The 72,089-nt window shown below is 37.4% G+C and overlaps 2 protein-coding genes across 2 annotated transcripts; both read right to left on the bottom strand.

Moving 5' to 3' along the window:
* Positions 1-18,634: 18,634 nt before the first annotated feature.
* On the bottom strand, positions 18,635-30,106 carry LOC121436446 (killer cell lectin-like receptor 5). The gene is made up of 7 exons (XM_041636363.1): positions 30,071-30,106; positions 27,977-28,148; positions 27,014-27,079; positions 26,641-26,865; positions 23,904-24,043; positions 21,102-21,205; positions 18,635-18,788 (listed from the first exon to the last, which is right to left on the bottom strand). Exons 1-7 carry the CDS (start codon positions 30,104-30,106, stop codon positions 18,635-18,637), a joined length of 897 nt encoding a protein of 298 aa, XP_041492297.1.
* A 241-nt stretch (positions 30,107-30,347) lies between these two features.
* Positions 30,348-49,354, bottom strand: LOC121436451 (killer cell lectin-like receptor 5). Its single transcript, XM_041636376.1, has 8 exons — positions 49,243-49,354; positions 47,590-47,676; positions 46,433-46,657; positions 44,982-45,121; positions 42,175-42,278; positions 39,716-39,865; positions 30,854-30,954; positions 30,348-30,445 (listed from the first exon to the last, which is right to left on the bottom strand). Exons 1-8 carry the CDS (start codon positions 49,352-49,354, stop codon positions 30,348-30,350), a joined length of 1,017 nt encoding a protein of 338 aa, XP_041492310.1.
* Positions 49,355-72,089: the final 22,735 nt, after the last annotated feature.

A 72,089-nucleotide genomic window follows, 5' to 3' on the forward strand; every position in this document is an offset into this window, starting at 1 on the left:
TATTAATTAATCAATGAACAACAATAGATAGAAGACCCACCTACCTCACCAAACCCTCTCAGGCTTTAGGTGGATTTAGCTGTCCACATTAACACCATTTGTTGACAGAGGTTTCTCTCCCACCTGGTCCTGCAGCCAATTAGTTCCAAAGAAATACACAAAGGTCTACTCAATTAATTACAATCTGGTTGGCCTATTAGCTTGGGTTTCTTATTAACTTATTCTTACATCTTATTCCATTCCATCTTGACCCATTATTCTAGTCTATGTTAGGCACATGGCTTGGTGCACTTACCATGAGGTGTTCTCATCTTGCTTCCACTATATCTGGATGAGGACTGCAGACTGCCTCTTTTCCTCTTCCCAGAATTCTCCTGTTATCGTTTCACTACCTTTGCTTTCTGTCTGGTTACCACACCTCTACTTTCTGCCTTGCTACTGGCCAATCAGTGTTTTATCAAAATACAAGTGACAGGTTACAGACCATTGTCCCACATCAATCAGGTACCAAATGCAGGTAATAGAGTCAGAGAAAAGCCCTGCTTTTACTGTTAGAAAACACACAAGAAGACCAAGCCACACAACTGTCACACATATCCAGAGGACCTAGGTCACTTCCCATGCAGGCTCCCTGCTTTTTGCTTCAGTCTATGTTAGTCCCTATGAGCACAGTTTAGTTGATTCTGTGGTTTTCTTATGGTATCCTTAGCGCCTCTGATGCTCACAATCATTCTTCCCCTCTTCCACAAGATACCCCAAGATTTGCCTAAGGTTTGTCTGTGTGGCTCTTCACATTTCCAACTACTCTTGCACCCAGGGACAATTGAGCTAGGCAACAATCTATGAGTATAGCAGAGTATCAATAAGAATCATTTTATTGCCTTTTTGGCCTGTCATATTCAGCTCTAACCTAGGTCTCTGGGCTGTCCAGCCTCAGGCAGTTTTATTGGTGGGATCCCTTTCATGACATGGGTCTCAAACTCAAGCAGCCATTGGTTGTTTATTCCTATTTTCTGTGCATCACCTTTATCCCAGTATCTTTTATATGCAATGCAAATTGTAGATCAGAGGTTAGGTGATTGGGATGGGGTCTCAATCTCTCCACTAAATGTCTTGCCTATTTACAGGAAATATCCTGTTCAGACTCTGTATCCCCCATTGATAGGAATTCTAGCTACGGTCACCCTCATCAATTCCTGGGAGCTTCCTTTGCACTAGGTTTCTTGCTCAGACCACGAATGACCCTCATTCCAGTTGTCTTTCCCAGCACTGTCATCTGCCATCTTCCCCAAACCTGATTGCTCCTGTTCCCATGCCCACCTACCACAAACCACACATAATGACTATTCTATTTCCCATTTACAGTGAGATATGTTGCAACCCCCCTGAATTTGAGCCCTCCTTGTTACTTAGCTTCATGGGTCTGTCTATTGCAGCATAGTTATCTCTTGGTTTATGGCTAAACTCCACATATAAGTCAGTACATACCATGTTTCTTTCTGAATCTGGGTTTTCTCACTCTGAATGATCTTTTCAAGTTTCATCCACTTTGTGGAAAGTTTTCTGATGTCTTTGTTTTTAACAGCTCCATACTACTCCATTATGTAAATTTACCACATTTTCTCTATAAATTCTTTTGTGATGGTTGTCTATGCTGTTTTCAGTTTCCAGCTTTTATAAATAAAGCCACAATGAATGTAAGCGAACATTCCCTTTTTGGTAGTATGAAGCATTCTTTGTGGTAGGATGGAGTATCCTTTGTGTATAAGCCCAAGAGTAGCATAACTGACTCTTGATGTAGGTTAATTATACATTTTTTGAGAAACACCCATGTCGATATCCAAAGAGACTGTACAAGTTTGCCCCCCCGAAAGCAAAGGAGGAGTGAATTATGTTTTAATAGTCTTTAATATCATTTATATATGTATATATGTTATATATATGTATGTATATGTTATATATACATACACACACACATATATATATAGATATATAGATATATATATATATAGATAGATTTAGTTGTTTTCAGATAGAGACTCAATTGTCCATGCTGATATTTTTGTCTCCATCTCTCAGATGCTGGGACTGTGGGGGAGATATGAGTCTGCCTGTATGATCCTTTTTCTCTGAAAAGACAGCAACCATTCTTGTTTCACCTGTGTTAGTTGGTAATCCTAGTGTCTGAAGTTCTATGGGTTTAATGTAATGTTTCTTCTGGCTTTTGTTCATAATGTCTTTTGTTGTATTTACTGAGTTTCCTCTTCCACAACCATAGAAACTATATGATATTCACAATGGTAACTGTCTCAGGAATATTTTGTTCAGTGTCTGGAAACATGGCAGGTCTGGCTCTATTCTATTTCAACATGATCCTGCCAAAGTGGACTGCTAGTTTACAAATATAGAGGAAATTAAGTTCCTCTTTCTACCAAGTACACTCTCAAGCAGGGTGTCACAGCGGTGGCCAGGATACAGACACTCTTACAAGATGTTATAATACATTCACAGAACACAAACTATTTTTTTCTTTTATTAGTTTTGGGTTTTTATATTTTAAATATCATTTTATACAGGCTAGCCCCATTCCTCCCACATCTATCTCCCAAGCACTAGAATTAATGCAGTTTCTCACGATTATTGACTACAGAGTTAGTGCATTTATTTAAAGTCTACAACACCATACAATGTCATTGATGGGTAGGTGGAAACATTTGGAGTGAGGTATCAGTGGATGGGAGGATACTAACATTCAGGTGAAAACATATTTGTAAACCTTGACTATGCTGCAGAACTCTCTGCTGAAGGTGATATAAGTCCTAGGGCCACAGCTGAGGATTCAGTTTGAAAGCCTGGTGGTGAGAAGATTTCTTTCACCACAACAGGCATTTTCTCTAGTGTGAAAATGCAGTAGTTTAGACACCTGTAACAATGTCAGCTTCTAATGGACCTAGTAACCAGCGTTTCTTGTGTAGAGGTTGAGGTGGGCATCACCATGGAAGTAAAGTTTAGAACTCATGATGATGCATGTATATCTTGTGAATCATTACTGTCTTCTGGGTCTTTTCCTCTTTGCCAACTTTCAATACACATGTTTAATTGATTGTATCCATAATCATACCTCATCATTGACTAATGTGTGTACTCCTTTCTACTTTATCTTACCTGTTGTTCTGTCTATGCCCCCAATACCAATTAGCATAATTTATGTCTTTTGTTGCTCCTGTGGTAAATCTAAATACTCTATTTTAACCTAACTTCAATCAAGGGCTCAAAAATGATGAAGTTTTGTTGAAGCTTTATCTGTTTGATATCTCAGCCTATATAGTATGGATTTAATTCACTGTTTTACCTTCTTTTGCACAGATTCTCTTCAGCCTAGCCTTGTTAAATCTCACAGTGTTGCCAAACCATGGGACCTTGTTTTGTGTACCACATATTTTTATTTTTTTTTATTTTTAAAATGTCTTTATTGCAAAAAGCATCATAGGAAATCAACTTTACTGTGAATTTATCTTTTGGAGATAGCTAAAATTATATTTACTTAAAGATGAAAAATTAACAGATTGGAATATATAAGGAGTTGAATTGTGATCAAGATACTATTCTTGTTTTTATTATATTTTTTCTTTTTATGAATGTATACAAGTGTGTGCCCATTTCCCAACACATTAGTAATTAGAAGGCAGTTGAAGGATTCACTTTTCTTTTTTTACTATGTTGTATGTGAGGGCTGGTTGTCAGGTTGTCAGGTTTGGTAGCAATGGTTTCCATGCACTGAGCTGTGTCATTGGCACAATACATTTTTAAATGAGTTTAGAGAAAACAAAAGAACCTTTAGTAAAATCCTTATAATTAAGTAGATATTTTGTATATTTTGGTCAATAAACATTGTTTTTTTAAATTTTTGAATACACTAATATTTTAATAACTGCCTATTATTTGTTTTGCTTTATAGAGATTTGATGAAATTAAAATTATTAAAGGAAAATGGATGCCTCAGTTTTCAAGGAATACATGAAGGTGACTGTACTACAAAATTCCCCTGCATCTGTGAAAAGAAGATGGATAGATTTCCCAATTCAGTGTGCATTATGAAGGGAAAGTAAAAAGTGGAACATTTTATCATCTTTGCTGGTATTCTGTGATGATTTGTGCCTGCTTAATGACTAAATGTTTTAACCACAGGACTCAGTCAGGTGAGCAAATATGGCAATGAGCCAGAAAAGAAAGGAATGATTTGTCAAAATCTAACAATACACCACACGTCATTTTCCTTCCTACTAAACACAGAACTTATATCTGGAGAATGGAAGCCGTTTGTTCCAAGTCCTAAGGAATCACTCCTTTGTTTCCTGAATGTCACACAGAAACAAATGCAGAACCCTGATAAATATCACATGTAACTCATTATCACTATGATAAACCATTTTGATATTCCACTGTGTTGACACCATAATTAAGAACTAGGATGCAGTTTCAGATTAGTATTTGTCAGTTTGTTGCTTAGTGTTTGTAATTCTATCTCTCTCTCTCTCTCTCTCTCTCTCTCTCTCTCTCCCCTCATCTCTTCTCTTTTCCTCTTCTCTTTCCCCTCTCTTTCTTTTTCTGTCTGACCAATTTGTTGGTTGGTTGAACCCCCCTAGATACAGTAATATTCTTTGAGGACAGATGAATATCATGGCTCAGACTTATAATCTTATAAGTACTTGAGTTTGAATGCAGTCTGGGCTACATAGTATACTTCAGGCCATCAAGGGCTACAGAAAAAGACTCTGTCTCATGAAGCATAATAATAATGATGGTGGTAATAATAATACTAAACTGTCCATTAATATTTTCTAAGATATTTCTATTATAACATCATACTAAAATGATAAAACTCAAGAAATTTAGTATTGACCTAGTAATATGATCTATTTCATACTCCATATTAATAATTGTCAGCTTTCTGGGTTATATCATTATTGATATTTCTTCACATTTACTCTCATTTGTGCCTTCACTTGTACTGTCCTTTAGCTCTAAAATGATTATAGACTTACGATGCCTTAATTTTTTGAACTCTAATATTAAAAATATCAGATTTGACCTTGGAGTGTGTATGTAATTAAACATCCCTACTGTACATATCTTCATGAACCATTGTGCAGGTTAGTTTTATGTCATTTTGACACAAGCTAGACAACTTTGAGATACCATCTTACACCTGTCAGAATGGCTAAAATCCAAAACACCTATTATAGCCTATGCTGGGGAGGATGTGGAGTAAAGGGATCACTCATCCATTGCTGGTGGGAATGCAAACTTCTGCTACCACTTTGGAAATCAGTGTGGTGGTTTCTCAGGAAATTGAGAATCGACCTACCTGAGGATCCAGCAATTCCACTCTTGAGAATATACCCAAGAGATGCCCAATCATACTACTATGCTATGCTCATAGCAGCATTATTTGTAATAGCCTGAAGGTGGAAACAACCTAGATTCCCCTCAATGGAAGAATGGATAAAGAAAGTGTGGAATATTTAATTTATATTTACATATATATATATATGTATATATATATACTCAGCGGTAAATAAAATGACATTTTGAATTTTACATGCAAATGGATGGAAATAAACACTATCCCAAGTGAGATAACCCAGACCCAAAAAGATGAATATGGTATGTACTCACTCATTAGTGTATTCTAGTCATAAACAAAGGACATTAAGCCTATAGTTAACAAGCCTAGAGAAGCCAAATAACAATGTGAACCCAAAGAAAAAATATATAGATTCTCCTGGAATTTGGAAGCAAATAAGATCGCCAGGCAAAAGTTGGGAGCATGGGGGTAGGGGTAGGGTGGAAGTGGGGTTGGGGGAAGGGGAGAGGGGGGGAGAGAGAAGGAAGAAGGGAGAGACTGGGAAGGGCTTGTGGGAGTGAGAGGGTGGAGAAAGAGAAAGGGCAGATATAGGAGCAGGGAAGAAGATATCTACATTAAGGAAGGCATTTAAGGGTTGCAAGAGACTTGGCTTTAGAGGGGATTCCAAGTGTTCACTGGGATGTCCCCAGCTTGTTCCTTGGGCAGTAGAGGAGAGGGTGCCTTGAATCTTGAATATCACCCTAGAATCTTCGTCCGGCGACAGATGGAGATAGAGACAGAGACCCTCATCAGAGCAACGGACTGAGCTCCCAAGGTCCAGTTGAAGAGCAGAAGGTGGGAGGAGACGAACAAGGAAGGACCATGAGGCATTGGTCAACCCACTGAGGCAATGTGCCTGTTCACCAAATCCAGCTGGACCGTGACTGAATGAGCATGTAATCAAACCTGACTCTCTGAATGTGGCTGACAATGAGGGCTGACTGAGAAGCTATTGATAAAGGCAATGGGACTTGTTTCTACTTCATGTACTGGTTTTTGGGACCCTAGTCTATTTGGATGTACAGCTTCCTAGGCCTGGATGTAGTGGGGAAGGCCTCTGACTTCACACAGGCAGGGTTCCCTGCCCTCTCTTAAGGGGGTAGAGAAGCAAAGAGGGTGTGTGGGGGTGCGGGAGAGGAATGGGAGGAGGGAAGGAAGTGTAAATTTTTGAATGGAAAATAAAAATAATAAAAAGTATGAGCAATACTGACGAATATCTTGCATATCATCATAGAATCTTCATCTGGTGATGGATAGAGACAGAGACAGAGACCCACACAGGAGCACTGGACTGAGCTCCCAAGGTCCCAATGAGGAGCAGAAGGAGGGAGAACATGAGCAAAGAAGTCGGGACCACGAGGCGTGCATCCACCCACTGAGACAGTGGAGCTGATCTACGGGGAGCTCACCAAGGCCAGCTGGACTGTGACTGAAAAAGCATGGGATAAAACCGGACTCTCTGAACATGGCGAACAATGAGGGCTGATGAGACACCATGGACAATGGCAGGGGGTTTTGATCCTACTTAATGTGCTGGCTTTGTGGGAGCCTAGCCAGTTTGGATGTTCACCTTCCTAGATATGGACGGACGGGGGAGGACCTAGGACTTACCACAGGGCAGGGAACCCGGAAGGCTCTGTGGACTGGAGAGGGAGGGGGAGAGGAGTGGGGGGAGGGGGTGAGGGGTGGGAGGAGGGGGAGGGAAATGGGAGGCTGGGAGGAGGTAGAAACTTGTTTTTTGTTTATGTTTTTTTTTCTTCTTTTCGCAATAAAAAAAAGTATGAGCATGTACATATCTTCATGGGCAGGCTAGTTTATGTCATTTTGACACAAGCTAGACTCATCTGAGAGGAGGGACCCTCAATTAGAATGAGCCTCAATACGATCTGGCTGTAGACAAGCCTATGGAGCCTTTTCTTAATTAGTGACAGACTGAGAGGGCTCAGTCCTTTAAAGGTGGTATAACCCCTGGATTTACGGTCCTGTGTGCCATATGAAGGCAGGCTGAACAAGACATGAAAAAGTTCCAGTAAGCAGCACCTCTCCATTCCCTGTGCATCAGCTTCTGCCTCCTGGTTCCTGCCAATTTTAAGTTTTTGTCCTGACTTTCTTCGATGATGAACAGCAATGCTGAAGTGTAAGTCCAATAAACTTTGTCCTCCTCAATTTTCTTTCTTGTCATCATGTTTCATCACAACAACAAAAACCCAATTAAAAGTTCAATCAAAATCAAAAACAATAAAATACAGTGTTTTATTTTTGCCATCTAAAGTTCATTTCTACTTCTTGCCCTACCTGGGCCCTGTAAAGCAGACATACGCTCTCTTGTACTGTAAATTAGGAAGGCATAGTCCAGAGTGCCATATAACAAGTAGAGATTTGTATTTCACTCTATTTATCACTGCATCTTTTACTATTATTATTTTTTAGGTAACTTGAGCGCATTACACAAATGAGTGGTTCATTTTTCTTGTTACAAGGTACTTTTGAGTGTTATACAAAATACACCATATTTCCCCATTCTCACATGAACATATGATGTGTTCCTAAGTTTTAACAATTATGAATAAGTTCTCATGCCAATTTATATGCAAGTCACTCTGTGAAACACATATTATTTATTTTCCAGTGTTAAATGCATTCTCATTTCACTAGAAAGTTGTAGCATGTTTTGAATGGGTTACATCATCTTACTTTCTCTGAAAAATGTGAGAGATCTTTTTGTTCTTCATCTTTGCCAACACTTGATATTCTCAGTGCTTTTAAACTTTACCATCTTGATGAATTGAGGAATTCTCATTTTTCTAAGAAGTAAGATACCAAACATCTTTTTCAAGTATTTATGGCCACTCACATTTTCCTTTGCAAAATATCTGTCCATATTTACTCAACTCCTATTGGGTTTGTCTGTCTTCTAATTGTAACACAGTGAGAGCGTGTATACACATACATACACACAAACACACACACACACATTTATGTGTGTGTGTGTGTGTATATATATATATATATGTATATATATATATATATACATATATATATATATATATATATAGAGAGAGAGAGAGAGAGAGAGAATTTGAATGGAAATACCTTTGATAGAATTGTATGCAATAATTTTCTACTGTCTAGTCTGCATGTTCTGAAATAAATCATTCAACAATATAAAATTAACATTTTACTAAAATTTGACATATAATTTTTCATGCTTTCAAAATAAATCTTTAGGGGCTGGAGAGATGGCTCAGTGGTTAAGAGCACTGACTGCTCTTCCAGAGGATCCGGGTTCAGTTCCCAATACCCACATAGCAGCTAACAATCGTCTGAAGATCCAGTTCCAGGGGATCTGACACCTTCACACCAGTGCACATAAAATAAAGTAAATGAACAATAAGAAATATTTTTAAAAAATCTTTATTTATCTTAAAATTACAAAGGTATTGACAGTGTTCTTTTTCCTAAATATTATATAGTTTCAACTTACACATTTAGCTCAAGGTAATTTCTTTTATTTTGATTTCCTTATTTATGTATTTCTCTGTCTGTGTGATTGTGCAGTCATAAGCCAAGTGTGCATGGATACTTCAGAGGCTGGAAGAGGGCATCAGGTCCCCTACAGCTGAAGTTTCAAGAGGTGGTGAGCCCTTGAGTGTTGGGAACTAAATTGAGGTCCTCTGGAAGAGTAGAATGCTCCCTCCTCTGTTTCAAAAATCATAACAGACAATTATTAGATACTTCCTGTGTGTTCATCAATATTCAGGACATTTGAAACATACTTTGTTTGACAGAGCAGTTTTATTTCATTTTGAATATATTTTAACTGAAAATAGAATTTTTAATACTGTACATTGTTATTATGATTTTTTATCTACCTATCCTCCAAGAGCCTTCCTACTTCCCTCTCCCACCTAAATACACATCCTTCATTTTTTTCTATGTATTATACAAACAAATATCTAAAAAATAAAATTAAATTAAACAAAGTTTTAAAAACTCAAATTTGGACAAAACTAATGTGTTGAAGGAGCTGCGGGCTGTGTTCCTGCTGCCCAGCTCCTGGCCACCAGCTAGCTTATGCCCCAAAATAACAACACACAGACTATATTCTTTTAAACACTGCCTGGCCCATTATATCTAGCCTCTTCTAGGCTAATTCTCACGTATTAATTTAGCCCATTTTTAATTATCTGTATAGCACCCCAAGGTGCGCTTACAGGGAATATTCTAGCCTAGGTCCATCCTGGGTTGGAGCTTCATCGCATCTGCCCCAGAGAGCAGAGCTAAGGCGTATGAGCTCACTTCCTCTTCCTCCCAGTATTCTGTTCTGTTTACTCCCCCCACCTAAAGGCTAGGCCTATTTAATGGGCTAAGGCAGTTTCTTTATTAGCCAATGACCTTCCTCCATCACTAATGGAAGAAAAAGAAACAAATAAAAAACACGAGAAACATAAATATTCACAGAGGCAGATACATTTGTAAAAGCAGAAAACTCATACTCCCACATAACTAAAAATCATAATATATAAACAAAGGAACTAAAGGAAATAAAAGTCTTGAAAACATATTAGGAGACAGCCTCCAAAAATACCATTGAATTCATTTTGTGTTGTTCTTCTACTGCCTGGCATTGAACATGGCCTTGAGAGTAATTTCTATAACTGGTGAGACTCTAAAACATTCATTTTTCATTTTCAAAAGGTTATCAATTTAGAGGGCTTCTAGTTTAGGACTGTGTGCTTGTGTCCACTTCCATCTTGGCAGCAGAACCACATCAGGCCCAGACATATGCAGACCCTGTGCATGATGTCAAATTTCTGTGAGTTCATATGTGTGTCCGACATATTGTCTAGAAGGCCTTTGTTGGTGTCTTATATCCTATCTAGTTCTTACACTCTTTCTGCTTCTTCTTACTTAGGAATCCCTGAGAATTGAAGGGAAGAAATTGATTTAGCCATCCATTTAGAAATGAGAATTTCAGCCTCTCACTTTCTGGATGATATCTGCATGTGGGTCTCTGTATTTGTTCCCCTATACCACAAATAGAAGCTTCTCTGGTTATGACTGAGTGAGATACAAATCTACAAGTATAGCAGAATCTTTTTAAGAGTCTTTTTATTGTTTTGTTCCTTTAATAGGATGGTACTATTTTGTTTTTGCCTATGTCCATGGCCTGTCTAATGTCAGGGGCTTGGCCACCCAAACTGTGTTGAGTATGGGTTCCATAAATCAAATTTTTGGTCACTCCTACAAGTTTTTTTTTTGTTTGTTTGTTTTTGGTTTTGGTTTTGGTTTTTTTTGCCACTGTTGAACCATCTTGTAGGCTTGTAAATGGTGTTTTATTTTTCTCCTTTGATAGCATGCAGAGTAACTTTTAGAAGGCTTCCATTCTAACAGAGGCCAGACCAGAATCCTAAACTCCAGCTAAGACTGTACCCACATCTCACTCATACCTATCCAACATACCCCAACTAACCCTCCTTTCCTTGTCAGCACAACCGAGATCTTACCTCTAGAAGTAGCTTTGTCTTCCCTCAGAGGCCAGGCCAGCATCCTGTACTCCCAGTTAAGATTGAACCTCAACACTGCCCTTGCTTGACCACGATAACTCCAGGTGCCCCGTCTCTCATCATCACCATATCCCTGCCCACAGCTCTGATGGAAGCCTTCCACTCTATCAAAGGCCAGGACTGCTTCTTAAAAATCAGGTATGCTATACCCCATCAATCCTACCCAGCCTCCAGCCTGTGCCTTACCAGAAAAATTCCAAGTACTCCTCTTTTCCTTTGTACTATATTCTAGCCCAAACCTCTGGTGGAAGTCTCTCACTCTACCAGAGGCCAGTCTGGTATCCTGAACCCCATAAAAAGTGCCCCTACATCCCACCCATGCCTGCCCAACATGACCCCAACCACCTTTCCTTTCCTTCTCAACACATCCTGGTGCACACTTCTGGCAGAAGTCTTCTCTTCCAGTAGCATCCTCAAATCCAGACACAAGGCTATTGTCACACTTTCTCATTCAGGGTTCTCTCCTCTCAGATGACTCTAGCTTGTATTATGTTGACATAAAACTAACATGCATTATGGTGCTTGAGGAGGTGTACATATTTGCTAAGTCACAATTCTCAAGACTTTCTTTAATACATTTTAGTACATATATACTCCAACTTCAAAATTCTATTTTTTCGTTATTTTCAAGAAAAAAACAAAGATATCAGAAATGAATAAAAAACTTAAATTTGAATGTGGAGTATGGGATAGAATATATTCCTGTATCAATACTAAATGTTTTATCACTTTAATATGATTATATGTGTGTGTGTGTGTGTGTAATATGAAGATAAAGATAGAAGACAGAAAGATAGATAGATAGATAGATAGATAGATAGATAGATAGATAGAGAGAGTCAGAAGTTCTTTTGTATATGTGTATATACAGAGAATCTGGATTATGTATATTATTGTGATTTCTTTGAATTTTGGACTGTAAATGAGCTATGTACAGAGAAAATTTCATTGTATAGGCTTCTCAGCTAAACCAACATATACATTTTAAATGCATTTTGACTTCAAAATCTGGGTCTAATGATATGTTGCGTTGCAAAAGAGGTTCTGCTTTTGTTTCCACAGAGAATAAAAATCTGTAGATTTTTCCCGCTTAATGTGGATTGATGGTCCAAGAACCCCTGAAAGGTCACTGTGAATACCCCCCAAAATTACTATGCTCAACAAAAAGCAGAAAGCAATTTGGAGAGGACTATGCCCAAATTCCCAACTATTGTTTATAAATGTTTATTTACATTTAAAGGGGGATTTGCTTTAGAGATATGCATGGATATGGATCTTGGTTTATTGATAAAAATTTAAGGTCAAAGCCGGGCGGTGGTGGCGCATGCCTTTAATCCCAGCATTCGGGAGGCAGAGGCAGGTGGATCTCTGTGATTTCGAGGCTAGCCTGGTCTACAAGAGCTACTTCCAGGACAGGCTCCAAAACCACAGAGAAACCCTGTCTCGAAAAACAAACAAAAAATTTTTTTTAAGGTCAAGGTTCTGGCTATTACAAATAGGGCTGCTATGAACACAGTTGAACAAATGCTTTTGTAGTATAATTGGGCATCTCTTGGGTAAATTCTCAAGAGTGGAATTGCTGGATCCTGAGGTAGGTTGACTCCCATTTTCTTGAGAAAATGCCACACTGATTTCCAAAGTGGTTGTACAAGTTTGCATTCTCACCAACAGTGGATGAGTGTTCCCCTTACTCCACATCCTCTCCAGCATAGGCTATCTTTGGTGTTTTTGATTTTAGCTATTCTGACAGGTGTAAGATGGTATCTCAAAGTTTTTTTGATTTGCATTTCCCTAATCGCTAAGGAGGTTGAGCATGACCTTAAGAGTATTTTGGCTATTGGAACTTCTTCTGTTGAGAATTCTCTGTTCAGTTCAATACCCTATTTTTTTAATTGGGTTAATTAGAGTTTTAATGCCAAGTTTCTTGAGTTCTTTATATATTTTGGAGATCAGACCTTTGTCTGATGCAGGGTTGGTGAAGATCTTTTCCCATTCAGTCAGTTGCCTTTTTGTCTTAATGATAGTGTCTTTGCATTACAGAGGCTTCTCAGTTTTAGGAGCTCTCATTTATTCATTGTTGCTTTTATTGTCTGTGCTACTGGAGTTATACATAGGAAGTGGTCTCCTGTGCTCAAGTGTTGCAGACTACTTTCCACTTTCTCTTCTGTCAGGTTCAGTGTGGTCATATTTATATTGAGTTCTTTAATTCATTTGGACTTGACTTTTGTGCATGTGATAGATACGGATCTATTTTCATTCTTCCACTGGTTGACATCCACTTATGCCAGCACCATTTGTTAAAGATGCTTTCTTTCTTTCATTGTATACTTTTAGCTCCTTTGTCAAAATCATGTGTTCAAAAGTTTGTGGATTAAGATCTGGGTCTGAGATTTGATTCCATTGGTCAACATCTCTGCTTTTATGCCAATATCAAGCTGTTTTCACTAGTGTAGCTCTGTAATAAAGTTTGAAATCAGGGATGGTAATGCCTCTGGAAGTACTTTTATTGTATAGGACATTTTTGTGCCCCTCGATAGAATAATGGGTATAGAAGGTGTGGCACATATACACTTTAGAGTTCTACTCAGTGGTAAAAAGCAATGACATCTTGAATTTTGCATGCAAATGGATGGAAATAGAAAATACTTTACTGAGTGAGATAACCGAGACCCATAAGGAGAAATATTGTATGTTCTCACTCATAAGTGGATTCTAGCTATAAACAAAGGACATTGAACCTATAATTTATGATCCTAGAGAAGCTAAATAAGAAGGTAAACCCAAAGAAAAACATATATTTACTTTTCTGGATATTGGAAGTAGACAAGAACACTGGGCAAAAGTTGGCAGCATGGGGGTGGGGGTGGGATGGGAGAAGGGGAGATGGGGAGAGAGAAGGGAGAAGGGGGGATTGGGGAGATCTTGGGGAAATAAGATGGTTGAGGTGGTGGAAGGGTGGATATGGGAGCAGGGAAGAAATTATCTTAATTAAGGGAGCCATTTAGGTTTGGCAAAGGACTTGGCTCTAAAGGGTATCCCAGGTGTCAAAGGGGATGTCCCCAGCTAGGTCCTTGGGCAGTAGAGGAGAGGGTTCCTGAACTGGCCTTATCCCATAGCCACACTGATGAATATCTTGCATATCACCATAGAACCTTCATCCAGTGATGGATGGAGATAGAGACAGAGACCTACATTGGAGCACTGGACTGAGTTCCCCAGGTCCAGATGAAGAGCAGAAGGAGGGAGAATATGAGCAAGGAAGTCAGGACTGTGAGGGGTGAGTCCACCCATGGAGACGGTGTGACTGATTTATTTTGAGCTCACCAAGGCCAGCTAGACTGGGACGAAATGAGCATGTGATCAATCTGGACTCTCTGAATATGGCTGGCAATGGGAGCTGACTGAGAAGCCAGTGATAATGGCACTGGGTTTTGATTCTATTGCATGTACTGTTTTTTTTTGGGAGCCTAGTCTGTTTGGATGCACACCTTCCTAGACCTGGATGGAGGGAGGAGGGCCTTGGACTTCCCAGAGGGCATGCCATCCAGATTTCTCTTAGGAGAGAGGGGAAAAGGGAGGGAGAGTGGCAGGGTAATGGGAGGAGGAGAGGAGGTGGAAATTTTTAATAAATAAATTTTAAAAAAAGAAAAAAAATAAGGTCAAATTTGTTATGTGCATATTCTGATCTGGATTAAGATATTGTGTTTGTACAGTTCATTTGAAATTTTAATGTATAATTTGAAAATACAGGTTAATAGATAGTTATCTATAATTGTCAAGCTTGTAACCATGTTGGTTAGGTTTTCTAGTTGTACAGAGATATATTTCAGATTGATAGTTATTCTTCAAATCTTCCAAGGACTAACAGAATATGTCATTTAAATATTTTAAAAATTTGGAACTTTTCACAACAATAAGACACATCTGCTCCTGGCTGCATTAATTACTTCAAGATGAAGATGAACATTGAAGAGACTCCTTATGGAGTTTGCTAGTCATTTGTGCAAGAAACTGATCTTGCCTGAGATGCTTGATGTTAGGCTGTATAAACTAGACATAAAGGGCCCACAAAATGACTATTGGAATTGCCTAAAGGTGAGAGGGTCCTTTGGGGTTCCATTTCATGAGAGAGTCTGCCAGACATTCTAGAGGATACAGAAGAAAGGGGCTGACAAACTGCCAATACAGATGTAACTGTCTTTCAAATTTCCTGTTTAGTAAAAAAGTCTGCCAGATACTATGGACCTTTAGGCTAAAGATAGGTGCTCCAGTGTTACTGAAGAACTTTCAGTTAAGTCCAGGCAGCATGATGTCTCTATCAATTCTAGAGTCCTAGAAGTTTCTTAAAATGCACTTTCTGTTTACTTAGGTAATACATCCTTCTGGAGTCTAAGTTGCAGTTTAAAAATAGTGACAGTTTTCTTAGTTATGATAAAAAATAAAGTATATGCAAACATTGTAACTGTAATTCTTGCTTGAAAATTGTTTTGTTAAATGTAACTTTTCTATATTAAAGTTAAAACTTTCCTTTTTATTTAAACTGAAAAGGGAAATGGTGTGCAATGTGCTTCTATATATGTGTTGCTTTTATTGGATACTGAATAAAGCTGCTTTTGGCCAATGACTTAAGAAAGTAAGCAAGGTAGGAAATCCAAATAGGTTTAGAGAAAAAGTAGGCAAAGTCATGCCTAAAAGTGCCATATTCTTTCTTAATGATAGAAATGGAGAGGAAAACTGAGTCCCAATCACCAACAAATTGAAGTATCACCTTAACCAAATATGCTTCACATAATACAATCCATAGTATTAGCAAAAAGGTTACTAAAAGTTTCAATATTAATGTAGTCTGACATATTGATTTATTAATTACCTGTTGTGTGATTTGATGAACTGTAATCTTTATTGTTCAGCATATGGTGTGGTTGCAGAGATTTTACTAGAAGCAATGCAACCAGTGGTGACAGAAATGGTCGTGTGTTGCTTCAATTTCCAAGCCACTTTAGTTTTCCTCCTTGGTACTGCTCAAATACTGAGAAATATGTTTTGCTTGACAAATTAAAAGCAATTAAGTCAATTCCATACACAAAGCTAGAAAACCAGAACCCACAGGCAGGGAGCAGTAACAAGAGCTTTACATTTTGCCATGTGGCAAGGAACCACACCAGGGAACATGGCAGTGATGCACGAACTTGGGAAATTTCCAAGTTTCACATGCAGTACACTCTGCTGTGGTGGGCTCCACAAAAAACATCTTAGGTAAAAGCAAGCCAAGCAGAGATGTAGGGAGACTGTCTGGGCCATGGACCAGCTAGGCCATTAGGCTGTACACCCAATAGGCATGGAGTCTGAATCCATGTGATGGCCAAATGAAGATAGATGCTTAAAAGAAATCCCATACTAGCTCAGAATTGAGAAATAGATGGTTGTTTAATTAGGGGTAGACTCACAAATCAGAATCCTTTGCTTGAATGGAGATCAGAAACTGGATCCTGAAGCTGGAAATAAGAGGCCTGACACATGCTCTACATTGGAATATATAGTACAAGAGGCCACACACAGGGGGCAGGTAACTGTTGCCTGAGGTTTCTGTCCTGTCTGGTTTCTGTCCTCCTACCAGTGTAGTAGGAGCTGCGGGCTGCATTCCTGCCACCCAGCTCCCGGCCACCTGGGTAGTTAAAACCCTAAAATAACCACACACAAACTCTATTCATATAAACACTGCTTGGCCCATTTCTATTAATGTGTATAGTACCATGAGGTGGGCTTACCAGGAAGATTCTAGTCTCTGTCCATTTTGGGTGGGAGCCTCATCACATCTTCCCTGGAGAGGAGAGGCATGGCGTCTGAGCTCACTTCCTTTTCCTCCCAGCATTCTGTTCTGTTTACTCTGCCCATCTATGTTCTAACCTATCAGGCCAAGCAGTTTCTTTATTAATTAACCAATGAAATAACAGATTGATATGACACTCCCACATCATACCAGGTCCCAGAACCATTTAGCCCCAAAGAAAATAAACAGAGATCTATATTAATGATAAGTTGATTGACCCATTAGCTCAGGCTTCTTATTAACTCTTATAACTTATGTTAAGCCATTATTCTTCTCTATGTTAGCCACACGGCTTGGTACCTCTTTCAGCAGGTCAATTACATCTTCCTTCTTTGGTGTTTGGACAGGACCAGTGAGGAATGGGCTTTCTACCTCCCAGAATTCTCCTGTTCTCATTGTTCCGCCTATAATTCCTGTCTGAATATTTTTAAAAGGAAACTTTTTCCATTACCTCCTTTGTTCATTTCATGTAAAACTCATTTTGTCCCAATCCAAATTCTGCCTATAGATTGGGGTTGCATCTTGTTAAGGGATTTGTCTGTTACCATAATCTTTCTCTAAGGCATAGCTTAGCCTGGCCAGGGATATGTGTTCCGTTCTGTGAACCCTAACTTCAACAACTTCTACAATTGGTGTTTCTCTTTCTTACAGTCAGAAGATTTAGTCATTCTAAAGAAGGAGACTGTTAAAGTACTTGCAAGCAATTCAGAACAGGAATAGATGATAACTTTAAGAAGGAAACTGTGCTCATACACAATCTGTGTAACCTAATAATGATGAAAACTATGATTTAGGGCTGGGTGTGTCTCACCCCTTTAATTCCAGGATTAGGAAGGCAGAGGCAGATAGATCTCTATTACTTTGAAGCCAACCTGGAATCCACAGTGAGTTCGAGGACTTCCAGACCTACATAGAAAGACCCTGTCTCAAAAAATTATATAATTATACAACAAGTGAATGTGTACATGAATCCTAGATAAGGATAAATTACTGTATCAATTTTAGATGTTCTGAGTGTGATCATTTGAATATGGCTGTATAAGATAAATTGTTGTCCCTTGAAAATATTTAGGAACAATTGTGACTCAATTTTGTATTTTTTTTTTGTTTGGTTATATGACATAGGCTCTCACTGTATTCATTTTGGCCCCCAGAAATTTTGTCTTAACATCCTAATTGCTAAGATTACATGTGTAAGCCACTATATCTAGCCATCTTCAAATATTACCACCATCTCTATAAAGCCTTAACAAATGATAGATGGATTAAACAAGAGTGGGTAGAACAACTGAAGCCTTAGATAAAATATTGTCAGCAATTCCTTCAAGTATCCTTGTATTTGTTCACCAAATTTGAAATTATATTTGATGGCCAAAAGAAATATTTATACCATTGAAGAAACCTTTTACATGAAACAAAATACACAAAACAGAACAGAAATCAACTAACAACTAAGAAACTGAAAGCCAAACTACATTGTAGTTCTTAATTACACTTTCAATCAAGATGATTTATGCTATTGATAATAAAAACTCAGACTGTTAATTAGGGATCTGTATTTAGTCCTATGGGTATGTAAGAAAATAGAAAGTGTAGATTCTTCAGGGACTTGGCATAATGGGGTGTGCATGTATCTAAGAAGATGTACTCCTCCAGGAAGAAAGATGGCCTCTGCTCTGTCAAATCAGATTCAGAAGAATGTTTTCAACCTCTTCCAGCACATCTCTCCATTTGCACAGAGGTCAAAATCCTGGAATCAAAACACTTTATCATAAGGAATCACAGATTATTACAGGAAGCAAATAAAAATCAACACTTCCCATTTTAACTTTACTTCTTTCTGGAGGGTGAATTGGGGAATTTATCCATTCTCATCTCACAGATACAGGGGTAATGATCTTCACACTTAGTATCATCCAGTCTTGTTCTAGATAAAAATGCACATCTTCCAGGTTTAAGACTGAGATTTGCTATTTTCGAGTCACTAAAGAACAAAAACAATGGGCATTGTTTAATTTCGAGCAGTCACTGAAATATCATGGTTTTTAAATTCTATATGAAGTACATATATGAAGAATATGGCAGCTATTACTATGTGGGAAAATGATCTGTACCCTGTCTCTTGTATTTTAAATGAATTCTGTTTGACTAGTAGCCAGGAAGGAAGTATAGGCAGGGCGACCAGGCAGGAAGCAGAGGTGGTGCACCAAGGATTCTAGGAATAGGAGAGAGCCAGTCTGCAGTCATCATCCATAGGCAGAGGAAGTAAGATGTGACAGCCTGGCTAAAAACGGTACCTGACCATGTGGCTAACACAGACAAGAATTATGTGCTAATATGTTATACGAGTTAATAAGAGGCCTGCGCTAATAGGCCAATCAGTTGATAATTAATATTGACCTCTGTGTTATTTCTTTGGGACTGAATAATCGTGGACCCTGGTGGAGAAGAAACCTTGGTCAACATTACTCTACTATTCTATATGAAGAATGTGGAAACTATTGCTTATAATTTCATCAGTAAAATGTTTTATATCTAAGCTCATTAATAAGAAATGGTCTCTTGGTCATACCAAAATTTCTCTTATCCCACGCTCACAACTTTTGGTCATGGCCAAACCTGATTTTCAATATATCCAAGGAATTATATTATGCTAAATCTGCTTTCCCACTTACATTTTGTCAGTTAATGGCTATGTAGAAACAATAGTGTGTAGCTCATGGAACAATTCCTCATTTGCTTGTGCCTTAGGGAAAAAAGGATATTTGTAGTACAGTCCCAGATGAGGGTTTGTAACTAATGTTTTGGGCTGTTTTCCCTTTCTTTTCCCCCCACCTGCCACCACTTCACAGTTAACAGTCCTTCACTAAAGCATAGTCATCTACTGAATTCTCTGCATGTATAGGACCCTGATTTCTGCAGGATAATAGATTAGAGTCCATAACTCCCCTTTTGCAAAGAAGAAAATATTAAATGCTGCAAAATAAAAAAATATTAAAAAATTAGAAAACATAGCAATTAGTAAATGTGCTAAAATGGAAAGACTGTGAGTTCCAGTTCAACCTGGGTTATGTAGCAAAACCAGAAGTCAAAAAGAAATTCATTAATAGCATCCTGTAAAAAACCTGCAGAAATCAGATCCTACTCAGGCTGAGTGATAAAGGAGGGTCATTTGTCTATGTGTTACTGTCATTGATTAATAAAGAAACTGCCTTGGCCCTTTGATAGGACAGAAAATTAGGTAGGCAGAGTAAACAAACAGAACAGAATGCTGGTAGGAAGAAGGCAAGGAGGTAGACAATATAGCTCTCTTCTTCAAGATGGATGCAGGTTAAGATCTTTGCCGGTAAGCTCCACCTCGTGGTGCTACACAGATTACAAAATATGGGTTAAAGCAAGATGTGAGAATTAGCCAGAAAGAGGTTGAAACTAATGATCCAGGCAGTGTTTAAATGAATACAGTTTAAGTACAATTATTTTGGTTAAAGCTAGCCGATGACCAGGAGCTGGGCAGTGGGAAGTGGCCTGCAGATCCTGCTACAGCTGAAGTTTTAGCAGGAGTTTGAAACAATTTTATACATTAACTACAAAAAAGTCAAGTGAAAGTTTTAAATATTCGTGCTCATTGTATCTGTCAGCATGATCCAGTCATATCATGTCTTTCATATTCTGTAGTCCTTGCAAGGTTTGAAGAATGCCTATCCATCTGAAATACATTCTGTATTTCTAGAAATCCTAACTAACATGACTACAAGCTTGACTATTATAGATGATTATCTATTAACTTATATTTCTTAATTATACATTACCGTTTTAAATGAGCTACACAAACCCAATAACTTAATGAAGATCAGAAATACATATATATACAACAAAATTGACCTTACCTTTGTATCAATAAACCAAGATTCATAGCAATGCAAATTATTCATATCTATATTAAACAGGGACTGTGCTTCCATTTTTCAGCTGCCCAGACACAATCATTTAGAAACTAAATTAATTATAATACTGTTTGGTAATGTCTTAGAATTCTCACTACTTAACACTATTAAATTAATGCATTTCTATTAGTCTGTGTATTGCTACAAGTCTATGGGTTACTGGTACAATATGTTACTCCTTCAGCAGCTACATGGCATCTTTCTCTAACTGTTCAGATTTGCCACATGGCTTTACTCTGCTAAGCCATTGACCAAAATATCGTTACTCATTAACTAATAAAGGTAACACATATCACACGCAATCCTCGCAATTCATGTACCACTATTAGTGTGTGAGTGTTCAGGAAACGCACAGGTTAGATGGGCCATTGTCAATCCATTGCCATTTGCTTTTTCCTGTATCATACGATAATCCAATCCAGTAAGTGTTTGGATTCACTTTGACCTGAAGGAACTTCTATAAAGGAAAAGACAAATCTTATGATAGAATTTCATTCTGTTTCAGAAAAAGAACAACATAACACATCTTAGCTATTTGTTTGTCAGTTCTCTGTTGTCCTTTCCTCCAATCTATCAAAGTTCATTTTTAAAGTAATTTCGCACTAGTGGCTAATTTGTATCAAAACCAATCAACTCCATAATTTATTTTAAAAAGAAATCAGGTACTAAAGATACTGGATTCACGAAATGATTTGTGACTGTGTTTCTTAGAGAAAGTCTCACTGTGGAGCCAAGGCTGTGCTTGAATTCACAATCTCCCTTATTCAGACCCCTAAATGAACATGGCATAGCAGCTTCATACGTAATTCTGAAATTATGAAAGCATTCAAAAGCACCTTTGACTATAGTCAGTCCTGCCAATGAGACATGTATGGATAAGGGTGGCCTAGAATTTATAGGAATGGCTAAAGCTGGTCCACCCTAAGATCCTAAACTACCAGGAGTACCAGGATTCACTTGCTGGACCACCAGGACCCCAGAGACCAAGGATAGAATCAGACAACTGAAGAAAAAAATGTCAATGAAATGATGCCTAATAATATTTACAATACTCAAAGACTGATTCCTAGCCCAGTTGTCTTCAAAAAACCTCATCCAGCAACTGATGGAAATAGAAACAGAGACACTCAACCAAACTTTAGACCAAGCTCCTGATAATGAGAGGGGGAGAGAGGAATCAAAGGGATCAAGGACTTCAGAAAAGAAGTTACAGAATTAACTACCCTTTACACATGAAAGCTCCTGTGTCTGAAGAGACAACTAGGGAGCCTGCATAAGACTTACTATACTCTTCATATGGCGCAGTTGTGTAGCTTGGTCTTCTTGTGGGACATCTGACAGTGGGAGCACAGGCTGTCTCTAACTCTGTTGTTGGGCTTTGAGACTCTATTCTTTATATTGGTTCACATTTCCCAGTCTTAATACAGAGGAGACAGGGGTGTTTGTTCTTACTGCAATTTGGTATGACAATTTTTTTTGTTGATTCTTTGGGAAGGCTACTTTTTGCTGAACAGAAATGGAGTGGTAAAGGATTGGGGGTAGAAGTCAGGATGAAATGCCAGGAGAGGTTGGGAGGAGAGGGAGGAGGAAAAAGAGCAAACAGGAAGTAAACAAATATTCTAAAGTTGAAAAATTCTGTGTGAAAAGCTGTACATTATAATCCATGCTTCAGAGACAAAGCCATTCTGTGACAGAATTTGAAGAAGAAAGAGGAAGATATTTGGAAATATTTAATGTACTTTACAGGTGACATCGCAATGGAAAGATTACTAAAATTACTAAATATATTGGCATAATATTTTTAGATTATCTACATTTTCTATGTAAAATGGAAAATTATGCAGTTATATTAAATTGAAACACATTCTGTACTGTAATTATTCAAACTTGTAAATAAATTGCAAAGGTTTCAAGCTGATCCTGCAACTGTTTCTCCAGAAAAATATCCTCTTTGTATTTGGATACATTTCTTTAGTAATAAATATAAACAGAAAATATCAGGTCCTTGATCATTTTGTTCTTTTAAATACACATTTTCAGAGATAGACATCATTTTTAAAATAGGAGAATTTTATGAAGTAAATATTATGGCCAGATTCAATGAAAATCACAATGGGACTATCTAGTTAAAAGCATTATTACGTGGATCTTATGTAATTTCCATTTTGAAAATGGACCTATTTTGGGGAACCTTCCCCAACCTCCTCGGTTATGGATGACCCTGGGTAGTGCCGCAAAAATCAGGACACAGGGGATGCAGAGCAGGAGATACAATTGCATATTTTAATGCAAAACCAGTGTTCTTTTTATAATACTAAAATCATGATTCAAACTAGGTTCCCATAATACATGAAAATAGTTTCATAGAATAATCACTTAGTTGCAACTAGTTTCGAGGGCTTTGTGCCCTAGCTAATCTAATCAAAAAGCTCGGTGTTATGGGAATAAATCTTGTTGTAATCTAATATATAAAAACACCTCATCAGAAGACAAACCACAACCTAAGCAGAGCCTTTGAACTATAGTGCACATCTGTGCTCTCAAGGACTGATCATTGGCAAGGCACTCTACTGATGGGAGAGGTTTGCCTCCTCCCAACTTGGTTTGCCAAGCCTATCAGCAAAAATGCTACCTCAAGTCTCCCTTGCACAGAGTTTCTACGCAGTTCAAAACCAGCCCTCTACAGGTCCAGAAGTCAGTTAATTTCTCTATTGTCATCTAACTGCTCACTACAGACACTTCTGGACTCCAAGGAGCAAGCACTAAGTTCCAGGTAATGGTGTAACTGTCTCTCTGGGAATAAAGGAATTTCAGTCACTGGATATTCTATACCAAAGGGTTAAACTTATTCAGGGAAAACATGATTTTCTGAGAAATTTTCTTGCAGATTCTTGAGAAAAGGAGGAGATAGCAAAGACGTGGTTGTCTCTCAATATTGTGTTTCTTTGTCAAAGATGCTCTTTCCTGACACTAAGCCAGGAGCAGGATTGAGTTTCAGGGGAGACTTTTACTGCAGTTTTTCACATATTACTGGCAAACCATATAAAATCTTGAAGGTTTTACCTTCAAAACCATGCTTGCCCTTGGTATGCCACTATTCAAGGGTTAGAGAAACACTCCCAGAGAATAGAAAAGCATGGAAGAGTCTACAGTACCAGTTCATCATCATCGTATATCTTCAAAAGGGACAAACTATAGTCCTGGCAGGTCTGTTTACATCCACTCCAGTCTTGTTTGTCCATGATGAAATAACATTTTATGCCAGAGCAGAACCAGTATCCGTCTACATATTTGCCTACAACAGAGAAGGTAATTAAACTTCTTAATTTCTGGCATGATATTATTAGAGAAATGCATTTATTAAGCCTCTATAACTAAGAAAATTATCTCAGCTCTCAGAAATTGAGATTCTAGGATGCAGAGAGTCTCCTGTACATACATGCTTTATGCTATTCATAACAGTAGAGATTTGGAAATAGCTGATGTGTCCATTGTGGATAAATCAGTACAAAAAATATAGCAGACACACACAAAGGAATACTGTTTATCTTTTAAAGAGAAGTAAATCTGCTGAGCATGTTGGTTTATGCCCATGCCCTGAGCACTCCAGAGAGTGAGATAGGAGGGTTGCCAGCAGTTTGAGGCCAGAATAGGCCAAGTAGTGATAACTTCCATACTAGCCTTGTCTATAAAGTAGATTCTAAGACAACCTTGGCTACAGAATGAGCCTCAACACCTCAACAGCACCAATACAGACGAGGACCACCGTGACAAACATATATGAACTTGAGCATGGTGTGCAAAATGAAACAAGCCAGACCCAGGACCAAACTTTATGACTCAACTCAGATGAGGGTGCTAACACAGCCCAAGTCTAAGAAACAGAGCTGTGTAGTCAGGAGCTTGAGGGTGGAGAACAAACACTGGCTGTTCAAAGGCTGTTGCAAACATGACAGGATTCTAGATTAATATTAATGCCCTGTGCCCACACTGGTTCAGACATACTGTACATTTAGTGTTGTGCTGTGTTCTATTATCAATGCTCTTATTTTAAGAGATATGAGACATATGAGAAAGCTTGTGAAGGTGATAGTCTGTTCTGATTATATTGATGCATTCAATGGTACACCCATAACCCAAACATGTCAGGTGGAAAACAATGAAATGTGTGCAGTTTGTATAACAACACCTCAGTCCAACTGTTTTGTTTATTGAGGGTATGGGGCTGGCCATGTTCTATTAAGGAACTTTTAACTTTAATCTTTGTTTTCCTATAAAGAGGTATCATTGTGTAGCTCAGGCTGGCCAGGAATTTGTTGGGCTGCATAGATTGTTCTCAAATTTACAATCTTCTTTCCTCAACCTCCTAAGTACAGGAATTACAGTGTTAAAATGCCATTTATAGATATTTTTAAAAAAATTAATGGCACAAAATATTTTCATGGGTCTGAAATATTTCAAAGTTTTTTGGACTTTTTCTTTTCCTGTCATATATGTTAATAATGTAGCAATTTTAAAGATATCATTAGCACTTTCATAATAAAATAGTCAACACTTTCTATTAAAGTACAGTAGGATCATATACAAAAGCTCTTTGTAAACTTTAAATCCTGAACAGTTACTTAGTAATTATTGATTGGTTGTATCAAAGATAACCAGTCATGTTGTAAAATAAAAAAAAAAAACTTCATACCACTAGATACATTTATCTTCTGGGTATCATTAATAGTGTTAGAAATAGAGGTATATGAATGAAATGAAATGAATGAATTAAAATAAGAGCATTGATAATAGAACACAGCACAACACTAAATGTACAGTATGTCTGAACCAGTGTGGGCACAGGGCATTAATATTAATCTAGAATCCTGTCATGTTTGCAACAGCCTTTGAACAGCCAGTGTTTGTTCTCCACCCTCAAGCTCCTGACTACACAGCTCTGTTTCTTAGACTTGGGCTGTGTTAGCACCCTCATCTGAGTTGAGTCATAAAGTTTGGTCCTGGGTCTGGCTTGTTTCATTTTGCACACCATGCTCAAGTTCATATATGTTTGTCACGGTGGTCCTCGTCTGTATTGGTGCTGTTGAGGTGTTGAGGCTCATTCTGTAGCCAAGGTTGTCTTAGAATCTACTTTATAGACAAGGCTAGTATGGAAGTTATCACTACTTGGCCTTGTGAACAGCCATGGTGAAACCCCATGTGAGCTTCAGGGATGGTATCTTTGTCACAAACAGACCAATTTCCTCATAACAAGACAGAAGACACACACACACACACACACACATAGTTATTTCTATGATTATATCCATCTAAATGCTCTATGTTCGTTTTAACATAAATATTTTGTAAATAAACTCTTAATAAAAAGTTCATGCTCCTACAAGAACAAAGTTGAATACTCAGATTTTCCCATAAACAAAAATGACCTAAATTCTTAGCTGTGATGAATTGTAATTCTGTGCACTGATAGCAGTAGGAGCACCATATGACCCCTGAGTTCTAGAAACTGTAAGATTTTCCTGCTCCAAACATGGATTTCCAGGGTTCCATACCCCTACATGAAATAAAGAAACTTCAACCATTAACCCACAGATCACCAGTGTTAAAAGTGGCTAACAGGACTTTAATCTTCTGGAGAAGAGTCAGTACAGAATAGTGAAATTCTTTATTCAAGATCCCCTCCATGCCGGGCAATGGTGGCGCATGCCTTTAATCCCAGCACTCGGGAGGCAGAGGCAGGCGGATCTCTGTGAGTTCGAGACGAGCCTGGTCTACAAAGGGAGTTCCAGGACAGGCTCTAAAGCCACAAAGAAACCCTGTCTCGAAAACCAAAAAAAAAAAAAAAAAAAAAAAAAAAGAAAAGAAAAGAAAATAGAAAGATCCCCTCCATACCTCTGAGCTGTATGCAGTCGAAAACTTTACTTTCCCCACAGCATCTGTTCTTTTCTCTGTTGGAGGAGTCAAGTTCCTTCTGAGGTTTGAAGTCATCAAGCTCTCTAGACTTATTTCTCAGCATTTCTTTTATTAAGGAGTTGTTACTTTGCAGGATGTGATACTGTTGAGTGAGGCTGTTTAGAGTTTTCTGCAGTTCATGGTTGTTTCCACTATCCTGAGAAACTAAGATTAAGAGCAGATATAACACCAAAAAAAATGATCATTTTGAATAAGGATTGAAATTTAAGATTAGAAAAAAAGCTTCATCTTGTCACCAACATATGTCATTATTTTAAATTGTACTTTAAAGTTGAGAAGTATCACATCAATTAATTATAGAAATTGAGGTTGTTTAGAGTTTTTTGCACTTTGTGTTTTTCTTGACTATACTGGAAAACTAATGTTAGTAGTAGATATAATACAAAAATGCTTATAAGGAGTAAATATTGAAATTTAAGGTTAGAGAAAATCTTCATGTTGACAATCAGCATATATCATTACTTTAATTGCTATTTTGATGCTTAAAAAGCAACACTTCAATTACCCCACTGTAAGCATGGAAACATGAACTTGTCACTATTGTCTGCTTCAATGCAAAATACATGAAATATCTAATAATATTATTGTATAAGCAGCTTAGTTTTTGACTACTTCATTTTTCACAACAAAAGGCTAACAAACAAATATTTAAGCAAAATAGCAGAAGCTAACACAGCATGAAAATTTGAACTAAGAAACATGAAGTAATACCACAGTTAATATTGGAGCAGATGGAGTACCCACATGAGAAGAGACAATGATATGCAGATTTCTATTTTTGTTAGAGCTTAATCCATCTGTGCTTTTCTCTAAGGATGTGAGTACATCAAACAAAAGATAAAGCTGAAATTTTAGAAGTTCTGTGTACAGATTTCTTCTTTTCACTTAACCATGATCTCAATATAAGCTTGTGAAAGAAATCCATAAAACAACATAATTTGTTTCATTCTGCTACTTTTAGAGTTTGTCTATGTCAGATTCTTAATCATCAGAGCTCAGAAAGCAGAATATCAGCAACACATGTATTATTACAGGGGATATTATCATGAGTAAGGCAGAATAAGTCCAAGGCAGCCCCAGAGTCACTGTAATGCCAAGGGTTCAGGAGTACAGGGGAAAACAAAAAAACTTACAAACTCCAGGTCACCTGGAATATCATCTGTTGACACACAAATAATGGCCAAAGTATGATCTCTGTGGCATAATTAGTGTCTATTCGCATTACCTAGGCAAATAATGTATGCTAATTACTCACTGTTTGTCAGCCACACTGCCATTGCCAGCATCAGAAGTAAGCAAAGGAACCCGAAAGCCACTGCAATGAGATGTAAGGAGATTGTAAGAGATATAACTCTAAAGGCACCAGAACTGGCAAGAGAATCATCACCAGGACCATCCCATGGTTCACCACTAGCTATAAGCTGGAGCTTCATATGAAAAAGAGATGATAAACTCTAATGTTTTAAGCAAAATTCTAGAATACAAACTAGCTCCTACACCTAATGTTCAGGGAGTAGTTAAGAGAAGAGGACTAGAGATTGTAAAATACAGAGACTCAAGTGGGGAAGCTGCAATCAGTAATCTCAAAAGTAGCAAAACGTAAGCAAAACATGCCCAACACCAACACCAGAGGACATGCCAATAAGGTCAGGGGAAATCTCCATACAACCCCACTCCTAGATGAAGAACTATATGCAATTGATGACAGGTGAGAAAGAAAATAAATCTTTTCTAGAATGAGCCCATAATTGGATATCTAATACCAAGTTGTCAGCTCTAAAATATATGTATGTGAACAGCATTAAATGGAATGACAGACTGCATATATAAGCACATGTAAACATGTAAGTAATTATTAAAGACAAAAAAACAATACTGCCAATACATCAAAGTAGAGTGTTAGAAGGTACTGAAATATTAACAGGGAAAAGGTATCAGGATATAATAATAATGGATAAAGATGATCAGTAAATTATATGCATATAGAAAAGTCATAATGAAACTCTTTATTTTATATAATTAATAAATTGTAATAAACTCTAAAAAGTTTAAGTTTTCAATTTCTGGATGGTATACAACTATTCAGTTTATACTTTATGTAGAGAAGCAGTTCATTAGGACTTCAGATAATTTTTGAGATTCAGCCTTGAACTCTCAGTCTCCCTGACTCAGTCTCACAGGAAGCTGGAATGACAGGTTTGAACTGCCTCATCCAGGCACACACAGTTTGTTTATCTTACAAAGCACTGAAGGCATCAGCAAGATCCCGCTAGAAAGCTCCAAACTGTTATTAGCAGCCCACTAAGATATCACAACTCAGGATGAAGAGGAAGGAAAATTCAACCTTGAGAAACTGGTAGACAGTATAAAAATTCTGAACTCCATAAGGTTTCATCATAAAAGAATTCCTAGAAGTCGGCTCTTTTCCTTTCTATCAATTCTGTTTTTCTCAGAAAAATAAGATATTTATCCTTGCGATTTGAGGTCTTGGGTTCTAGGGTCCCATATCTCATTATCATCACACTAATGTAACAGAAGTGTTCAGATTAGAGGTTAAATGGGACAAATTTGAAGGACAAGAAAAAGAGATCAAAGAATTTAGACCTCTCTTCCGACCTGAGTGTTAATGCTGATGATTGGCATTGAAGTTTGATGAAACACTTGGAATATCTTGTTAAGTAAGAGCTTTGTTTTAAATACATTTTCTTTTCTTTTCTTTTCTGTTCTTTTTTGAGACAGAATTTCTCTGTAGGTTTAGAACCTGTCCTGGAACTAGCTCTTGTTGACCAGGCTGGCCTCGAACTCATGGAGATCTGCCTGCCTCTGCTCCAGTGTGCTGAGATTAAAGGCATGTGCCACCACTGTTTGGCTATACTTTTCATTTCTTTAAGATTTATACCTTTAATAATTTCAGTGTTCCTCAGACTGTAGTTTCTCTTTTTTAAAGGCTTCATGTTTTAAATCATATTTTGATAAAATTAACTAAAACCTGATGGTTTCTAAAATTTATAAAAATGTATTCAAGACATGCTAGGTGGCTCACAACTGTAATCCCATACTTTGAGAGGCTGAGCTAGGAGAATCAAGGATTCTGGGCTACCCTTTGACATATAGCACAATTGAGATTGGTCCTGGTTACATGAGACCCTGACTCAGGTTAAAAAAAAAAATAGAAAACTAACAGAGGCAGAATAAATAATTGATTTTTCCACTCTCAAAGGTTATAATTTTTAAAAGCTTTTAAATCTTCACTTCTTCCCGCAGTGATCTCCTATTACCAGCTGACTATCAGCAGTAAGCCTGGTTTTCAATGTCTGGTGTGTACAGTGTCTAGAAAGAGAGCTCTCACCTTTGTGGCCAACCTCTCTGGAACCTTGAGTCTCATCCTGACTGGCTGGACTCTGGGATTCTGAAGTAGATTCAAAAACTCTCGAGTTTGAATATATCTCCTGCTGATTTCTCATCTTGAAAGGAAACAATGAAGGTTTATATTAAAACCTTTTCTTGGGATGATGTGTAAGTAAAAACAAATTAAAATGTCCAAATTTAAAGCATTCCAGAATTTTATGCTTGGGTAGGGTGGAAGGTTTTGTTTTTTTTTTTTAACTCCTTTAAGGGTTATAATGCTATAAAGATTTTGGAAGGCGGCTGCCTTCCCCGATATAAGATAAAACTTTTGAACTAGTGGTCACATCAATGATTGCTAGGAGGTATGGGAAAATACCTGAAATTTCCAAATAAAGACTGGGTAGTAACATGGCCATAAGAATGTTAGACAAAATTGGTGCCAGCTAAGTAACTGACATATTTTAAAATTATCATCAACACATAAAAACTGAAAACTTGCTTAAAGCCAAATCTCTTTGCTTTTAAAGCTTTTGTAAATGTTGTGATACTCACATGGATATAAAATGATCTTGTCTTCTTTTGACCACACTTACAAAGTGCATACCAGAAAGAATGTCCAAAAGCTTATATGAAAGGAATAGTATAAGAAATTAAAATTTCAGATCCCAAATGTGATAATTAAACTGTCCAGAGAAAAAGCCAAAACACCTGTATTCAATATTGCCAATGATTCCATGGAAATGAACATTCCACAAAGAATATTATAATTTTTCAACAGGGGTACCTGCCTTTTGTCCCAGTACTTGAGAATCTGAGGCAAGAGGATCTCTGAGGCCAGAACACGTAGATATCAAATTTTCAAAGAGATAGAACTGCAGAAGAATTCTGTCTCAAAAAATAGAAAGAATGAAAATTTGTCAGTAAACATCATAAATGCTCATAAATTATTTGTTCTTAGGAAATTAATTAATATTAAAAATGGTTTATGGACTCTATTTATTTCTAGTATATCTAGCACACTTTCGTTGATAAAAATTTCTAAACTCATTTACAAATTCCTTAATTCTCAGAAAATGAAATGGTTTCCAATTATAAAATTGTACAAAGTGCAGAAGAATCTATGTAAACCAGTAGAACTAATCACAATGTAATTCTACTAATTACTCTCTTTACATCACACATGACAAAAGCATAGCACAATAAAAGAAAATTCCTTTATTGAAGCTTAACTCCAACGTTCACAGGAAGACAATGTAGTTTTAACATGATCAATTATCTTTCCTCTTTCTGTCACTGTCATGCAGGGCATTTCTAACAGAATGGCATTTCTCTGGAATAAGTATGAAACTATGATAGGGATATCTGAAGGAATAAAAGTAAGAGTTACCTGTACTCCAGCCTGATGGTGATGCAGGCAGAAGGAAATGATGATGATGAACAAGTTGTCCTTTCTAACTCTGTATTCTCTCAGAGGCTCCCAAGGAAACACAGAAGAACATCCTTTCTGCATACTTTTATTCTTAAAGTTATGCCCCTCCTCTTGACCAAAGCAAAAAGAGGAAATTGTATGTTGAGAGCTGATACTAACAGATAGGAAACATGAGCTATGCGTTCCTGCATATGAAATGTTCTCTACTTCATATGCAGCAGAATCATGTTTGTAATCAGTATTTAGTGACTGAAAGGATAAACGTAAAAACATTTTGAGAAAACACTGCCAATATCTTTAGCTAAGATATAGTTTAATTAAAAGAAGTAATTGCTTAGAAGAGATGACTGAAACAGCTATATAAAACTATGAGGGTGTATAAAATAAATGGAGTGAGCAAGCTCTTCAGTTCCAAATTTTAATAATTTTCAGGAATTTGTCTTAGATAATTATTTATTAATCTTTCAGAGGAAATATTACTTTTGCTTTTTAATTGTGTCTATTGAAAGTTAATATATATTAGGAATGCCATAAGATAATCACATTTTCAGTGTGATTTTTTGGTGTTTACTGATCTACCCTTTAATCCACATGTTATGTTTACAATGAAAGTTGATGTCTTTCCACATTAGGTGGTTTCATTGCTATCATTTTCATGAGCCTTGGCTATCAAAGCCAAGCTCTTGCATGTGCCCAACAAGATATGGACCATGAACTACATGCTCAACTTTTGAGGGCTTACTCATTTGTTTGTTTGGTTGATTGCTTTCTGTTTTGGTTTTTGGGTTTGGTTTCATACAAGGTCATGTTGTATTATGAATAGTGTCCTGAAACTCATTATGCAGCCCAGGCTGGATTGAAATGCAAATTTCTCCTGTGTTCTCCTTCTCAGTTCTGTTATAGATATACATTACTGGAGCAGTTTATATTGTGTGTGTGTGTGTGTGTGTGTGTGTGTGTGTGTGTGTGTGTGTGTGATATGTGTATATTACATATGATGGCTTCATTATGGCATATATAAAAAAACTTACATGTGACAAGGCATGGCAACACACTGATGCAATCCGAAGAAACAGAGGCAGGAGAATATTCAGAAGAGCAAGGACAGCTTGGTCTACTACATATTGAGTTTCATAACACCTAGAGCTCTTAAATGAAACTTTATCTGTAACACATCCCTCCTCTCTGACTGCAGGTGTCATAAGGCAAGCCCATCAGTCCAGTTCATTGTTCTGCAATGCCTGTATGTAAGTATCACCTTTCACTTTGTGCCGTGGGTTGGCAAATGGTAGACCTTATCCAAATGATGACACCTGATGATGAGATGTCCAACCTTAAGAAATGTGCACTAAAACAAACTTCTTTTTATTGTAACTTACTCAGCCTGTTGCTCTGTTACAGCAACTGTATTGAACCAGCACACACAATGACATAGATTCTCTATTGTATCATATCAAATTGGGAATGGTGGTTATTATCGTGGACTTGAAAGATCAAGCAGAGATAAGACTTGGGCACATCTTCCAGAGATTATCTTGGCTAGATTTAGCTCTGAACAAGTCTGTGAAGGGTTATATTTGCTAGGTAATGGAGGTGGGAAGATCCATCCATTGTACCTGATGTCATTTTCCTACACTGGGATCCCAGACTATATAAAAGAAGAGAATAAGCTGAGTACAAATGCTCATTAATTGCTCTCTGTTTCTTGCTATGATGAAATGTGAATAGCTGCCTCAAGCTCCAGTTACAGTGTCTTCTTTACCATAAAGGACTATAAACTTGAACTGTGAGTGAAAATAAACACTGCATTCCCTATGCTGGCTTGTCTAGGTTTTATCATAACAGAAAAATAACCTAAGATGCTGGCAGCACAGGTGTTTTGTTTTGTTCTGGAATAGAGACTATAGGTGAAACCAAGGATCTGAGAAATTCACAACAGTGAGAAAAATACAACTGATGATCTCAGATCTTGGAATTGACATCAAACTCTTCACAGAAAGCTTAATGCTGTTGAGGCATTTTTCTGATTTCCATCCTTGATGAGAAGTTGTGGTCCTCAGGAGCAACACTGAGCAAGTGCAGATCACATGTGTTAGTGTTGTTTGTCTCCTCTCTCTTCAAGACTCTGATACACGCTCAACATCCTTTCCATCCTGTCTGTGACAGCGGACAACAGATATGGTGTCAACAGTGTGCTTGACAAATAAGGACAATAATGTGAACAGAAACTAAATACATAATGGAGACAAAATCATACCAATAACTGAAATACCAAATAGAGCAGCAGCTGCAAATTTTATTTTCTGTTTATTATGAAGCTCTGAGTTTCTGATAAAGAAAGTCTTCAAATGAAGATGATTATGTTAAAGATCAAGTCTTTTCATAACGATTTAATTGACACTCACACTGCAGTTCTATGAGCAAAGGACAGCAAACGAAAAGAAGTATGGAACTGAATTACAACCAGCTAACAACAGAGAAATGTGAAAAATTAAAAAAAAATATTTTTCATTTTCTTTAATTATTTTCTCTGATTTCACTTTTGTGCAAAACCACATATAGATAGACATGAATATATATTCCAGCATTTATTGATATTTCTGATTCATTGCTGCATAAACCACTTTTATTTGGGAGGTCACATCATGTACCTCTCACTTGTGGTGAGACATTACGAGGAAGCTGTGTACATCAGTGCCATCACACCTTCTAACCTCTGGTCACACCCTCAGCCCTCAGCAGTGACTTTATCATTTCACATCTGCAAGATCCTTTTCCTGCCCATGCAGAGCAGGTTTTTTTGGAACAGCTAACTGCCCGCTGAGAAGTTTGGTTTGCAACACTTCACCAGGAGGAACTGCCATTCTTAGTTAAAATCCCATCTCATGGAACTTCTCTTCAGAGGTCAAGCTTCACAGGTCTTAAAGCAAGAAAAGAAAATAAGAAAAAAAGCTCTATTTTGAGATTTCCTGTGCCCATATCCACCCAACATATTATGGCATTTACAATCAGAACTCTTCTAATATTCTGCCTTATCATGCCTACCAATACAGTGCTTTGGCATAGTGCTAGTGTGTCTTGCTGAGCCAGAAGCACTGAGGACAAAGAAATGAGAAAGGATGTTTTGGGACTTCAGTGATAGTAAAAAAAAAAAAAAAAGCCCACCCCCAAATTTTAAGACGAATATCTGGACCCTTTCCTATTGGGGAATAATATCCATACATAAGCTTTTTGTCTCTGTCCTCTCAGAGAAGAAACTCTAAAGAGTTCTCCAACTCCACAACTCCCGTTGTGGAGTCTGAAAGCTCAGCTCATCCTTCTCAAAGCATTTTTTTGTTACATTTTTTTTTCTTGATACATGGTCTGATATAGTTCAGGGTGGCCCAGAACTGACTATGTAGCTGAGACAGGCCCAGCATTCTGATTCTCCTCCCTCCAATTTGTAAGTTCTGAGGTTACAGTGTAAACCACTGGTTCAAGCCCTCACATCATTCTTTCACTTTGTGTAGTTTTTATTTTGATGAGATGTTTTATACTGGCTAGTTATCCAGTAAGTAGAAATTCAGCTATTTAAACAATCAAAGGGATCTGTGGTTCAACCTCCACCTTAGTTCCTCAAAGTAACTCTCACACATTATAAATGAAGACACAGGTTTCTAACAGTTTAATATGCAAATAATACTGACTACTATTCATATTCCTGATAAAAATGCTCACATACTGTGATGGAGGAGGGTCATCTGTCTATCTGTTGCATTCATTGGTTATTTAATAAAGAAAACTGCTTGGCCTGATAGGACAGAATTTAGATAGGTGGTGTAGACCAAACCAAATGCTGGGAAGAAGGGAAGAGAGAAGACACCATAGCTCTCCTCTCCAAGATGGACACAGGTTAAGATCCTTCCTGATAAGCCACCATTCTGAAAGCTTCTGCCGATGTTAAATTCTGTCCTTGTGCCTTTTTCCCTGTTCATCAGCTCCAATAATTTCCTCAATTATTTTAAATCTTTTTCCTATTGTCTTTTGTAAAGCCTGAATTTCCTGGCCTGTACATATTTCTAGTAATTTCTCTGGTCCTAGCCTCTGGTCCTCATTCTGCACATGTGATTCCAAGGTTTGAAGTTTCTCCTTTAAATATAACATCTCATTTTTGGACATTATTTGAATAGTGTGCAGATTGTCAGCCTGGAGAGATTGTTTATCTGCTAATTTATCATAACTTCTTAACAAATTTTGACTGTCAAATTCAACAGTATTAATTCTTTCAGATAACTTTTTAGTACTCTTAGATATGGATTCAATTTTGTTCGTCAAATTAATGTTATCTTTTTAATAGTATTAATTTTGTCTACTAACTTTTGATTTTCAATGGTATTAATCCTGTCAACTAGCTGTTCATTGTTTGTATCTAAAGACTGTATCATTGTTAAAAGTGCCATATTCTTTCTTAATGATAGAAATAGAGAAGAAAATTGAGTCCCAATTCCCAACAAATTGAATTATCACCTTAACCAAATATGCTTCACATAATACAATCCATTGTATTAGCAAAAAGGTTACTAAAAGTTTCAATATTAATGTAGTCTGACATATTGATTTATTAATTACCTGTTGTGTGATTTGATAAACTGTAATCTTTATTGATCAGCATATGTTGTGGTTGCAGAGATTTTACTAGAAGAAATGCAACCAATGATGACAGAAAGGGTCTTGGGCTGCTTCAGTTTCCGAGCCACTTTAGTTTTCTTCCTTGGTACTGGTCAAATACTGAGAAATATGTTTTGCTTGACAAATTAAAAGCAATTAAGTCAATTCCATACACAAAGCTAGAAAACCAGAACCCACAGGCAGGGAGCAGTAACAAGACCTTTCCATTTTGCCATGTGGCAAGGAACCACACCAGGGAACATGGCAGTCATGCGCGAACTTGGGAAATTTCCAAGCTTCACATGCAGTACACTCTGCTGTGGTGGGGCTCTACAAAAAACATCTTAAGTAAAAGAAAGCCAAACAGAGATGTAGGGAGACTGTCTGGGCCATGGACCAGCTAGGCTATTAGGCTGTCCACCTGATAGGCATGAAGTCTGAATCCATGTGATGGCCAAATGAAGATGGATGCTTAAAAAAAAATCCCATACTAACTCAGAATTGAGAAATATATGGTTATTTATTTAGGGGTAGACTCACAAATCAGAATCCTTTGCTTGAATGGAGATCAGAAACTGGATCCTGCAGCTGGAAAAAAGAGGCCTGAGGCATGCTCTACATTGGCATATATAGTACAAGAGGCCACACACAGGGGGCAGGTAACTGTTGCCTGAGGTTTCTGTCCTGTCTGGTTTCTGTCCTCCCATCAGGTCCCAGAACCATTTAGCCCCACAGAAATCACACAGAGCTCTATATTAATGACAAACTGATTGGCCCATTAGCTCACGCTTCTTATTAACTCTTATAATTTATGTTAACCCATTATTCTTATCTATGTTAGCCATTGGCTTGGTACCACTTCCATCAAGGTAATCAAATCTTCCTTCTTTGCTGTCTGGATAGAACTGGTGAGGAATGGACTTCCTCCCTCCCAGAATTCTCCTGTTCTAATTTTCCAGCCTGTACTTCCTGTCTGAATATTTTTAAAAAGGATTTTTTTTCCATTCCCTCCTTTCTTCATTTTATGTAGAACTCATTTTCTCACAGTCCAAATTCTACCTATATATTGTGGTTGCATCTTGTCAAGGGATGTTGTCTGTTACCGTAATCTTTCTCTAAGGTGTAGCCTAGCCTGGCCAGGGATATGTGTTGAACTATCTGAACATTAATATCATCAACTTCTACAGTTTGCGTTTCCCTTTCTTCCAGTGAGACAAGATTTAATCATTTTGAAGAAGGAGACTGTTAAGGAACTTGCAAGCAATTCAGAACATGAATAGATGATAACTTTAAGAAGGAAACTGTGCTCATACACAATATGTGTAATCTAATCATGATAAAAAAAATATGATTTATGGCTGGGCGTGGCTAACCCCTTTAATTACAGCATTAGGGAGGTATAGGCAGATAGATCTCTATTACTCTGAAGCCAACCCGGAATCCACAGTGAGTTCCAGGATATCCAGAGCTATATAGAAAGACTCTATCTCAAAAAATTATATAAGATTGCATGTAAGACTTGGTTTTAAAGGTAGAGTTATAAAAAAATAGTTACAGGCTGAGATACAGAAGAAAAGAAAGTATAGGCCTCCATGAGATGTTTATAGAACACGTTGCCACAATTGTAATCTACGTAAATTAAGTGTAGGCATAAACTGAGTTGACTATCACTCAGAGCTGTTTATTTAATATGGTGGCTCTTGGTCACCCACAGGCTCTGGGTACCTGGGATGTACCTGGTCTATATTTAGAGATTCCATAAACATGTAATACACACTGAAATTGAATTTGAATTTGATTTTAAAAAAGCATGCAAACTATCTCAACAATATTAAAAGTGACTGTATACAGAACTAATGATGTCTTAGTGCTTAGAAAAAATAATGTACAGTATCAGTTCATTTTAAGAATGGAATCGTTGAAAATATATGATACAGTTTTAGTCTGTTGAATAACTCCTTTATACCACAACATAGTCTTTAATGTGGTAGCACTAACAATTTCACAGGTAGTGGCCAAAACTCTTCATGAATGGTAAGTTTCCTATAAATAAAATACCCAAATATCCTCAGTGGTGCATTTTGGCATCTATCTAATAGAAATACCATTCATTCTGCAGTTTAATTTTTAATTATATCAAACAAAACAAACAAAACTTTTCAAGACTAAAGGACACTAAAATGATGATGTGGGAGTGTCATATATCAATCTGTTGATTTCATTGGTTAAGCAATAAAGAAACTGCTTGGCCCTGATAGGTTAAAACATAGGTGGGAGGAGTAAACAGAACAGAATGCTAGGAGGAAGAGGAAGTGAGCTCAGATACGCCATGCTTCCCTCTCCCGGGCAGTTGCAGGGATAGCTCTGCTCTCAGAGGCTCACGCGATGAAGCACCAACCCAGGATGGATGTAGGCTAGAATCTTCTGGTAAGCACACCTAGCGGTGCTACACAGATGAATAGAAATGGGCTAAATTAATATCTGATAATTAGCCTAGAAGAGGCTAGCTAGAAATGGACCAAGCAGTGTTTAAAAGAATACAGTGTCTGTGTAATTATTTCAAGGCATAAGCTAGCAGGCGGCCAGGGTGCTGGGGATGCAGCCCCGCCGCTCATATTACAACAAAATGACATCAGCACTGAATGCTTGTGAACCTGAACATAGAGGAAATACCCAGAGTGACATTATACAATCAGTGAATGAGTACGCAGATCCTTGATAAGAATAAATTACTGCATCAATGTTATATGTCCTGAGTGTGATCATTTGGATATGGTTGTATGAGATAAATTGTCCCTTGAACATATTTAGGAACATTTGGGACTCAATTTTATTTAGTTTGTTTGGTTCTATGACATAGGCTCTCACTGTATTCATTTTGGCCCCCAGCAATCATGTCTTAACCTCCTAATTGCTAAGATTACATGTGTAAGCCACTACGTCTAGCCATCTTCAATTATTACCACCATCCAATAAAACCTCAACAAATGATAGATGGATTAAAGAAGAGTGGGTAGAACAACTGATGTCTTAGATAAAATATAGTCAGCAGTTCCTTGAACTATCCTTGTAAATGTTCACCAAATTTGACCTTATATTTGATGGCCAAAAGAAATGTTTATACCAATGAATAAACATTTTACATGAAATAAAATACACAAAACAGAACAGAGATCAACTAACAACAAAGAAATTGAATCCCAAAACTATATTGCAGTTCTTAATTGCACTTTCAATCAAGATGACTTATGCTATTGATAATAAAACTCAGACTATTTGTTAGAGATCTGTATTTAGTCCTATGGGTATGTAAGAAAATAAAAAGTGTAGATTCTTCAGGGGCTTGGTGTAATGGGGTGTCCATGTATCTAAGAAGATGTTTAGTCCTCCAGGAAGAAAGGTGGCCTCTGCTCTGTCAAAACAGATTCAGAAGAATGTTTTCAACCTCTTCCACCACATCTCTCCATTTGCACAGAGGACAAAATCCTGGAATCAAAACACTTTTTCATAAGGAATCACAGATTATTACAGGAAGCAAATAAAAATCAACACTTCCCATTTTAACTTTACCTCTTTCTGGAGGGTGAATTGGGGAATTTATCCATTCTCATCTCACAGATACAGGGGTAAGAATCTTCACACTTAGTATCATCCAGTCTTGTTCTAGATAAAAATGCACATCTTCCAGGTTTAAGATTGAAATTTGCTATTTTCGAGTCACTAAAGAACAAAAACAATGCGCAATTTTTTAATTTTGAGCAGTCATAAAATATCATGGTTTTGAAAATTCTATATGAAGTACATATATGAAGCTATTATGGGAGCTATTACTATGTGGGAAAATGATCTGTACCCTGTCTCTTGTATTTTAAATGAATTCAGTTTGACTAGTAGTCAGGCAGGAAGTATAGGTGGGGAGACCAGGCAGGAAGCAGAGGTGGTGCACCAAGGATTCTAGGAATAGGAGAGAGCCAGTCTGCAGTCATCATCCATAGGCAGAGGAAGTAAGATGTGACAGCCTGGCTGAAAAAGGTACCAGGCCGTGTGGCTAACACAGACAAGAATTATGGGCTAATATAAGTTATAAGATTTAATAAGAGGCCTGAGGTAATAGACCAATCAGTTGATAATTAATGTAGATCTCTGTGTGATTTCTTTGGGACTGAATGATTGTGGGACAGGGTGGGGCAGAAACCTTGGTCAACATTACTCTACTATTCTATATGAAGAATGTGGAAACTATTGCTTATAATTTCCTCACTAAAATGTTTTATATCTAAGCCCATTAATAAGAAATGGTCTCTTGGTCATACCAAAATTTCTCTTATCCCACGCTCACAGCTTTTGGTCATGGCCAAACCTGTTTTTCAATATTTCCAAGTAATTATTTTATGCTAAATCTGCTTTCCCACTTACATTTTGTCAGTTAATGGCTATGTAGAAACAATAGTGTGTAGCTCATGGAACAATTCCTCATTTGCTTGTGCCTTAGGGAAAAAAGGATATTTGTAGTACAGTCCCAGATGAGGGTTTGTAACTAATGTTTTGGGCTGTTTTTCCTTTCTTTTCCCCCCACCTCCCACCACTTCACAGTTAACAGGCCTTCACTGAAGCATAGTCATCCACTGAATTCTCTGCAAGTATAGGACCCTGATTTCTGCAGGATAATAGATTAGAGTCCATAAAGAAGAAAATATTAAATGCTGCAAAATAAAAAAATATTAAAAAATTAGAAAACATATTAATTAGTAAATGTGCTAAAATGGAAAGACTGTGAGTTCCAGTTCAACCTGGGTTATGTAGTAAAACCAGAAGTCAAAAAGAAATTAATTATAGAATCCTGTAAAAAACCTGCAGAAATCAGATTCCTACTCAGGCTGAGTGATGAAGGAGGGTCATCGGTCTATGTGTTGCTGTCATTGATTAATAAAGAAACTGCCTTGGCCCTTTGATAGGACAGAAAATTAGGGAGGCAGAGTAAACAGAACAGAATGCTGGTAGGAAGAAGGCAAGGAGGTAGACAATATAGCTCTCTTCTTCAAGATGGATGCAGGCTAAGATCTTTCCCAATAAGCCACCACCTCGTGGTGCTACACAGATTACAAAATATGGGTTAAAGCAAGATGTGAGAATTAGCCAGTAAGAGGCTGAAACTAATGAGCCAGGCAGTGTTTAAATGAATACAGTTCAAGTGTAATTATTTTGGTTAAAGTTAGCCCATGGCCGGGAGCTGGGCAGTGGGAAGTGGCCTGCAGATCCTGCTACAGCTGAAGTTTTAGCAGGCATTTGAAACAATTTTATACATTAACTACAAAAAAGTCAAGTGAAAGTTTTAAATATTCGTGCTCATTGTATCTGTCAGCATGATCCAGTCATATCATGTCTTTCATATTCTGTAGTCCTTGCAAGGTTTGAAGAATGCCTATCCATCTGAAATACATTCTGTACTTCTAGAAATCCTAACTAACATGACTACAAGCTTGACTATTATAGATGATTATCTATTAACTTATATTTCTTAATTATACATTACATTTTTAAATGAGCTACACAAACCCAATAACTTAATGAAGATCAGAAATACATATATATATATATATACAACAAAATTGACCTTACCTTTATATCAATAAACCAAGATTCATAGCAATGCAAATTATTCATATCTATATTAAACAGGGACTGTGCTTCCATTTTTCAGCTGCCCAGACACAATCATTTAGAAACTATATTAATTGTAATACTGTTTGGTAATATCTTAGAATTCTCACTACTTAACACTATTAAATTAATGCATTTCTATTAGTCTGTGTATTGCTACAAGTCTGTGGGTTACTGGTACAATATGTTACTCCTTCAGCAGCTACATGGCATCTCTCTCTAACTGTTCAGATTTGCCACATGGCTTTACTCTGCTAAGCCATTGACCAAAATATCGTTACTCATTAACTAATAAAAGTAACACAAATCACATGCAATCCTCGCAATTCATGTACCACTATTAGTGTGTGAGTGTTCAGGAAACTCACAGGTTAGATGGGCCATTGTCAATCCATTGCCATTTGCTTTTTCCTGTATCATACGATAATCCAATCCAGTAATTGTTTGAATTCACTTTGACCTGAAGGAACTTCTATAAAGGAAAAGACAAATCTTATGATAGTATTTCATTCTGTTTCAGAGAAAGAACAACATAACACATCTTAGCTATTTTTATGTCAGTTCTCTGTTGTCCTTTACTCCAATCTATCAAAGTTCATTTTTAAAGTAATTTCTCACTAGTGGCTAATTTGTATCAAAAATAATCAATTCCACTATTTATTTTAAAAAGAAATCAGGTATCTAAAGATACTGGATTCATGAAATGATTTGTGACTGTGTTTCTTAGAGAAAGTCTCACTGTGGAGCCAAGGCTGTGCTTGAATTCACAATCTCCCTTATTCAGACCCCTAAATGAACATGGCATACCAGCTTCATATGTAATTCTGAAATTATGAAAGTATTCAAATGCACCTTTAACTATAGTCAGTTCTGCCAATGAGACATGTTTGTATAAGGGTGGCCTAGAATTTATAGGAGTGGCTAAAGCTGGTCCACTCTAAAATCCTAAATTACCTGGAGTACCAGGATCCACTTGCTGGACCACCAGGACCCCAGAGACCTAGGATAGAATCAGACAACTGAAGAAAAAAATGTCAATGAAATGATGCCTAATAATATTTACAATACTCAAAGATTGATTCCTAGCCCAATTGTCTTCAAAAAGGCTTCATCCAGCAACTGATGGAAATAGAGACTGAGACCCTCAGCCAAACTTTAGACCAAGCTCCTGATAATGAGAGGGGGAGAGAGGAATCAAAGGGATCAAGGACTTCAGAAGAGAAGTTACAGAATCAACAACCCCATACCAATGAAAGCTCCCTGTGTCTGAAGAGACAACAAGGAAGCCTGCATAAGACTTACTGGACTCTTCATATGGCGCAGTTGTGTAGCTTGGTCTTCTTGTGGGACATCTAACTGTGGGAGCACAGGCTGTCTCTAACTCTGTTGTTGGGCTTTGAGACTCTATTCTTTATATTGGTTCACATTTACCAGTCTTAATACAGAGGGGACAGGGTTGTTTGTTCTTACTGCAATTTGGTATGACAATTTGTTTTTTGTTGATTCCATGGGAAGGCTACTTTTTGCTGAACAGAAATGGAGTGGTAAAGGATTGGAGGTAGGAGTCATGAGGAAATGCCAGGAGAGGTTTGGAGGAGAGGGAGGAGGAAAAAGAGCAAACAGGAAATAAAGTAAAAAATAAATTTTCTAAAGTTGAAATATTCTGTGTGAAAATCTGTGCATTAAAATCCATGCTTCAGTGACAAAGCCATTACTGAGGAAGAATTTGAAGAAGAAAGAGGAAGATATTTGGAAACATTTAATGTACTTTATATGTGACATCCCAATGGAATGATTACTAAAATTACTAAATATATTGGCATAATATTTTTAGATTATCTACATTTTCTATGTCAAACGGAAAATTATGCAATTACATTAAATTGAAACACATTTTGTACTGTAATTATTCAAACTTGTAAATAAATTGCAAAGGTTTCAAGCTGATCCTGCAACTGTTTCTCCAGAAAAATATCCTCTTTGTATTTGGATACATTTCTTTAGTAATAAATATAAACAGAAAATATCAGGTCCTTGATCATTTTGTTCTTTTAAATACACATTTTCAGAGATAGATATCATTTTTGAAATAGGAGAATTTTATGAAGTAAATATTATGGCCAGATTCAATGAAAATCACAATGGGACTATCTAGTTAAAAGCAATATTACGTGAATCTTATATAATTTCCATTTTGAAAATGGACCCATTTTGGGGAACCTTCCCCAACCTCCTCGCTTATGGATGACCCTGGGTAGGTCCACAAAAATCAGGACACAGGGGATGCAGAGTAGGAGATACAATTGCATATTTTAATGCAAAACCAGTGTTCTTTTTATAATACTAAAATCATGATTCAAACTAGGTTCCCATAATATATGAAAATAGTTTCATAGAATAATCACTTAGTTGCAACTAATTTCGAGGGCTTTGTGCCCTAGCTAATCTAATCAAAAAGCTCGGTGTTATGGGAATAAATCTTGTTGTAATCTAATATATAAAAACACCTCATCAGAAGACAAACCACAACCTAAGCAGAGCCTTTGAACTATAGTGCACATCTGTGCTCTCAAGGACTGATCATTGGCAAGGCACTCTACTGATGGGAGAGGTTTGCCTCCTCCCAACTTGGTTTGCCAAGCCTATCGGCAAGAATGCTATGTCTCCCTTGCACAGAGTTTCTATGCAGTTCAAAACCAGCCCTCTACAGGTCCAGAAGTCAGTTAATTTCTCTATTGTCATCTAACTGCTCACTACAGACACTTCTGGACTCCAAGGAGCAAGCACTAAGTTCCAGGTAATGGTGTAACTGTCTCTGGAAATAAGGGAATCAGTCACTGGATATTCTATACCAAAGGGTTAGACTTATTCAGGGAAAACATGGTTTTCTGAGAAATTTTCTTGCAGATTCTTGAGAAAGGGAGGAGATTGCAAAGACGCGGTTGTCTCTCAATATCGAGTCTCTTTGTCAAAGATGCTGTGTCCTGACACTAAACCAGGAGCAGGATTGAGTTTCTGGGGAGACTTTTACTGCAGTTTTTCACACATTACTGGCAAACAATATACAATCTTGAAGGTTTTACTTTCAAAACCATGCGTGCACTTGGTATGCCACTACTCAAGGGTTAGAGACACACTCCCAGAGAATAGAAAAGCATGGAAGAGTCTACAGTACCAGTTCATCGTCATCGTCTATCTTCAAAAGGGACAAGCTACAGTCCTGGCAGGTCCGTTTACATCCACTCCAGTCTTGTTTGTCCATGATGAAATAACATTTTATGCCAGAGCAGAACCAGTATCCGTCTACATATTTGCCTACAAGAAAGAAGGTAATTAAACTTCTTAATTTCTGGCATGATGTTATTAGAGAAATGCATTTATTAAGCCTCTATAACTAAGAAAATTATCACAGATCTCAGAAATTGAGATTCTAGGATGCAGAGAGACTCCTGTACACACATGCTCTATGCTATTCATAACAGTAGAGATTTGGAAATAGCTGATGTGTCCATTGTGGATAAATCAGTACAAAAAATATAGCAGATACACAAAAAGGAATACTGTTTATCCTTTAAAGAGAAGTAAATCTGCTGGGCATGATGGCTTTTGCCCATGACCTGAGCACTCCAGAGAGTGAGATAGGAGGGTTGCCAGCAGTTTGAGGCCAGAATAGGCCAAGTAGTGATAACTTCCATACTAGCCTTGTCTATAAAGTAGATTCTAAGACAACCTTGGCTACAGAATGAGCCTCAACACCTCAACATCACCAATAGAAACGAGGACCACCGTGACAAACATTGATGAACTTAAGCATGGTGTGCAAAATGAAACAAGCCAGACCAAGGACAAAACTTAATGACTCAACTCAGATGACCAAGGACAAAACTTTATGACTCAACTCAGATGAAGGTTCTAACACAGTCCAAGTCTAAGAAACAGAGCTGTGTAGTAAGGAGCTTGAGGGTGGAGAACAAACACTGCCTGTTCAAAGGCTGTTGCAAACTTGACAGTATTCTAGATTAATATTAATGCCCTGTGCCCACACTGGTTCAGACATACTGTATATTTAGAGTTGTGCTGTGTTCTATTATCAATGCTCTTATTTTAAGAGATATGAGACATATGAGAAAGCTTGTGAAGGTGATAGTCTGTTCTGATTATGTTGATTTCATTCAGTGGTACAAGCAAATACCCAAACATGTCAGGTGGAAAACAATGAAATGTGTGCAGTTTGTGTAACAACACCTCAGTCCAACTGTTTTGTTTATTGAGGGTATGGGGCTGGCCATGTTCTATTAACGAACTTTTAACTTTAATCTTTGTTTTCCTATAAAGAGGTATCATTCCAGGCTGGCCAAGAATTTGTTGGGCTGCATAGATTGTTCTCAAATTTACAATCTTCTTTCCTCAACCTCCTAAGTACCGGAATTACAGTGTTAAAATGCCATTTATAGATATTTTTTAAAAAATTAATGGCACAAAATATTTTCATGGGTCTGAAATACTTCAAAGTTTTTTGGACTTTAATTTTCCTGACATATATTTAATAATGTAGCAATTTTAAAGATATCATTAGCACTTTCATAATAAAATAGTCAACACTTTCTATTAAAGTACAGTACATACCTCTGAGCTGTATGCAGTCGAAAACTTTAGTTTCCCCACAGCATCTGTTCTTTTCTCTGTTGGAGGAGTCAAGTTCCTTCTGACGTTTGAAGTCATCAAGCTCTCTAGACTTATTTCTCAGCATTTCTTTCATTAAGAAGTTGTTACTTTGCAGGGTGTAATACTGTTGAGTGAAGTTGTTTAGAGTTTTCTGCAGTCCATGGTTGTTTCTACTATACTGAAAAACTAAAATTAATAGCAGACATAAAATCAAAAAATGATTATATGAAATAAGTATTAAAATCTAAGATTAGGGAAAAAATTTCAATTTTATACCAACATATGTCATTTCTTTAATTTGTACTTAAAGTTTAGAAATTAAAGTATCAATTGATTATAGAAATTGAAATATCAATTTCTCTATGTCAGTAGATAGAATTTTAACAGCAATTTCAATATAAAGTAAATGATAGGTACAGTTGAAGGAAACTGTAATGGAAGTACTATACCTACCAATTAATTCACATTTTAACACCATAAAACTTACAAATAAATAACTAAGTAAATATTCAGTGGACACTTAATACAGCATGAAAATGTGAATGAATAAACATTAAGAAATAATACAATTTTGACTGGAGGCTTTGGAAACCATAATATCCATATATGTAGTTGTGTTTTAGCCCAGACTTAGATTTAGTTTCTCTAAACATTTGACAAAATCCAAAAACGTTCAGGCTTTAATGTCTCTGTACAAAGGAGGTATTTTCATCTAACAATATCCTTAACATACACAGAGTAAAATAAATAAATGCTCATCATTTCTTTTGCATATCTGTATCTCACAGAATGCTTACATTTACAGAAGATTCACAATCACCTGAGTTCAGAAGACTGACTATCACAAAGTTCTCAGAAGGCAAACTGCCACCACATCGTCAAAAGGAATATGACCAAAACTGAGACAAAATGAGGCAGCTCCTAACAGACACAAAGTTAATAGGATAGGTATGTAAGAGAACAGGATGTGTAGCATCAGAAAGAAAACACCTAGAGTCCAGAACTATGTGGCATATCCCCGATTATAGACAGGACAATGAACAGTGTTAACGGCGTAAGTAGTGTCTAAAGTTATTACTTAGGCAGAAAGGCAAAGAAGATATTTATCAGTTACTCACCATATGCCACCAACACTGCGACGGCCACCAGAAGGGAACAAAGGATTCCCAGAGTTATTGCCATGAGGTACCTGGGGACTAAACACTCTTAAATGAACAAAACAAAGCAAGAAATTTATCACCATGAAAAGAGCACTTCCTTTTTGCTAATTATAATTTTGCATAACATGGCCTCTAAAAATTTTAAAGAAGTCCATCTTACAATCTGACTAAACATGTGTTTTTTAAATTGTAGATCTCTCCCTAAAATTTACCTACTGTAGAGATGTTTCATTTGTAAAGTTTCACAGGATTTCAAACTTTTTTCATCTTTAGATTTGTATTCTCAGTCCTCTGTCTCAGCTTAGAAGTAGCTGAATGGCAGACATGTGCCCCTCTTCCCCCAGTTCTACAGAATCAAAAGTGCATCCTTCAAAAACACTGGAAAAACAGACACAGTCCAAATAGAAGACCACAAACTGGAGTGTGCAGTCCATCAAGTGAGCATAACTGAGGATGAGGAGAAAGGAAAAAGGGTCGATGTTCTTGAGAACTGTAGAGAATCTTGGTAGAATGTAGCTGACCTGTACACAGGCTCATTCTTAAAGGAGCCTAAATTTAACTATCTTCTTTCTTTCCTTAAATCCAATCTTCTTCAGACAATACTGAATAGTTTTGTGTATCTGAAACATGAAAGCCATGCATCTGATTATCACCTGGTAAAAGAAGTAAAGACTCTCAGCTGGAGTCAATTTGTGACTGTGTGAGCAGACTGTGTACAGAAAAAAATAATAAAAATAATAGAGCAGGGCAGTGGTGGCTCATGTCTTTAATTCCAGCACTCAGGAGACAGAGGCAGGTGGATCTCTGTGAGTTCGAGGCCAGCCTGGTATACGGAGTGAGTTCCAGTGGAGGCTTCAGAACTACAGAAAAACCCTGTCTTGAAAAACAACAACAAAAGAAAATAAAGACTCCAGCTTTTTATTAATAAATTTAATTTTCTTCAACATTTCTTTAAATGCAGTATGATTTAGTCCTCCCCATCCTTACTACCCTCTCCTATCCTCCTCTTCCTCTGCAGCCTTCTTCTCAAGACACTTTCTCATCTGATGGACGATTGTTGCTGTTTCATTGCATTAGATCTTCGGAATACTTCAGACAGTTAAAGCCCCTTATGCTAGAGTGAAAGTATCATTTCTAATGTATGTTTTTCATTTCTTTGAGATTTGTTACTCTAGATCATTTGGTTTTCTTCAGACTGCAATTTGTCTGCTATTTTTAAAAGGTTCAGAATTTTTCTTAACTAAACTAAATTAAATCCTCCTAATTTTTTTTTTCAAATTTGACAGAAAGTATTAACTTCTCACTACTTGATTCTCAAGAACATTTGCTTATAGACTCCTATTGTTCTACTTCGCCAATAACTAATTAGAAGTAGAGGTAGAGTTGCATTTTTTCACTCTATCTGCTTTTTAATTTTAAAATTGACTACTTAATTTTTTAACTTATTTCTGAACAGTTTTGTACATGATGATTTTCCCACTCCCACTCACCTCCCTTCTACTCTTGTGTAGCTCAACTGTTTTCAGTTGAAGCCAGTAGGATATTGTTTTTCAAATGTCAAAAGTTACAAGGCATAAAATCCAAGTGAATTTAAATGTTTAAAACATTTACCTCTGTGAAAAGTTTCTCTCGGCTCTTGACTCTCGTCCTTCCTTTCTCTGGTCCGCAATTCTGAAGACTTACCAAATCTCACAGTTGTGTAAGTGATCGCTTCATCACTCATCTTGATCGTAAGTAAAGTATGCTTTGCTTTAAAACTCAACCTTGAGTGATTTCTAAAGAAAAAGGTAAAATTTCCACCATTAGGAAGAAACCTGGATCTTTGCAGAGTGATAAGAAGGGATAGGATCTGATTAACTTCTATAGCAATCCAAACATCATAACCTTAAATTCCACTAGAGGTGAGAAGGCTTTGAAGATTTCTACTAAAGTCATTTATATTGCTATTAGTCACAGTAATTATTATCATAAAATACAGAATAAGTTTAAAATATACTAATAAGTTATTGTAATATTGGCACAGCCTATGTGTTCAAAATATTCAACAAATATAGAAATGTTAAGAAAAATTGGTACCACTGGAAAAAATTATTGAAAAACTTTAACACTAACAATTCAAAGAACAAAATGTCAAAGCTTTCTGAATAAATAATTGTTTTTAGCTGTGAGCCTAGACTTTAAACTCAGGACCTTTCCTTGGCACTTAGCCCCCTTTTGGTAATCTGTTCCCCATGCTGGGTTACCAGTCCATTTCTCAAAGACATAAGGGGAGTAACCTGGTCTAGCCTCAACTGATGAGCCATGCTTTATGCAAGCCTATGGGAGGCCTGTCCTTTTCTGAATGGAGAGGGAGGAGGAGTGGATGTGGTGGTAGGATGGGAAAGGGGAGAGGAAGGAGGGGAAACTGATTGGTATCCAAAATAAAAAAAAAACCCAATAATTAAAAAAAACATATTAAATTTTTCTTTAAATTTAGTTACATATTTTGATAAACACACAAGTATAAAGATGTTCTTACAGTTTTTTAAATTCTACATGATTCTCAGAGTCTCCCAAAAACCACGTTAAAAACAGTATTTAAAGATTAATCCTGAAGATGATTAAGATTTTGGGCTACAAGACACATATTTTTTTGGGGGGGGGTGTTAAAGCCCAAACCTGAACTGTCCAACTTCTCCACCCAGCCACAGTCTACACATTCATCTCCAGGATCAGACCTGGTAAATGCAAGAAAGTAGAGATGATCCTACTGAGCAGGGTAACCCAGATCCAGAAAAACAAAGGCCAGAAGGTCTTTCCTATCTGCGGCTCCTGTCTGAAAGTCTTCAGACATGCTACAAAACCTGGAGAAACTGCAGCAACCAGGAAGGTGGAAAGGGGCATTGGAAGGGTGGTGTGTTGCACCAATAGAGAGAAGCGTAGCAGGATAAAACCTGGAGTTTAAATATCAAATCATTTCATGTACACAATAATTTCACATGTTATATTCCAGTATATAATGTTTCCGGAAAAGCCTACGTGAAAATAAATTTTGTCATTATGCTGTAGTCGTTAATGTCCATAATGGATTCAATTCTCTCACTCCACTTTTATGTTTGTTTTAAGGATATAACTCAGGCAGTCAGTCAGTCAGGCATGTGTAGCGTATTTTACACATGGAGCCATCTTACCTGGCTCCTATTATGACTTCTTCAAGATTAATAATATATAAATATTTGATGCAGTTAAAGAGTAATAAACTCCATAGATCCCTCCACCTTGTTTTCTTAGCACACAGAAGTCTCTTCTCATTCAGAAAGAAAATAACTAGTGCTGAACTCCAGTTTTCACATACCGCCAGAGTCAACCAGATCTAACCCAGACAATAGGGCTTCCCAATCAATCCCGCTCTCAAGTCAAACCATGTGAAATTCTCTAGAGTACAAAAGATCATGTGATAGAAATAAAACAAAAGCAGCAGTTACCTTTGATTCTGATGAAGTAAACCAAGCCCTGCAAGTGAGGGACAAGTTGAACTTTCCTCCCCGGCCAGGTCCTCTCAGAGGTCCAAGAGAAAAGGCAGAACTGAATAGCCTCTGAATGCTACTCCAGCTCATGATTGTCAGCCCCTCCTCCTTACAGAAACTGCAAAGAGGAAACTGCATGATGAAAGCTGATGCTGACCGAAAGGAAAGAACCATCATATCATGACAGATGCTGCAAATCATGTACATAATCAATATTTGAAAGCTAAGGTGAACATACCTGTGAGGAAGTGAAACCAGTGTCCTTAGGAAAACCAGTAGTAGAGAGAAGTGACTGACATTCCCCCACTCTTAATTTTCTAGCAGGCTGTTGGAAATTTTCCCTTTTGTTACTATTGGAAAAGAAAACGCATTTCTTGTTTTTGAATTATGTTTATTATAGCTAAAATGTATTTTAAGATTCCTTTAAAGCGCTCACTTTAAAATCACTCCGCTGTGAAACTCTTGCTGTATATTCTTTTTACTTTTCATTCATAGTGAATGTTTACTGGGAATGTTGATGTCATTCTGTATGGAGGAGTTTTTTTTTTGTTTGTTTGTTTTATTTTTTTTTGCTTTTTTTGTTTGTTTGTTTGTTTGTTTTCTGACTCTTTGAGACAGGCTTTCTCTGTGTAACTGTTCTAGCGGTCCTGGAACTCACTTTGGTTTTTTTTGGTGTTTGATTCTTTCTTTTTTCTTTTCGGTTTTTCGAGACAGAGTTTCTCTGTAGCTTTGGAGCCTATCCTGGAACTAACTCTTGTAGACCAGGCTGGCATCAAACTCACAGAGATCCACCTACCTCTGCCTCCCGAGGGCTGGGATTAAAGGTGTGGGCCACCACAGCCACACCTGGAACTCACTTGGTAAACCAGGCTGGCCTTGAACTCACAAAGATTCAACTGCCTCTAACTCTGGGATTAAAGGCACGTGTCACAGCTTCCAGGCCCATCCAGAGAAGTTTTATTCATGGTACTGAGACGTCAAATCTAAGACACTGAGCACGCTCAGCAAATGTTTTATCACTCAGCTATATACATAGGCTCTTTTGTTTTGTTTTGTTTGTTTTTTGATTGGTTAATTGTTTCGTTGTATTTTTTTGAGACACTTGTTATATTCATGATATGTAGCACAGTCTGACCTCAAATTCATAGTACTTAGGTTTGTCTCTTCACTGCTGGGATTATATTGCATAATACTGTACCAATTTATACCATGTTTTTGATTTATATTTTCTAATAATCAGTTCCCATTTCTACATTTCATAAACATTGATATACAAGATTTTAAAGCAATATACAATTTTCAATCAGTTGTACATGGCATAAATTAATTAGAAATATCTACTGCTGAACATTCATGTTGTTTTATAATAGTTTGTTGTTAGTTCAAAAACTACATGTGATATACTTTAAAACATACTCAGACATTTTATGCATGAAGTCAAGGAATTAAAGTAGATATACATTTAAGGAACTCTGGTATAGATTATAATACTCCCTCTTGTTAACTTATATAGTCTACCATTTGGTATACACAAATATTCACAATTGATAATTGATAATTTTAGAGATGAGATAAGGTGGATTTTTCTTCTATGTTAGTTTTGCTTATGGTTTTGTGAATGATGATTTCTGGAAAGAAACTGTGTCAGCAAAGATAAATGCTGATTAAAATTACAATGCAATAGAGAAGTTGGGACGTTGTAGATTTAGAGGCTATTTACCTTATCACAGGCTATCTTTAGCCCCTAAGTAGCCTTGTTTGCCCACTGTGTCAGAACTAACATCCTATGACAATAGATAAAAAATCCTTTTAATGCTATCAGCTTAGCAGACCACTAACTCCACCAACCTGAAAGCAAGGAACTTCATCTGATGACCTGTAGAAAAGCTTCTATCTTTCTGTAACCACATCTCTGATGTATCCACCAATGTATGCTGAATTTGCCTTGATATATCACTTTCTCTGTTCTGATTTATTTAATGACACAAAGGAACTAACTCTGGATGTATAAATAAAGCCTTCCAGAATACTCAGAATGTAGATTCAATGTGAACTCAGAAGGGCCTGCATTTTAGTTTGCCACAAGCATGAGATTGTACCTGGAGAGACATGAGTGAAAACACCAACAAGTACTCTGACTTCAGATCAATTCGATCATTCACAGTTTTGACTACAGCAATAGAGAAGAACAACTTCTTTTCAGGGTTGTTGTGATTATTTAACAAGATATTAAAATATTTTTTTTGTTTAGTTTTCTTTGAGGCAGAGTCTCTCTATGTAATACTGGCTGGCCTGAAATTTGCTATGTAGAACTGGCTGTCGTCAAAATCATAGTGATTGCCTGCCTCTGTTTAAAAGTGTTGGGATTAAAGGTATGAGCCACCACATCAGCTTCACAAATAAAAATTTTAATCATAACCTGGAAATGGATAGGATGCTTTCATTCAACATGAAACATTATATTTAAAGCCCAAAATTCCATTTGTTCCTTACCACATAAATTTGAGCAAAACACTGAATCCTCAAACCAGTTTTTTTCACATGGTTATCAAGAGAGTGTGTCATCTACTCTCTAGGGTTGGAAAAACTGCCATCAGAAATATAGATAGAGGCACTAAGATTTCCAAAGAACATTTTTTAGGCTTTCTAGCCTGTGGAAACTTCTCTAAGCCACAGTATGGTCTAGGTTTTCTACCTGACTTGTCAAAGAGTGAAGGTGTTTGGAAGAACAGGGTTGGAAGGACAGATGAGCTAAAGAGAGGCACTGAGAGATCCACTGCTACTCTAGGAAATCCATGTTGTTGTCATCAGATCCAGGCATTTGTGTCACATTCCCATGGAAATGTTAATGGTGTTGAGACATATTTCCATCCTTGTCTCTGCTGCGAGGTCGTCATACCGATTACTGGGACTAACCACATGCAGGGCATGTTTCTTTATGTTTTCTACATATATTCTAACATTAAGCAAAGTCTATGAGCAAGAACATTACATCTGTTTTGTTCATTATTATGACTGAAGCATGAACAGGAGATGCCTACCAGTGTGGTTGATGAAGGAGTCAGCTAACAATAACTGAACACAGAGTGGGCAATTTTTTGATTGTGGACATTGACAGGAGGAGGCTAAGTCAAAGTTCTGCAGTTACCTCTGAGTTATGGACAAATAAGCTCTGAATTTCTAGGAAAAAAAGGTAAAGTGTTAGTAAGCACAATTTGCATTAGAAGATAACATCACATCAAAGATAACTGATAGACATTCCCACCGAGGTTCTTTGGTTAAAGTCCAGAACAAAATATAAAATATCAAAATTCACCTCATCAAATTAATAAAACACATAATCAGAAACTTGAAGAAAGACTTTGTTTCCTTGAATTTTGTATTCTGAATTCATTTTTTGTCCCTAAAAACCCCACACATACACACTCAAATATATATATTCATCTTTCTGGTTTGCTTGATGTAAATGCCTTTATTTGAGAATCCACAACTGCCTGATCCTTTATGTTGAGACAAACTCAATCCTAGTTAGACATTCAAACAGTATAGTTGGATCCTCAGACCTCAGAGGCATCATTATTTTACAGTTAAAACCTGTTCGTCCTGTCCCAGGCTAGGTGAAGGGACAACTGCAGTAGCCACATTCCCACAGGAAGGATGGACTGAATCACTATCTTCACCAGGAAGACTACATGGTCCTGATCAGCTTCCTGCCTCTTAGTATTTGTCTTAAGGTAGCCTTTTCACAATACTGAAATGGTAAACTTCACAGCTTATAAAAAACAAAATGAGCACTATTTTGAGATTTCCTGTGTCACTAACCACACCCCATGTGTCCTGGTATCTACAATTATAGATGTGATTACCTTTCCTACTGACATAGTCCTTGGTGGGGCACAAACATTGAGAGTGGGGAGATGAGAAAGGTGCTTCAGGAACTCAGAATGGGTTGGAGGATTCAGACAGATATCTGGGCCCTTCAAAACCCAAGGATAAAATTTACTTATGGAAAACACAGTTAAACACCAATCTATAAGTATTTTTCTCTTTTGTCCCTGTCCACTCACTATATCATAGTTCAGTGGAGAGACTATAAGTAGCTCTTTATCTCCACTGCATCCTCTGTGTGTTGTAAGAGACCACTTGTTTGTTCCTGGCTGTTCAGCCACGAAATAATCACACAGAAACCATATTATTTACAATACTCTTTGGCCAATAGATTAAGCATATTTCTGGCTAACCCATATCTTAAATTCACCCATCTCACCCATCTCCATTAATCTGTGTACTGCCATGAGGCTGTTCCTTAACAGCATCTGTTTATGGCAGGATTACACGCCTTCTCTTGACTCCACTGTAGTTTACTTTTAGTTTTCCCCACCTAGCTCTGCTCTACCCTATCACAGGCTTAAAACTGCTTCCTATTAACCAGTGGTATTCATAGCATACAGAGGGCAATCCCATATTATCTCTGGAGTCAGAAGATTCAGCTTATCCTCCTCAAAACACTCTCCATTTTAATTTGCCTTTTAGTTTGCTTCTGGTGAGTAGGCTGATTTAGTTCAGGATGACCCAGAAATGACTATGTAGCTGAAACAGGCCTTGACTCTTGATCCTCCTCCCTCCAACTTATGAGTTCTGTGATACAAGGTGAGCCATTGAGTGCAGCACCAACATTGGTCACGGCAAACAGGATACTAAGCAAAGACCTGCAATGAACGAAGCCACCAGTTGTCTGAATACCTGACTAAATAAGCATTAAACAGTAAATAAATAAATAATATAAACTCTAGTGGTACCACTAACTGAAAAAATAATCAGCAAATAGTTATTAGGTAGATAGGATGGCACTGTTCACAATTGTTATAAGATTATAATGTATAAACACAAGTTTCTGTCCCTCCTGGTCCCACAGCCATTCAGTCTCAAAGAAACACAGAGAAGCTTATATTAATTTTAAAATATTTGGTCTTTTAGCTCAGTCTTATTATTAACTAGCTCTTACAGCTTAAATTAACCTGATATAGGAAGTCCTACAGCCAGTAGATACCCGACCACTAGAGTGTGCTGTCTTATAAGATTTATGCCAATGTAGAAAATGCATCCTGCCTCTTTTCCTGCTGTGGGATACAGTTTCTGATCTGCATTCAAGCAGAGGATTCTGATTTGTGAGCCTACCCCTAAATAAATAACCGTCTAGTTCTCAATTCTGACCTAATGTGGGATTTCGTCTAAGTATCCTTCTTCATCTGGCACCCAAGTGGATTTAGACTCCACACCTACTGGGTAGATGGCCTACAGGCCTAGCCAGTCCATGGCCCAGACAGTCTCCCAGCCCTGCCCACTTGGTTTGCTTTTACCTAAGCAGTTTTTTGTAGAACTCCAGCCACAGTGGCATTTACTGTGTGTGGCAACTTGGAAATTTCCCAAGCACATGGACAACTGTCACGTTCCCTGGCATGGTTTTCTCGCATGGTTCCTTGCTGCTTGGTGACTTGTGCAACTTTTGGTTTATGCTCCCTTCCCATGTGATCTAGGTTTCTTGTCCCATGTATGGAATTGATTTCATTGCTTTTACTTTGTCGAGCAAAGCATATTTCCCAGTATTTAAGCAGTACCAAGCAGGGAAACTAAAGTGGCTCACGATCATTCCTGTCACCACCATGACTCTGCACACACATCTGCTGGACAATAAAGATTGCAGTTTAATGGATCACAACAGGTAATTAATAAATCAATATGTCAGACTACATTAATATTCAAATTTTAGTAACTTTTTTGCTAATACTATGGATTTTATTATGCAAGGCTGATATGGTTATGGTGATACTTCAATTTATTGGGTATTGGGACTCGGGTTTTTTCTTCATATTCTATCATGAATGAAGAATATGGCACTTTGAGGAATGATCCAGTATTTACAGATTAATAATGAACAACTAGTTGACAGAATTAAGACCATTGAAAATCAAAAGTTACCTGAAAAAATTAATTCTATTAAAAAGGCTAAAATTAATTTGACAGACAAAATTGAATCCATATCTAAGGGTACTAAGTACTTATCTGAAAGAATTCATACTGTTGAATTTGATTATCAAAATTTGTTAAAAAGTTATGATATGTTAGCAGATAGAGTATCTCTCCAGTAAGGCACTCTGCACACTATTCATGTAATGTCCAAGGATGAGATATTATCTTTAAAGCAGAAATTTCAGACCTTGGAATTCACATGTGCAGAATAAGGACCAGAGACTAGGTGCCTCAATGAAATTACCAGAAAAATATATATAGACCAGGAAATTCAGGCTTTACAAAAGACAATAGTAAAAAGATTTGAAATAATTGAGGAAATTATTGGAGCTGATGAACAGAAAAAAAATAAGGGACGAAGGACAGGATTCAACATTGCCAGTAGCTGTCAGAAATGACTTACCCAGGGTTTTAGCTTCCTACCCTGTAAACTACTCTCAAAAAACATCAACTCCTGAAGGACTAATACAATCCAAAGAAGGTAGATAGATACCTATAGGAATGGTTGATCTAAATGAAGTTAAGAAAGCTATTGTAACATATGGGTGATGACAAAGACATGGTCTTCTAGCATCAAACCAATGCCATATTATTTGAATCAGTTAGTATCAGCAGTCCTGGATGATGGGCCTCAATTAATGTTTAGAATTTATTTAAGAGAAGATGAGTGACAAAGGGTACTCTCCCATGTTGCAGAGAAAATAACATAATGTAAGCCATGTGAAACATTCTGAAAGTCCCTTGTTAACTGAAATTTTACTTAACACAAGGATTCTGATGTCAGAGTTCTAGATGATTACCAAAAAGAAATAAATATATATTCACACAGTTACTAACACAAATTAGCAGAAGAAGTTCATTAATAATGGTTAAAACTTAGAAACACACCATGTATAAATATGTGAATGACAAAATATTGCAGAAAATTTGAGTAATCGAAAGTGTTTAGTAACGAAAACAATGAATCACTAACCCATGAAATAAGATTGAGTTAGATAAGTAAAAATAATAATAATGATGATAATAATAATAATAACAATAAAAGATACAAATATATATGGAGCCAGTCCCAAATTTTTACTTAGTTTATGAAACTATGGAATGCCTAATTAATTTACAGTACAAGAGTACATAACCTGCATACCTGGGCACAGGTAGGGAGGCCAAGGATTACAAAATAACTTTGGGTGGTAAAAGTAATTTTCCTGTTAAGTTTCAATTGTTCTCCTAGGATTTCTATTGCCATGAAGAAACACCATGACAAAAACAATTTGAGTGAAAAGAAATTGTTTAGCTAACATTCCAAATAACAGTCCATCACTGAAGGAAATCAAGGCAAACACTAAAACCTGGCAGAGGCCAGGAGGCAGATGCTGATGCAGAGACCATGTAGGAATGCTGGTTACTGGAAGCTCCCCATTGTTTTCTCAGCTTTCTTTTTTATGGAATTCAGGAACACTAGTCCCAGGAAGGCATTACTCACAACCTGGTGGGACCTTCCCATCAATCACTAATCCAGAAAATTCCCTATGGGCCTGCGTACAGCCAGATCTTATTGAGGCACTTTCTCAAGTGAGGTTCCCCCTCTCAGATCTGTTTAACTTGTGTCAAGTTGACATACAACGAGTCTACACAACAGTTTTTTAAAGAGCTGTACATAGTTTGTAAAACTCACATTTCACATGAGTTAGACTGGGTACATTTTGTCACATTCATACTACAATGTTGTAGTAATTAGGGGCGGCGGGGCTGCGTTCCCAGCACCCCGGCTGCCTGCCAGGCTAGCTTATGCCTGAAATAACAACACACAAACTGTATTCATTTAATCACTGCTTGGCCCATTTCTATCTAGCCTCTTCTCGGCTAACTCTCACACCTGGACTAGCCCATTTCTAATATTCTATGTAGCATAGTTAGGTGTGCTTACCGGGAAGATTCTAGCCTATGTCCATCCTGGGTCGGAGCTTCATTGCCTGTGTCTGCCGAGGAGCTGGGAGCATGGCCTCTCTGAGGCATCTGCTCCCGAGAGGAGAGCTGTGGAGTCTGAGCTCACTTCCTCTTCCTCCCAGCGTTCTGTTCTGTTTACTCCACCCACCTAAAGGTGGGCCTATCAAATGGGCCTAGCAGTTTCTTTATTGCTTAACCAATGAAATCAACAGATTGATATGTGACACTCCCACATCACAATGTAAATTTTGATATTTTTTTATTGTAAAGTTCCAAAACAAGACATCACAACTCAATAACAACTTTCTATGTAAAGGACATTATAAGTGAAAGCACTGATGAAGGTGAACGTGAGGAAATATTGACAGTGATGTAATGTAGAAAACTGACAAATATGAATATGGGCTATGGAATAGATCATATTACTTGGTAAATACTAAATTTCTTGAGTTTTATAGTTTTAGTGTGATGGTAAAAAAGAAATTGCTTGTTTATAGAAAATATTTATGAAGTTTAGTTTTACTATTACCATCCTTATTATTGTTATTATTAATGGGACATTTTCGCTCTGGAGCCCTCAACTCCCTCAAACCTACTATGCATTCAAGGTTGTACCCAAACTCATGTATTTGTAGGAAAATAAGTTTGAGCCATAACATCCAGCTGACCCCAGTTAATATTACTGTATCTATGTGATCTCAACCTGTGAGCAAATGGCAGAGAAAGAGAGAGAGGATGAGAACACATAAGACTATGGATGGTTTTATGAGCTCCTTAAACTATCCCGGCCACTATTTGTCAAATCTAGAATTATATTTTATAGCAAAGAAATGTTTATTTAAAATAAAGTCTACATTCAAAAAATAACAAGCAATAACCAAAGAGCTAACAAACAGAAACCCACAATTGCATCCTAGTTTTTAATTGTGATGCCAGAGCAGTGGGAATAAAAATGGTGAGAAGAAGATGTGTGCCCTGTTTTTTTAAGTTTCCATATTTGGATTCATATCTCATTCAAGAAACAAAGAAAATGATTTCTCAGAGCTTGGGTCAAATGGCATTTATTTTACAGATATATGCTGTTGTGTTTACATGAAGTGAGATGGCTTCTGCTGTGTTTAGTCAGGTTTCAGAAGAATATTGCTTCCCTTTTTCATCCAATAATCTGTTTGCTCAGCTGACCCAGTCCTGTGGTTAAGACATTTGTCATTAAGTAGACGTGACTCATCACATGAAACAAAGAAAGATGACAAAAGTTCCAATTTTACTTTTCCTCCCTACTGCACACTGAATGAGGGAATTTATCATTTCTCTTTTCACAGATGCAAGGGTAGATTCTATCACAGTCATAGGGATTTATGCCTTTAAAACTGAGAGATGCACAGCCTCCACTTCTTTGTAATGATTTCACTGTCATCAAATCACTGTAAAACAAAACATATAATTGGCATCTATTAAAATTTGAAGCATATATTGATATAGTCAATGATTTTAAACATAAAGTTTATTGGCCAAATTATAGTATATAGAATCAACTTTAGGAGCTTTACTAAAGGTTTTTTGTTTTTTATAAACTCATGAAAAATGATCTTAGGCTGGTGACATGACTCAGTGGATGAAAGCCATTGTTATCAAGCCTTACTACCAGAATTTAGCCCTGAGATACCACACCGTAGAAGTAGAGAAGTGACTCCTCTGACTGCCTTCTAACTACAGATGTGCTGTAACATGATCACACAAATGCACATACATTCACATAAAAAAGTAATAAAAAGCAAACATAAAAATCATTTCTTAATCATAATTCTACTCTTTATATATTCCACACTGTTAACTTTTTATCATGAACTAAAATTAAGTTTTAGGATCACTACAACATAATTTTACACTAAAGTTCAATAAAGACATTTAGAAAACAAGGGAAAAAAATGACAAAAGGACAAGGCGTCATGGCCTGAGCAAAACAGAGAGTTTTAAGCAGGCTAGCCTGATGAGAATGTTTGTCAAAGAATAACTGAATGAGAATGAAATCCACAGAACTCCGTGGAGCTCTGAGGACAAGCTGATAAATTATTTAGCAAAAGATAATCTTCCGAGGCGGATGGAACCCAGAACCCGGATGGCGGAGGCCGATGGAGGACACCCTCCACAGCCGGTGGGGACCGGCTGGGACTGGAGCGGCAGCAGAGGATGCAGGATGCAGGCAGCAGGAACCATCGTGACAGCAGAAGCAGGCTGCAGGGACCGCACGCAACACCGAGAGCAGATCGCCCCACTACAATTAAATCAAAGAGGTAGGCCTTTGGTTGGCGAGGTCCCTGGCAAAGGAGGAGCCAGGTCCTATTCCTGAAGACCCTTATGAGGGGTGAGAGGGATCTTGACCGCAGGCAGGAACCAGGAGACAGAGTGAGGGCATTTGGTAAGAGGAGCCCCTGGCCAGAAGGGAAACCTGAACCAGTTTTAAAAGACCCATTAGATAGCATCGATAGGAGGAGATGGGCAGGCGCCAAGGCAAGAATTCACCCAATAATCTGAAAAACAGCATGAAAACACCAGAACCCAATGATCTTACAACAGAAGGTCTTCAACACCCTAACACAGAAGAAGTGGAAAAAATTGACTTTATGAAAGCAATAGAGTCCCTTAAACAACATATGAAAAATGCCCTTATAGAAATGGATGAGAAGTATAACCAAAAATTTGAAGAAATGAGTAAATACGTACATAATACCCTGGAAAACCAAGAAAGAACAATCAAACAGGTAATGGAAACAGTTCAAGAATTGAAAACTGAAATGGAAGCAAGGAAGAAAACACAAACTGAGGACCAGCTGGATATGGAAAATCAAGGTCAATGAACAGAGCCTACAGAAACAAGCATAATCAATAGAATACAAGAAATAGAAGAAAGAATCTCAGATTCTGAGAACAACATAGAGAAAATAAACGCACTGATCAAAGAAAACTGCAAAGACAACAAATTCTCATCACAAAACATTCAGGAATTATGGAACACAATAAAAAGACCAAACCTAAGAATAATAGGAATAGAAGAAGGAGAGGAGTAACAGCTCAAAGGCCCAGAAAATATTTTTAACAAAATTATGGAAGGAAACTTTCCCAACATAAAGAAAGATATTCCTTTGAATATTCAAGAAGCATACAGAACACCAAACAGACTGAATCAAAAAAAAAAAAAATCCCCTCGCCATATAATAATCAAAACACAAAATATACAGGTTAAAGAAAGAATATTAAGAGCTGCAAAGGAAAAAGGCCAAGTAACTTATAAAGGTAAACCGATCAGACTTACACCTGACTTCTCTATGGAAACAATGAAAGCCAGAAGGTCCTGGATAGAAGTACTGCAGAAGCTAAGAGACCATGGATGCAAGCCCAGACTACTATACCCAGCCAAGCTTTCGTTCACTATAAATGGAGAAATCAAGACATTCCAGGATAAGAACAAATTAAACAATACGTAGCCACGAATCCAGCCCTACAGAAAGTAATATAAGGAAAATCACAAACCAAGGAATCCAACATTGACAACACTGCCTACAATAACTGAGGCATCTAGCGACCCATCACCAGCACAACTCAAAGAAGGGAGACACACAAATTCTTCTTCCAAAAACAATAAGAATATCTGGATTAAACAACCACTGGTCATTAATATCACTTAATATTAATGGTCTCAATTCACCTATAAAAAGGCACAGGCTAAGAGATTGGATACGAAAACAGGATCCAACATTCTGCTGTTTGCAAGAAACACATCTCAACCACAAAGACAGGCACCTACTCAGAGTAAAGGGTTGGGAAAAGGTGTTTCAAGCAAATGGTCCTAAGAAAAAAGCAGGTGTGGCCATATTAATTTCTAACAAAACTGACTTCAAACTAAAATCAATCAGAAGAGATCGAGATGGCACTTTATACTCATAGCAGAACAATTCATCTGGATGACGTCTCAATCCTGAATATCTACGCCCCTAATATAAAAGCACCCACATATGTAAAAGAAATATTACTAGAACTCAAGGCAGACATCAAACCACACACACTAGTAGTATGAGACTTCAACACACCTCTCTCTCCAAGGGGCAGGTCAATCAGACAGAAACCTAATAGAGAAGTAAGAGAACTACTGGAGGTAATGAAGCAAATGGACTTAACAGACATCTATAGAACATTCCACCCAAATAGGAAGGAATATACTTTCTTCTCTGCAGCTCATGGAACCTTCTCGAAAATTGACCACATACTCGGAAACAAAGGAAACCTCCACAGATACAAAAAAATATCAGTATCCACCTGTGTCTTAGCAGATCACCATCAATTAAAGTTAGAATTCAACAACAATCCTACCTCAAGAAAGCCGACAAACTCATGGAAACTGAACAGTCAACTACTGAACCACACCTGGGTCAAGGAAGAAATCAAGAAAGAAATTAAAGTCTTCCTTGAATTTAATGAAAATAAAGGGACAACATACTCAAACCTATGGGACACTATGAAAGCAGTGATAAGAGGAAAGTTCATAGCACGAAGTGCCCACTTAATGAAAATAAAGAAAGCATACATGGGAGACTTAACAGCACACCTGAAAGCTTTAGAAAAAAAAAAAAGAAGCAGACGTGCCCAGGAGGAGTTGAAGATTGGAAATAATCAAACTGAGGGCGGAAATCAACAAAATAGAAACACAGAAAACAGTCCAAAGAATCAATGAAACAAAAAGTTGGTTCTTGGAGAAAATCAACAAGATCGACAAACCCCTATCCAAACTAATTAAACGAAAAAGAGAGAACACGCAAATAAATAAGATCAGAAATGAAAAGGGAGGCATAACCACAGACACAGAGGAAATTCAGAGACTCATTAGATCTTACTACAAAAGCCTGTATGACACAAAACTAGAAAATGCAAAAGAAATGGACATTTTTTTAGATAAGTACAATATACCAAGCTAAACCAAGACCAGGTGAACGATCTAAATAGACCTGTTAGTCGTAAAGAACTAGAAGCTGTTATCAAAAATCTCCCTTCCAAAAAAAGTCCAGGACCAGATGGTTTCAATGCAGAATTTTACCAGAACTTCCAAGAAGAGCTAACACCTATACTCCTTAATGTATTTCACAATATAGAAAAGGAAGAGTCATTGCCAAATTCCTTTTATGAAGCTACAGTTACCTTGATACCAAAACCACACAAAGACCCAACCAAGAAATAGAATTACAGGCCTATCTCACTCATGAATATTGACGCAAAAATTCTCAATAAAATACTGGCAAACCGAATCCAAGAACACATTAGAAAAATTATCCATTATGATCAAGTAGGCTTCATCCCAGAGATGCAGGGCTGGTTCAACATACGCAAATCTATCAATGTAATCCAGCATATAAATCAACTGAAAGAAAAAAACATATGATCATTTCATTAGATGCTGAAAAAGCATTTGACAAAATTCAACACCCCTTTATGATAAAAGTCTTGGAGAGATTAGGGATACAAGGGTCATACCTAAATATAATAAAAGCTATTTACAGCAAGCCGACAGCTAACATTAAATTAAATGGAGAAAAACTCAAAGCCATCCCACTAAACTCAGGAACACGACAAGGATGTCCACTCTCTCCATACCTCTTCAATATAGTACTTGAAGTTTTAGCAATAGCAATAAGACAACATATGGGGATCAAGGGGATTCGTATCGGAAAAGAAGAAGTTAATTTCTTGTTATTTGCAGATGATATGATAGTATACATAAGCGACCCCAAAAACTCTACCAAAGAACTGCTACAGCTGATAAACATCTTTAGTAATGTGGCAGGATACAAGATCAACTCGAAAAGATCAGTGGCCTTCCTATACACTAAGGATAAGGAAACAGAGAGAGAAATTAGAGAAGCATCACCTTTCACGATAGTCACAAATAACATAAAATATATTGGGGTAACTCTGACCAAGGATGTGAATGATCTATTTGACAAGAACTTTAAGTCTTTGAAGAAAGAAATGGAAGAGGGCACCAGAAAATGGAAGGATCTCCCTTGCTCCTGGATTGGGAGGATCAACATAGTAAAAATGGCAATTCTACTAAAAGCAATCTATAGATTCAATGCAATCCCCATCAAAATCCCATCAAAATTCTTCACAGATCTGGAGAAAGCAATAATCAACTTTATATGGAAAAACAAAAAACCCAGGATAGCCAAAACAATCTTATACAACAAAGGATCGTCTGGAGGCATTACCATCCCTGACTTCAAACTCTACTACAGAGCTACAGTATTGAAAACAGCTTGGTATTGGCATAAAAACAGAGAAGTCGACCAATGGAATCGAATAGAAGACCCTGACATTAACCCACAAACCTATGAACAACTGATTTTTGATAAAGGAGCTAAAAGTATACAATGGAAAAAAGAGAGTATTTTCAACAAATTGTGCTGGTAAAACTGGATGTCAACCTGTAGAAGAATGAAAATAGATCCATATCTCTCACCATGCACAAAACTCAAGTCAAAATGGATTAAATACCTCAATATCAGTCCGCACACACTGAACCTGATAGAAAAGAAAGTAGGAAGTACTCTAAAACACATGGGCACAGGAGACCACTTCCTACGTATAACCCCAGCAGCACAGATATTAAGGACCTCATTGAATAATTGGGACCTCCTGAGACTGAGAAGCTTCTGTAAAGCAAAGGACACTGTCGCTAAGACACAAAGGCAACCCACTGACTGGGAGAAGATCTTCACCAAACCCGCAACTGACAAAGGTCTGATCTCCAAAATATATAAAGATCTCAAGAAACTAGACTGTAAAAGGCTAATCAACCCAATTAAAAAATGGGGCACTGAGCTGAATAGAGAATTCTCAACAGAAGAAGTTCAAATGGCCAAAAGACACTTAAGGTCATGCTCAACTTCCTTAGCAATCAGGGAAATGCAAATCAAGACAACTTTAAGATACCATCTTACACCTGTCAGAACGGCTAAAATAAAAAACACCAATGATAACCTTTGCTGGAGAGGTTGTGGAGAAAGGGGTACACTCATCCATTGCTGGTGGGAATGCAAACTTGTGCAACCACTTTGGAAAGCAGTGTGACAGTTTCTCAGGAAATTCGGGATCAACTTACCCCTGGACCCAGCAATACCACTCTTGGGAATATACCCAAGAGAGGCCTTATCATACAATAAAAGTATATGCTCTACTATGTTCATAGCAGCATTTTTTGTAATAGCCTGAACCTGGAAACAACCTAGATGCCCTTCAATGGAAGAATGGATGAAGAAAGTATGGAATATATACATATTAGAGTACTACTCAGCATAAAAAACAAGGGCTTCTTGAATTTTGCATGCAAATGGATGGAAATAGAAAACACTATCCTGAGTGAGGTAAGCCAGACCCAAAAAGAGGAGCATGGGATGTACTCACTCATATTTGGCTTCTAGCCATAAACAAAGGACATTGATCCTATAATTAGTGATCCTAGAGAAGCTAAATAAGGAGAACCCAAAGAAAAACACATAGGCACCCTCCTGAATATTAACCTTCATCAGGTGATGAAAGGAGACAGAGACAGAGACCCACATTGGAGCACCGGTCATAAATCTCAAGGTCCAAATCAGGAGCAGAGGGAGAGAGAGCACGAGCAAGGAACTCAGGACCGCAAGGGGTGCACCCACACACTGAGACAATGGGGATGTTCTATTGGGATCTCAACAAGGCCAGCTGGCCTGGGTCTGAAAAAGCCTGGGATAAAACTGGACTCGCTGAACATAGTGGACAATGAGGACTACTGAGAACTCAAGAACAGTGGCAATGGGTTTCTGATCCTACTGCCCGTACTGGCTTTGTAGGAGCCTAGGCAGTTTGGATGCTCAACTTACTAGACCTGGATGGAGGTGGAGTTTCCTTGGACTTCCCACAGGGCAGGGAACCCTGATTGCTCTTTGGACTGAGGAGGGAGGGGAACTTCATTGGGGGAGGGAGAGGGAAATGGGAGGTGGTGGCGGGGAAGAGACAGAAATCTTTAATAAATAAATAAATAATAAATAAATAAAAAACAGATTGTCTTCCTTGAGCCGCAGATTTAATCTAGGTGGGAAAGAAAGGATTTAGATTTACCCTGGGAATGGAAAAAAATAAATGAAACTACATGACCTATGGATCATAGGACAGGTAAACTACAGTAGGAATGAACAAAAAATTTAGTTAGCTAGGAGGTATGATTATGGATAATGTCAGTAAAGTATGAGTGTTGAACATGGTCAAAGAGGAAAAGACCCAGTAGACATTTAGTAGTCACAAGACACACGTGGAGCACATGTTCTGCATCATGAGCTCTTAACTTTACCTTTGTGTCCGCTGGCCTAGAAACACAAGGTATTCTCACAGCTTCTCACTAGGTTCATTAGAAGATGACATTTGTACAGGTGTCCAAGCTACTGCATCTTTCCATTAGTGATAATGCTTATGGAAGTCACAGAAACCTTCTGAACACCAGGTTTCCTTATTGAAGTCTCATGTCTGGCCCCCCAGTTTCCACACCACCATTTGAAGATGGACACTAAAACAAAATCTCACACTAGTTCAGAATTGAGATAATAAAGGGTTATTTATTTAGGCATAGACCCACAGATCACAGTCCTCTGATTGAATGGGAAGTAGGAGTCTTATCCAGCAGCCAGAAGAGTGAGTAACCTTGCACTTTTCATTGGCATTTATACTTTAATAGGCCACGCCCAAGTTGGCGGATAACTTAAAGGCTACTGGTTGTAGGAATTCCTACAGCACCCATTAGTGAACAGTTTTCCTGCATAGTCAAGGTCTCAAAGGTCTCTTAACCTGGGTAGAGGCATTCTTCCAACCTCTGGCACCTCCCTCTAAATGTTACCATCTGCCTATTTCACTCTGTACTGTGCTGTATGATACAAACAAATTCATTAACTCTGTGGCCATACATGGTGAACACTAATTCTCAATAAAATACTGGCAAACCGAATCCAAGAACACATTAGAAAAATTATCCATTATGATCAAGTAGGTTTCATCCCAGGGATGCAGGGCTGGTTCAACATGCGAAAATCTATCAATGTAATCCAGCATATAAATAAACTGAAAGAAAAAAAACCCATATGATCATTTCATTAGATGCTGAAAAAGCATTTGACAAAATCTAACATCCCTTTATGATAAAGGTCTTAGAGAGATTAGGGATACAAGGGTCATACCTAAATATAATAAAAGCTATTTATAGCAAGCCGACAGCTAACGTCAAATTAAATGGAGAGAAACTCAAAGCCATCCCACTAAAATCAGGAACACGATAAGGCTGTCCACTCTCTCCATACCTCTTAAATATAGTGCTTGAAGTTCTAGCAATAGCAATAAGACAACATAAGGGGATCAAAGGAATTTGAATTGGAAAGGAAGAAGTTAAACTTTCATTATTTGCAGGTGATATGATAGTGTACATGAGCGACCCCAAGAACTCCAGCAAAGAACTCCTACAGCTGATAAACACCTTTAGTAGTGTGGCAGGATACAAGATCAATTCCAAAAAATCAGTTGCCCTCCTATACACAAAGGATAAGGAAGCAGAGAGGGAAATCAGAGAAGCATCACCTTTCACGACAGCCACAAACAGCATAAAATATCTTGGGGGTAACTCTAACCAAGGATGTGAAAGATCTATTTGACAAGAACTTTAAGGCATTGAAGAAAGAAACTGAGGAGGATACCAGAAAATGGAAGGATCTCCTTTGCTCTTGGATTGGGAGGATCAATATAGTAAAAATGGCAATTCTACCAAGGGCAATTTATAGATTCAATGTAATCCCCATTAAAATCCCATTGAAAGTCTTCACAGATCTTGAAAGGACATTAATCAACTTTATATGTAAAAACAAAAAACCCAGGATAGCCAAAACAATCTTATACAATAAGGAACTTCTGGAGGCATTACCATCTCTGACTTCAAACTCAATTTTACCTTTTGAGACATATAGATAGGAATAGCAGAGCTATCATTTATGGAAGGATGCTTCATAGAGAAAAAAAAACAAAATTAATAACAATTATTTTAATCTGTTTGCTTTAAACATATCAATACACCCTATAAGGCCATCAGTTTTCTGACAAACTCTGTTACAGCCTGGCCACTGTTGTGACAGCTTGGCCCCATCTGTAACAGCCTGTTTGAGAGTGTCTTTGGAGAAAAGAAAGGAAGCTGTTTTCCTGAATATTTGGAACCTAACTCTCACTCTGGTGGGGTCACATTTAGAACCGAAGTGAGCCAGACCTGGCATGTTGCCAGACACTGAATGAAAGGTTTCTGAGAAATTACAACTGTGGATACTACTGTGCTTCAGATAGTTTCTGCAGCTGTTGAAAAAGAAACTCTGGAAATACCACAAAGGAAATGACATCAAGAGCAAAATCCACAGAAACAGTACATTAAACCTAAAGAACTTCAGACACTAGGATTACCACCTAATGTGTGTAAAATAAGTATGGTTGATATCTTTAAATAGAAAAGGGACAGGACAGGCACTTGTAGTCCCAGCAACTGAGAAATGGACATATAAGGATTAGGTTTTCAAGGCAAGTTTTGATGACATGAACCTCTATTAAAAACAAAAAATAAAAATAAAAATGATTTTTAAATGATATAGAAGCCAACTTAAAAGTATAACTAATTATCAAAGTTATTTATGGAAAAACAAAGATTTCCTAGGGGAGAAATTTCAGTATTCTCTACTAAAAGCATCAGTAAGCAGGAGGAAAGATAGGTATGTGATATGAAAATAGAGCGGAATTTTCTGAGGATTAAAGGAACAAATAGGAATACTACCAGGGGTATAAAGGACGGAAGAATCAGGGGTAGAATCAACCAAACTAAAGATGTACAAAATGCCTTATGGATACCCACTTGTTAGTAAGCTTGTAGCTGACCAACATAAAACAAACTCCACGTTTCTATGGTGGTTCAGGGTTTGTTTTTTTTTTTTCATTTTTTTTTGCATGCATTTGTTGTCTTTTTTCTCTGATTGGGTTTTTTTTTTTTGCTTTGTTTGATTTTCATTTTTGTTTTTATTTTCGGAATAAAGAGAGAGAAAGAACATTAACTTAGGGGGATAGGTAGGTGTGGAGAATCTGGGAGGTCTTAGAGGTGGGAAATCTGATCAAAATATATTCTCCTGACAATATAATTTAAAATCAAAATGTAACTGTATAAAAGACAGTCATAGAGAACATGAGTTTTAAATGAAAATCAAAGCACAAGGCAGGAATTACTGGTCAGAGAGATCACAGACATGTTCAAAACAATACAGGCCATTCCTGCTGTTCTCAGTGATCCAACATAATTAAATGGTAAAACCCTAATACAAACAAACAAAATGAAACAAACAAACAAACAAAAACAGCACACACTTTGACATCAGGACATCGATAAATCAATCTCAAGCCAATCAAGAAGCATCTTCCCTTGGGCTAGCATTCAAATGGTCAGAAAGTGCTTTGCAGGCTTCAGAGGGAGAAAAAATATGAATGTTTTACCCAGTGCTGGACCCTACATGCCACATTACTGACCTGCAAGGCAAGATGTGCCCCCATGGAATTATCATTATAGATGTGCCCCCATGGAATTATCATTATAGAATGAGTAATTGCTTTCTTATTGGCCCTGAGGTCTTTAACACATTAGAGATATAATGTTCAGTATTCAGTATTGTTATCTAAATGAAAAGCTCATATTGGGGAGGTCACACAATTGCATTGCTAAGTGGTCAAATGGTCAAATTGCAGGTCCGATATTTCAGTTTATGCCCTAAAGCAGGACTTCTCTCAACCTTCCTCAGAGAAGCTTCTTTATATAGTGGGCAGTACGGAGTGGCAGAACTGCTCAAAGTGCGGAATAGGTGAGAAAATGTGCATAGATCTATGGCAATGTCCTCATCAACCTCCTCCTGGCAACCACAAATACTCAGGCAATATCAGTGAAGAGGAAGTAGAAAAATGTAAGAACCAGCTGATGTGGAAAAGCTCTGTGAAATGCTGCCTTCTGGTCTTGACACAGTTATGAAATCACAAACTCAGCAGTTGTGGTTACCTATATGCAACCTGCACAAGGTTAGGCCAGCTGAAATTCCAGCATAGATGGGGAGCTGCTCTTTAACCTTTAGTGAATCACTACTGTAAGCTGACAGCTGTTGGAAATGAAAGACTCACTCTTTATTGGGAGTATGGCTACTGCTTGGGTTGCTTGTTCCAGTGATTGTTCTATAACCACACAACAATGGACAGTATTAATCAGGAAAACTTGAGTTATAGGTGACTACTTTAGTGTTCAGTCATGGAAAGGTTGAGAGGGCAAGCAGGGGATGAATATGACCAAATTTCATTCTGTATATTATAATATTTTCAATAAATATTATTAAGAAAATTAATGAAAAGCATTCTACTAGAATGAAAATAACCTTTGATCTCATTATGCACTATAATACTTTGAAATGGAAATTATACATTAACACATTCTTATATTTATAAATAACAAACAATTATACACACTAACTACAAAAAAGTCAAGTGAAAATTTTAGATACTCATACTCATTGTATCTGTCAACATGATCCAAACAAATCATGTCTTCTTAAGCTTTTTATTTGCTTCTGATCTGCACATCATAGAACATACAGTCCTAATGAGTGTTCAGTATTACACTACCATCAGTCATTTTCTAGACAATTCCTCTTCCCTGTGTAACACTTAATCAAAATATGTGATATGCATGTTGTTCTTACACATGAGTTCCATAGAAAATGTGCAAAGCCTTGTAAAATGAGAGAAATGCCTTTGCCCACATTTAAACAGGTGTTTCAGGAGAAGGACTACTTGTTCATTCTTGCTGCTTAGGCCCGAAATAAGCACATAGAAACTGTACTAATTAAATCA

The sequence above is a fragment of the Microtus oregoni genome, unplaced genomic scaffold, assembly GCF_018167655.1.
Source record: "Microtus oregoni isolate MIOR12 unplaced genomic scaffold, Mior012 000002F_ref0000024, whole genome shotgun sequence".
In the NCBI taxonomy this organism is placed as follows: domain Eukaryota; kingdom Metazoa; phylum Chordata; class Mammalia; order Rodentia; family Cricetidae; genus Microtus; species Microtus oregoni.

Coding starts and splice junctions, on each gene's coding strand:
- LOC121436451 (XM_041636376.1), bottom strand. CDS start 49,354: ATGAGTGATGAAGCGATCACTTACACAACTGTGAGATTTGGTAAGTCT. Junction 45,122..46,432: donor CGACTGCATACAGCTCAGAG/GTATGTACTGTA, acceptor TCTTTCTTGTAG/GCAAATATGTAGACGGATAC. Junction 30,955..39,715: donor AATTCACCCTCCAGAAAGAG/GTAAAGTTAAAA, acceptor TTTTTGAGACAG/AATTCTTCTGCAGTTCTATC.
- LOC121436446 (XM_041636363.1), bottom strand. CDS start 30,106: ATGAGACTCAAGGTTCCAGAGAGGTTGGCCACAAAG. Junction 26,866..27,013: donor CAACCTCAATTTCTATAATT/AATTGATGTGAT, acceptor TCTTAATCTTAG/TTTCTCAGGATAGTGGAAAC. Junction 21,206..23,903: donor TATACGATGATGATGAACTG/GTACTGTAGACT, acceptor TTTCCTTTATAG/AAGTTCCTTCAGGTCAAAGT.